The sequence below is a fragment of the Fringilla coelebs genome, assembly GCF_963513975.1.
Source record: "Fringilla coelebs genome assembly, chromosome: 14".
In the NCBI taxonomy this organism is placed as follows: Eukaryota; Metazoa; Chordata; class Aves; order Passeriformes; family Fringillidae; genus Fringilla; species Fringilla coelebs.
The window spans coordinates 9638766-9710854 of NC_140040.1; the positions used below are offsets into that span (position 1 = coordinate 9638766).

Sequence of the window (72089 nt, forward strand, 5' to 3'; positions counted from 1 at the left end):
AGAACAAAGACTTTAACAAGTCTGGAAAAATATGTTGGAATACCCATAGTGCATGGTGGAGATAGTGCTAAGATGTGGTCAGAGGTCTACTGGCAGCACACTGTGCTGCTATAAAGACAATATTTGCTCTTAAGACTGGCAGGAGTTGCTGTGGGGGACTTACCTCCTACAGTGAGGAAATTCCTTGAACCTGGCTCAGTCATTTCCCAGCCTGTCCTGGCTGAAGGCTGCGCGGCTTTGGATGAGTTTCCTCATTTGGCTTGAAGGGATGGTGGCTAAAATGAAGAGCCTGAGGGACATGAGGATGGAGAGACAGACTCAGGGAAAAAGCTTCCCCTAAATGAGCATGGAGTGTACATATGGCAGAGTGTATATGGGAGTTGTGGAACATGATTCAACAGTTCTCCCTCTCTTTACAGAGTTGATTCTGTAAAAGAATATTCACACTCATTCCTAACAAAATGTGCTTTCCTTTTGATGTTTAAGCACTCTTTATCTTTTTAAATAGCTTTGTACTACCCCAAAATAACTGGCCTAAAGAGACCAAAATCCTTCAAGCCTCCTGCTCGGCAGCGTCTTACAGCGCTGCTGTTTTGTGCGCTGCCTTTGGTGCAGGGGCTGTTGTTGAGCCGTGCTGGAGGAGGAGTGGTGTCAGGGCTCCAGGAGTCCTGTCCCGGTGTTGTGCTGGAGGAATGGGTGTCAGGGCTCCAGCAGCCCTGTCCCGGTGTTGTGCTGGAGGAATGGGTGTCAGGGCTCCAGGAGCCCTGTCCCGGTGTTGTGCTGGAGGAATGGGTGTCAGGGCTCCAGCAGCCCTGTCCCGGTGACGGCGCTCCCGCAGGGGCTGCGCTGAGCCTGGAGCGCGGAACGTGCCCACAGTGAGAACTTCCATGACAACTCCCCTTCCCACATGTTGGTCTGTGACAGCCCATCTGCTGACTCTGGAAGGAAAATCAAACTGGAAGCAATGCTGTGTCAACTGCAATAACTGTCCCTCTGTTTGCTTTAAAGCTCTCAATTATTGTAAAGCCACTTGGCTCTGCAGAGGCTTTTATCCCCTTGAACTCCGGGAATTGTTCTAGTTTACATCCACATTTCATAAATATCCTCTTGAATTAGCCTTTGGGACCGTGTGTAGGGCTAATGAGGATGCAGCTTACTCTAAACTTAGGAGAAAGTAAAGCTAATGAACTTTGGTTGTATTTTTTCTACCATAATTTTTGCAGAGCCTCCTTTTGCCTTTTCACAGTGTGCGTGTGGTATCTACAGCAGCCTAGTTCATGTCACAGTTATTCAGATCATACTCCATTACTTAAATTCCTAAGAACTTTAGCACTGGCAAACAATCTTACATGGAAATACAATGCTGTGCAGTGCTACATAGAAAGGCATCTAAATTTGAGAATGGATGAAAGTCCTACAAATGAGGGGTTTGGAAGCCCCTTTGACAGCATTAGAAATAACAGAAAAAGGATTTTCAGTGTAGGTCCTCCTACTTCATTCTTTTGAGCTGCTGATGAATAAAATTGTGAGTGGCCTTGAAAAGTACATTTACTTAATGGAAAAGCATGAAAATGCTACAATTTAATGAGTCTTGCCACAACTAGCGGCAAGTGAGAAATGACTCTCTCCCTTTTGAGGCCTGGGTTCAGCAGTCAGCGCATTGACCACAGAGAGGAAGCAGAGCCCTTGTCTTCCTTCTGCATGCAGGACTTGCCTCTCTGGTAAAGTCCTGTGACTTGGTTTGCCTTGTTCACCCTCTGCTGCTGTCCTGAGGCAGTGAGCTCTGCTGTGGGGGTTCAGGGAGCTGGAAAGGAGAGCAGTGGAGAGTGGCCGTGGCCAGAATTGTTTAGGTGCAGCCACAGCAGAAATAAAGTCTCCGTGGCTGAATGACTGTATGATGTGGCACTGGGTGGGAGACCTGGGGTTGAATTTCCCACTTCCTCGGCCAGTGGTGATTAGGAGCTTTATGAAGTGGATGTGCTGGGTCTGCATCATTGCCTGGCACCCAACTGCAGAGTGTGAAGCTGCTTTCAGGCTTCAGCCCTTTTGGCAGCAGTATTGTGCTGTAAGAGGCATAGGTATGGCAGAATATAACTGTGAAGCAGTCCAAGGTTGAAGCAGTGGTAAGAGACATGGAAAATAAGCCCACTTGGATAGCTTAATATTGTGAATTCCTGTCTTTTTAGAGAGTGGAGACCACCCCCACCTAATTCCAGAGACAGACTGCCAAACTCCAGGCTAGTCTAAATTAAAACAATTATCCTCTTACAATTTTAGTTTATTTTGGCAATGCTAACAAATTCTTAACAGCAAAGCAAGTCAGTCATTTGTGAGTAATTCTGAGAAGTCCCAGAGGAGAGGACTGGGCAGTAAAAGACAGCTGAAAGTTCAAGAGATTCTGTTTTTCACCCTCTGGCTCATTGTGCAGAGCATCTGTGGCAGGGTTTGCAAGGCAAATGCAGACCTTTAGTGTCATGAGGCCTTTTATTCTTGTATCCCTCTTCCAGGCTGGCTTTTTGGTTGTCTGAAAGATTCTGAACATGAGTATGGTGAATCTGGCTGAAGCTGAACTTTAGAAGCCTCCTGGGAGTTTGGGGATTTGCAAAATTAGGTGAAAGAATGATCCAGTGATGACATAAGCAGGCAGTGTGGATACAGCCTTCCCAGTGCTACTTAGGCTGACCAACCTGCAAGTGCTGGTGTGGCCTCTCATGCAGCTATTGCAGCTCTTACAGAAAGTGTTTGAGCAATAAAACAAATTATTATCTTGGATTTCTTGGCTGTTATCTCCAGTAGTGCTACTGTGCAGGCTGAACACTTTTACTTTATCTCCCTGGGTTGTTCTTTGCTGAGACTCTGATTTGTTTTCTGGAGAAGGGAAAAGCTGGTGTTATGTGCTGGGCAGGTTTAGGTCAGTTAGCCTTCACACAGTTGGATTAGATGATTGTCATAGGCCTCTTCAAACCAAATATTCTATTCTGAAATCTATAGGAAATAAAATATTCTAATATAGCCATGAGCTATTTCTTTGTGTATGCATATGTATGAATATATGCAGGCATATATTTAATATGTAATTTAGAAAAAACTATTATATATACTTCTTAAATTATAGAAATTCATTTAATGGCCTAAGGCAGTTGAAGACTAGAAGAGACTATTGGTTCACTTAATCTATTCCCTTGGTCCAGGCCAGGAATTTGTTTTCCCAAAACACACGAGAAATAATATGTCTGATAAAGAATATTCTCTGAAAAGGCAAGGAGTCTTGATCTGAAGACATAGTTGTTGGCTTGGTTGTTGTTTTGAGTTTTCTTTTTCTGATTTTGTTTTTGTTCTTATTACAGTTTCCGACCTGGAAACACCTAATACTTCTGATCGTTTTACGTAACCAGTCTGGAACAAGTGTTTCTCTTTGCATGTCCAATCTCTGTGATTCCACAGACCTCAATGCCTGCTTGTTTGCTGATTTCAGTTCCAAAAGCAGAAGTATGTTCATTCACTTAATCTTTGCTGCTAAAAACATACATGTCTGAGTTTATAAATAGAAATAATCTGTCCAAAATGGACCTAAAGGGCCTACTTCCTCCTGATTTTAAGAACAGTACAGTTACAGTTGATTCCTAAAATTTATGGGTAACTGCTGCTTTGTAAAATTAAGACAGAGTAGCAGGAAGAAATTGTATTTTTAGCAAATACAAAGTACTAGTGAGACACAAACTGTTAAGCATGATTCACAGTGCAGGCTGCTCTGTCTGTTGAGTGTTTAAGCTGTGGCATTTCATTATAGCCTTGGCTGCTTTTTATGTATTGTGCTGGAGCAGTTGCTAAACCACTGCCCTTTGCCCCACTGGACTGGAGCTGTCCTGCTGGGGGCCTGCAGCCCATCCTGCTCATAACTGGGAGAGATTTCCTTCAGCTCAAGGAGCAAGAGTGTCTGAACTCTTACCAAGTTGCAACAAGCTTCGGTGCAGCATGTGTGCAACTCTACCCTGACACCAAAGTCCCATGTGAACCCAACTTCAATTTAATAAAACTCCAGAAGTAGAACAAGTTCAATAAATGTTTGTGCTGGGTTTTGTATGGCTTTGAGGTAAACACTTATGATTTTTCCCTTTACTTCTTTTTGAAGAAGGTAGGTAAAAACTCTTGGTTCTGTTCTGAAAATGTCTTGGGAGAAGTGTGTTGAAGGCAGGAAGGGCAAGGGCAGTGCCCTCCTTGACAAGGGCACAATCTCAAAGTGCACAAGAGAGGTGAAAAAAGAGGCTTGGGAAGGATAATCTGGTTCAGCCAAGGGTCCAGGGATCATCAAGAAAGTCCATAGTGTTGGGACAGACCTGTAGTTAAACAGGGAGGCAAATGAGTGGGATGGGTTTGCCTGGGACATGTCGGGTACGGGCTGAGCTGCAGCGCTTCTCAGGTAAGGACTTTCCATCTCATGGTTAACTCATTACCAACAGGAAAGGAGAGGGAGGTTTTAGAAGTGGCTCTCAATAAGTGGAATTAGACCCAAAGACTTTTTCAGGATGCATTTTGTGACTTAGTGTTTCCCAGGTCAGATGTGAAAGGCTAATGAGAAGGTCGGTGTACTCCCCCAGCTTGTCTGACATACGTAAGTGATAACCTGGCAAATGTTACAGCTGATGAACAGAAACAGATGTGTTTATAAATGACCTGTGTTAATCTTAAAGTCACCAGTCTGAAACTGAACCCAAAGAAGTGTGCATTGGGTTAAGGATAGAAAATTTATTTCTGGTTTTCTGCCAGTGATTTAGTCATTGGAGAATGGGTTTACACAGGCAAGAACAAAAGGAGACACTGAGCAGAACTCCTGACACCCACCAGATGTGCAGAGTTTTGTAGGATTATGGTGCTGTTACTGCAGAACATAAGATGGTAGATTTGCCAATATTGCAAAGCATGCATGGGTTGTAGACAAAAAGGAAAGTATTTCAGTAATCAGTAGAAATATGATTTAGCAAGTTCAGAGCTGGAAGGCCCTTTGCAAATGTTCTACTATATCTATGTTTGAAACCCCTTCCATATTAAATACAGATGCTAGAGTAGGCATGTTGGAGCAGTATTGACATAAGAACACAAAAATCTTCAGGGGATGGTTATTGAGGATTCTTAAAACAGAGTGTAAATTATTGCAGTGCTCAAAAGGAATGCCTGGCAGTCATTAAAGCTAGAGAATATTTTCAGCGCTAGTGCAGGAAGATTTTTATGATCAGGACAGATCATACATCCCTGAAATAGATTCTGCTATCATGAGAGGTTTGCCAGGTGTTTGTGGAAACCGAAACACTAACATTTTGCAATTAGTGCCACTTTGTTTTGTGTTTTCTTTTGTTGGCTCTGGTGCAAGACTAATTGAGAAGGCAATTAATGATTTCTAATGAGAATGAGTATTCTGAGGAGGAGATAAGGCATCTTTCCTTTTGGCATAAGTAAAAATAGTGCTGGCTCATCCAGGTGAGGGTTGTCTATAGCAATTGACAGCTTCCTAAAGTGGAGTTATATCTGGATGAGTGCAATTAAAAGGTGATTTGGCAAATGCCATTTTAGAAAAAGTCTCTTTTCAAAATATCATAGTAAAAAAACTCTGCTTGGAGCAGGAAACCTCTGAGTGTAAACAAACATGAAGTTGTAAAGGACATGTGAAGAAACCAGATCATGGGCTCAGGTATTAGTTACTAGTCAGTTCTGTGAATCATGGACTTAAAGCTGTTTTTAGAAGGACCTAGGTTGACCCCTTGCCTGATCCATAGAGGATTATGAAGTGTTTCCTGTGCATGGAGCAGAATAAGTTCCTTGGCCAGATGGTGTCTGATCTCATGGGCAGGATAAGGGTTTACATCCCTGTTTCTCAAGCCTCCATCCCTATAGGATACATACATCCCTACAGGATACATACATATGAGTGTGGAGGACAGACAGGAGCAGAAACTGTTCAGAGAGAGTAGCAGGCTTTGCACAGACATGGGGCCATACCATCTCTTTAATTAAATTGCTGCAATTGCACCTTGGAACCAACAGAGAAAATAACCTGTGTTTCTAAATAACCCCCCTGTGTGCTTATATACAGGGGTAATGTTTTTGCCTTTGACAGGTAATACACTGAAACATGTTACTGGATTTATAATTTCAAGTGATACAAGGGAGCCTGGCCATGAGTGGTGTTGACAGTGTAATTTGATTTTATTGGTATTGTTGGCACTTCATGTGTGGGACATTCTTTTCTGGTTTATTTTTTAATGAGAAACATTCTATCAGATTGTGAAAAGAACAAAGCCTAATTGAACAACCCCCCCAATATTATAAAGAACAGAAAAATAAAACACGTTAAACAATACTTGACTTTTATGTATAACTCATTGTCTTCAAAAATCTGAGTCGTTTCCATCCATATAAACAAGTTATATAGTAGTAACAAAGTGCATGAAGCAAATTGCTAAATTTAACTAAGATATTAAAATAAAAAGTACTTTAAAACAATACTTTAACACAGTTTTTTGCCATGATTCTATCATGCATCAACACAAAGCAGATCCTGAGGCAACCTGTGCCTTTGACAGTCTTTCTGTATTATTATGTAAATAAATGGAAGTAATGATCAAACTTGTAAGATGGTGAAGAACATCAAGACAAACCATCCATTTATAACAGAGTTGTATTTAAAAAAAAATAAAAATCAAAGTGCACTACTGGTACATCTCATTTGAGCCTATCTGGTATGTGAGTAACAGGGGCATGATCCAGTCTCCAAAGGTTCCAAGGCTTTGTTTAAGCACCAAGGCAATAAAAAATGATGGCTGTTCTGTTCATAGCACTACTATGACTAGCATGACAACGGAAAAATTGTACCAGAATATATAGTAAACATCTTTTGTATACTGAGGAGGCAAACACTCTTAAATTATCTGATGTGTACAGTACTGGTACTTAGTGTCTTGGTGCCAGTACCAGACTGGTCCAGCAATTATCATTCAGATCTATTTCTAATTACAGATAAGGCATATAACAAAAAAGTAAATATTTGGTTATTGATATCTCATATGGTTCAGCAACCCAACCAGTCAGAGCTTATCTTGCCAATTTTAACAATCTTCAAACTCTTGTCTTCCATTTGTAGATAGTACTGATCTTTGAAAAAGTAGGTATATCCTGTTAAAATAAATAAATAAGCATGCTCAGATTATGGAGCACATAATTTTTGGCCAGAGATTTTTTGTCTTAGTGATTTCATGAAGCTTTATGAACTGAATGAATTATTTCCCAAAATATTCATATGTAATTGTATTATTAAAAAGATATATTTAAAAATACATTGAAATTACCATCCTGTAGAAGAGAACTCTTGTTAAATGGAGCCTTATTAAGGTCACTACTTTGTGAGCCAGAGTTTTCTGGGATGAAACGTTTGCTGGCAAAATAGATGTTGAAAATGTGGCTGAGTCAGGACTCATGTGACACCAGTGTTGCTCTCAGACTTCAGTGCATGTCTGTGCAAAATTTAAGGCCCCTTAAAACCACAGGCCAGGATCTCAGTTGGAGTGCATAGGAAATTAAGAATAATTGCGACATAAAACCCATTCATGCCTGTGATCAGGGAGATTATCATCCTTGAGTTCTGGTTGTGCTAGGGCAGGATGGTGCTGAAATGGTGCTGGGACTGTGTGCTGGTGTGGAGGAACCTGGGGAGTGTCAAGGAGCTGGGAAATGTCCAAGCCACAAGGACTGGCTCGGTCATGCATCCTTGTGTTTGGACATCCTGTGCATCAGGCATTGGGTGGCTCCATTTGGCTCCTACTCATGGACCAGAAGAAATTAGTTTCCAATAGGTTTTTCAGCAAACAAATAAGAGAATTTGTTAGTGATTTAAATCAGAATTACAGCTTACCACTGTCCCCAAGGCCCAGGACAGCATCGAGGTTATCTGGAACGCCATTCCAAGAGTCAGCAATGAATTTAGGGGATGCAAGCTCCATTTTCTTCTTTTCTTCATTGTACCTGAAGGAAATTATATCTCTACATTACAAACCTGCATTTAATGTTAAATTTTAATATAATTTTTCAGAGTGTTCTCAGCAAATGTGACTATTTAAAACAAACAGAAATATAATAACTGAGATTGTAGCATGGTTTCTATTTCATTGTAATTATTGCTGATTCCTTTAAAACCCTGTGAAATTTTACACCTTTCCTTCAAAAATACAATGCTGAATTGAAAACACACTTTCTAAGGAAAGTTCCTTCCAGAAAATAATTTGGATGGGAATCAGTGCTGAGCAGGAGGCGTGGAGTTGTCCTGAGCACAGTGATGTGCAATATAGTTTGAACCAGGCTTTAAGTACATCATGTGAGGCCTAAATGACCCTTCAGGTGCTCAAGCACCTCTTCAGGAGCAGGAGACTTCAGAGAGGTTGTCTTTGACAGTACTGGAGGGATAAAACCATTTATTTTCCCAGTCTCTATTTATCCATGTCCATAGATATCTCAGGTTACTTTTCCCTCATTGCTCTATGGAACTACTTGGAATATTTCCAAAGTTACACCAGTACTAACGAGCACTAGGTTGGTCAAAATAAATTTAAATGATTCATTAAAATTCCTTACTATTTTTTTTTTCTGGGCTATTTAAAGAAAATCTAATATCTTGCTGGGTAGCTTTAAAACTTCAGCTGTGGAATCTGAGCCAGCTCCTTTTCCCCTCCCTCACAAAACTTTGCTCTGCTCAACAGTCTTGTTATAATAACACTAAAATAGCTTGTGGCTGGAATGAAGGAGAGAGAAGGCTTCCAAAAAATCCATTTAAAGTAAGTGTGATAATGACACAGGAAGGACTATGGTATGTAAGTATTTTGATTCCACTGACAGAGTCCTTGTATAAAATGTAACAGCCACATACTTAAGCATTATAGTGTCTGTTCAACAGAGATGCATTTTTTTCTGAAATATTTTTCAACTGCTTGCTTTCTTCTTTACACAGATAGAAATCACTTAATCCTATTTTGTTTCCTTAACAATAAATTACTCGTTCTGCACTGACTGCACTTGATAAGCTCATATTTAATAGAAATACTGTCTGTGATTGGAGTGATGAATTACTTGGAGGCCCTGCAGTACAGTTAATCAAAACAATAGTTGGTACAGAGGAAACCAGCAGCTTTTTAACTCATAGTCTGTAGGTTTCAGTAGGAGTCTGAAGTGTTGCAAATGGCTGTATTAGAACTACTTGTAAGTGTTTAAATGGTCTCTACAATATGACATTAAAGAATTTATAACATTCTTTAAGTTTTTAGTTTTTTTTTTTTCTTTAGATAATGGAGAAAAGTGCTGTCCTTAAAGTCATTGAAAATTATGATCAAGTGGCAATTGTAGGGAAAGAGTATTTTATTTACTTACAGTAATCCACAGCCATTCACTTTAATCATAACATGAAATTATTGTTCACATAAAATGGACTCAATTATACTGAGACCTCCTTTGATATCTTGTATAGAATATGTCTCAGAATGAACCCTTAAAGGTTGGAGAATCTATTAGATTTCTGGTGGTTATTTCTGATATTTAACTTTCCTCTAAATTGCCAGTTAATGAATGGGTCCACTTTCAGCCTGTTGCATATGTCTGCATTCCTGAAGTGAAGTCCTGATCCTGGAACAGGCCTCTGACGGTGACTGCAGGAGTCAGGGCCTCTCTTTTGGTCTGATGCCATTTTGACAGCACAGATGCAACTCACAAAGATTCTCCTCTGCTTTTTAAGATGGTCTTTTGTGCCAGATCTTCCTGGCAATTACGGTAGTGAAATTCTATTAAATACAATCATTCAATTAGTAGACTCTTCAGGTGTAATGTAGGAATACATTACACCTGATTTTAAAAAAATCATTAAAATAAGTAATTTTTAAGGACATTCTTTCTTAATCCAAGATGATAAGAGCATGTTAGCAGGTCACCTGAGTTTCACTGGAAACATAAAAAGGATTGAGAGACTGTCCAAATGAATTGAAGCTAAGATTTTTCTCAAAGTACTTACAGATACACTTGTGGCTTGTTCAGATTTCTTCAGTGCTAACTATATTAGTAGAACAAAGGTGTAAGTGATGGTAGATCAGCTACTGAAAGGATTTACAGTCATCCCCAGCATGTTTTGGGTAGTCACACAGTTGTTTCCTTTAAATCCAGCGCCTCTAAACCTGATGGCTTAGTGAAAGAATTTCTTAGGCAATCCGGTCAGTCTTTGAATTCAAGTGATTGGAACTCAGTGTATTTTTAAGGAATTCTTTGTAGAGTTTTCTCCCAGCACTTTGAGGTGACAGTAAGGACAACTTGTCCCTCTTAAGAGCCAGGGACTGATGTGGGGCAGTTGCTGGTACATGGGGGCACAGGGATGAGTTGTTAGTGGTGGCAGCCTGACAGACACTCCCAGATACCCTCTTCCATTGCTGTTTTTGAGGCTGTTATTTTCTCAAATATGTGCCAGTTTCCTGTTGCTGTACTGAAGCATTTCCTGCTGTCAGCACTGTCCTGGCAGCCCTTGTTCTGCATTCCCAGAGAATGTGCCCTGTGTTTGGTCCCTGCCTCCTGAAGCTCAGGGTGCATTCAGCCCTGGAGACAGCTCAGCTAACAGCATCCCACCACCATCCAATGCATCTTACTTCCAGTATCTGTCTCCAGCAAAAATGTACGTCCTCTTGTTCCTGCCCCAGTTGAAAGCTGCATCCACACGCTGCACATCAGGGGGCAGTCCCAGGCTGCTGAGCTTCTTTGGATAGCCCCTGTCCAAGTTGCTGGCTGAATAAACCCAGTACTCATTTCCTAAGTAGGGGAGGAAAAAAGCAAACAAAACTTATTTATTAATAAGCAACAAAAGAGTATTTCTTCTTTTTTGCTTTGCCCTGTGACTTTTTATTGGGCTAGCTGTACCATTAGGCTTTCTAGTATTTTACCATCTGTGATTACGTTCCAAGTGTACTGTGATTACCACTGCTTTTGCTACTGAAGTGCTCCTTGCCTCAGAAAAAGACATCCCCTCATTTCTCTTCCTCCCTTCTTAGCTGATGCACCTTTGAGACAGACACTGCCTTGGTACATTGGTATTATATGCTAAAACAAGTAGTTCATACAGGAAATTTTTTGTAGGATGAAAATTGTCTGAAACCAGGCAGGGGCACCTAATGTTCAAATGCAGCAGCTCATTTTCACCCTTTATTTCTTTTGTTGGCCAGTTTTATTGAGTGATTAATAGGAAGTTTTTGCTCAGAGTTCCTGTTGTCCTTTGTCCCACAACATTATCTAATGTCTCTCCAGATATGTACTAATGGACTATGTTGTAGTATTCCATGGTCTTTACTGAAAGCCATGGAAAGATTTATTCATGGAATGACATTTCTTTGATCCTCTTCTAGTGGGAAAGTAAGTAAGTGAAGTATTAATATGAGAAAAATGTAAGGTGTAGCATTTGAGATTCTTGGAAGTTATTGATTCACTATTCAGGAGCAAAGGGTGGGACTAACTAGTATTATAAGTAAGGACCATAAGTACTGTACTATAAGTATGTCAAGACAGTTGTGTTACTGTCAAACAAATCTTTGTTTTTTGATAGTTCTTATTAATTTCTTTAAAAAAAGCAGGTTAGCTACATTTTCCTGGAATTTATAAAGAAAAAGAGAGGTATAGATGTGATAGGATTGTTTATAGTATATGTAATATTTGAAGTGTTTTGGTTTGCCTGACTAATTTTAGGGTTTTTTTCCCCCATCTGTGTAAACTGAAGCAAATGGCCTCTGAGCCATGTGGAATATATTATCATTAGTTTTTCTCTCCTGTACAGAAAATGTACAGCAGCTTTTGCCATATGGTTTTTACATGACTGGAGATGTTTAGTCATGTTTTTAGTAGATACTGGAGCCTAGGTTTTGCTGGCTCAGTTCATCATGTTGAAAACAGTCTCTCAGCTCTGCTCATTTGGCCACTACAGCTGAACCATATGTGGCAGACAGAGCAGAGCTTCCTGTCCTCCTCCTCTCCCATGGAGGCAGCTTGCCTGTATCCTCTGCCTGATGAGCCACCAAGGAAGATGCTTGGAAGCCAGAGTGGAAGTCAGTCTTTGGCAAAAAACAAGGAGAGGCATGAGGAGAAAAAAAAAGGAGTCTTCTCAAGCAACATGTGCTGAGATAATAGCTCAAAATGGAAGAAAACAAGAAAAACAGAGCAGGGACTGAGAAAAGAGAGCTCCCACTCTTGTTGTTGCTTTGCATTTTAAATAATGATTCTTTTTTGGTTTTGCTTATTGTTGAACATCTCTTTTTAGGTGCTTATAGTTATCCTTTTGTTGTACTGGAGGCTGAATGCTGTTCTGAGTGTTTCAGATCCAGCTTTTGTCCTAAAATCCTCAATTTGTGAATAGGGAGATCTGTCACCCTACCTGTTGGCTCTGCTGGATCTTAGACAGGCCGTTCCCTGTCCCAGGTATATTATGCAAATGGATACTTAGATTTTGAAACTTAAAACCCATACCTGTAAAAAAAGTATAGCTTCAAAAACCAATACCTGAGAAAAACACAGCCTTCTCGTCCTGAGGGGCCTCGTAGACAGCGTCAATTTTCTCTGGCAGATCAGGCCAGAACGTAGCAACAAGAAGAGGACCTGTGGGTTTTCCTCGGGGGTTTATAGTCCTCCACATGAATCTGAGCAGAACAGAAAATTGTACAAGGTTTACGATGAACTAATTCAGCAGCACATCTGTTTCTCATCACTTCTGGCACAGCCACGTGAGCACGCACACACACACACACACACACATGCGCACACTTGTAACTCTTCTCTCCACTGACTGAAAAGCAAACTCATTTATTTGGAGTTTGTGCTGCTAGAGGAGCTGCACTAAAAGCTGCATGCTGGACTGCAGGTGAAATTGATGTGCTGATTGTTCCTGTTGCTTGTTTGCATCAGAGCAAAATTTATCCTATGCTTTGAGTACACAAATAAAGTGCTTTGAGCATACAAATAAACTCATTTATGCAGTATTTAAACTGTTAGAGCCCTCCTGGGGCTGTGGATGGAGCCAATGGATGAACATTTAACAAAAGCAGAGTTTTGCATTCCATGAACTGCTCTTGCAATTACTACTGTAGTGACTAAAAGTTCAAGTTTAATAACAGTATATCATGGTGCTTGGAAGTGAGTTTGGCTGTAAAAGAAATCGCTAGCACTAAAAATGTTCATTAGAGAAATTCAAAGGGTAATTTATTGGCTATTTTATGTACAAGTAGGATGATCATTTGACTTGAGCTTTAAAAAGCTCTAATTATCTTTAAATGGCAAAGCTTTGTGCTGAGGGCTTTTGGTGTTTAAATGGCACTGCTATTTCATCCTCCATAGAATGAGGAACTTTTTTCCCAACAGAACAAAAGTTTTGACTTGGTCACAAAAAGAATAATCAGCAGGCTGGTGGAATTGCTCTTGCAGCAAGCTGTAGTTGTTAAATTCTGAAGTCAAACTGCTTTTACCATTAATATGTTTCTGAAGCTCAAGGTGCTACTGGCATTTTAATTTTTTGCACGATATAAATTGTTATTACCCATTCCTGCCTAGAATAATTATACCTTTGAGAGGCCCAGGATATTAAACTGCATTTTTTTGGTCTAAAATGTGGAGGAGCAGTCCTAAATTAATTTAACAAATTGTTGTATTTTTATCAATGATGAAGATTGTAATATGTTATCCTATCCATGTTTTGCATACACAGATGTATTTTTAACATGTACAAAAACATCTCTGAGTATGACTCATAATTTTCATTTACAAAAAAGAGGCAAAGAATAAGTCATCTCGCTAATTACTCCTCTTGAAAGTGTTAAAACACATGTGGCATGCTGTAATAGGTAATAGCTTTCATTTCATGCATCTCTTTTTAGACAGAAAAGAAGATCCAATATGATATGGAACGGAAATTCATATAGAAAGTCTTTATAGCGCAGCATTCATAAAAGCAGTTCCTTTAAAAATCCAAGTTACAGAATTCTCAGTCAGTTTGGACCTGATTTATGGCTGAACCAGCTCCAGTAATTGCTATCTGCATGAATTTCAAACTTTCCAGGGCCAACGGAGACTTAACACCAGGTTTTTAATAAACCACACGTTTCAAGGGACTTGTTAAATTGGTGAGGTTTTCTTTTGGAAAGGGAAACTTTGTCAAATATGAATTTTATTTTGTTTTTGAATTGGGTGGAAGGTATTTCTATTTCTACACATCTTACTGAGGAAATGGTGAAATTAATTATTTGGCTTTCTCATTTCAGTTTGAACAATAAAATGTTTTATCCATAATAAAAATTCATCCGTAATAAATCTTAATATTACATTTATAGACAGATTTAATAATTTAGTTACAGTAGATATTTTACATCATAGTTTAACATAATCTATATTTGCAATGATGATGATGATGATGATGAAGATTTTTATATGCAGTTATTGGAAGTGGGTGTTTTTTAGTGTCCTGATAAATTTCAAAGTGTGAACTTTTGTTCACTATCAGAATAAAACCATCTGTGGAAATACTGGTTTTGGGCATTCTGTGCCCTATTTTTTTTTTTTTCTGAAAGAATTAATCATATTTGACCTCCTTTTTGTTATTTACTCTCTTTGCCATGTGACAATTGGATTCTATGGCAATTTTCATGAATCATAAAAGTCACACGACACTTGAGAGACAGTTGTTTCTTGAATTCCAAAAGTGAGTCACAATGCTGTTTGCCTGATACTTGGAAAGCTGCAAGACTAACAGGCAAAGCCATTCCAGAGCAAAACAATTTGACAGTTGTCTGCTTTTGCTGCATGCTGGATAAAGGCTGAACAGATTGTTTTGGTATTTGCATAGTTCTTAGACCAACTGTACCTAAATGTAAAATACTTCTATTTTGTTGGGATTATATGGAATATTGGATCACTCTGGTTTAGGAGCAGATTTTACATTGTTCCTGTGTGTGACTGTGGGTTTGCAAGGGCAGAAGGAAGGTGGAGGTCTGGCTGGAAACCCCGGGCCATGAGTGAACAGAAGAGGAGCAGGAGCTGGGTATGGTGTGGAACTTGGTGGGGTTTTACTGCTGTGAGAAGGTTTTCCCTTGGAAGGCTCTGAGCTCAGGTGAATACTTTAGCACTAAATTAGCAAAAGTGGGCACTGTTTTTGACAAACTTGGTATGGGGTTGTGGGGCCAGCCCTGTGAGGCTGGTCTGTCAGTACAATGGGGCCTTTTGGTGGCCAAGGAAAGAATGTTCCTTGCCAGTAGGGATCACTGTAGGCTTAGTCTGCTGCTGACAGGGCCAAGAGAAAGAACACAAAAGGTATCAGGGTGATGCCTGCAGACCCCATCAAGCAGAAGGTTTAAATTCCATTTCTGCATTGCTAAAACACATAGCCTGTGATAAAGATTAGGTCCAACTTCAAACCTAAAGCAGCGTTATGCTGGGTGTCATATAGATTTGATCTAGAAGGAAACACATGGAATCATGGTATTTACCCTTAAAAATCAACTAACTAACCCTAGTTTTTTGTTACTAAAAGCTGGTGAGTTGAGTTAAACCGTGCAGCATAGTAATAAATGCTTCATATATCAGCTGAAAATTTGAATCTGGAGTAGATGGTTGGACTCAGGTATGTCACCAGGAGATACAAATAATTTTTAAATTGCTATTTTGTGAGGGAAACTTGTTTGTTAGTTCCTGTTTCCTTTTAAATTTCAACTGGCAACTGGCAAGGAGCAATGAACAGGTGAGTTGCAACACTTCCTTTAGCCTGAAGTGCTTGTATATGTTTTTATATGTTAGGAGACAGTGTTTGATTTTGGCACTCATTGAATGTGTGTGGACCCAGATCTTCAGTGGTGTTGGGAGAATGTTCAGGGCAGTCGATGATAAATGATTCCAAACTTGGCATTGATTTATGACAGGGAAGATGGGAGCTTTACTGTCTCTCACAATGGTGCTGCCAAGTCCCATACTCCTTAGGAGATGCTCTTCATTGCTGAGCAGCTGGGTAATAGAGACCCTGGCAAAGGCAGGGGCAGCTGCAGCTGAGCTGCCACCTCATTTTAAGAGGAGTGTCTCTGCTCTTGCATCCAAAATGCCTTTGGTGCCTTCTGTCTTAGAGGCTTTGCACACATGTAGCCTATCCCAATCACCAGTGTCCTTGATGTGTTGTTACAGAAGCCATGAGTCACATAATGACTTTGGACTCAGCCTGAATTAAACCATTTCCCTTAGGAGTTGATCAGGACACTTTCCCATCCCTGAACACACAAAACAAAGGGTGGATATTGTGCCTGATAACAAATGTCTAGATTTTGGTGAATAGGTCTCACAGATTCCTTCACTTGAAGTTCTCTTGGTAGGCAGTTTATCTCACTTACCTGTCTTTGAAGAAAAACGTTTCTCCTCTAATTTGTGCAACTCCATCAAACACAATTTCATGTTTGCAGAGCTCTGGAGTGACAGGTCCAAGGGTTGGCTGTGGGCCTGGTCCTGGTCCTGGTCCTGGCCCCACATCAGGTGACACCTCTGTGATGGTGAACAGAGACATTCTGTTACGTGGGAATGAAGGGCTGCACAGGTTCCGTGGAGAGCAAGAGCTTCTAAAAGGGTAATCATTTGGAGAGAGTTCTTGAAGGAGGAAAAACTGATAATGAACCCTCTTCAGAAGAAGGGTGGTTGGGCAGAGTTGAGGAAGCCTTGACTTCCACTCCTGCCTTAATCCTCTGTGTGGCCTCATTTGAGACATGGTGCCTGTCTGTGTCTGTCTGTGCTGCCTGTTTAACCTGAGAGATAATAAGAAGTGACTACACTGGGTTCAGAAGTGAACACTACAATTTTTATTTTGCTGGCTTCTAAAAAGAAGATAAAGATTTCAAAGCCCTTGTACTCAGAATTATGTGCAGCTCTGCTGAGAAAGATGTCAAAGTGGATTGCTCTTTTTTAAAGAAGTGCCAGTATTTGGCAAGTTACAAAGCTGCATGTTGAGCCATTTATATGATCTTTCTGCCCTTACCAAGAATCAAAATATGCTTTTCAGAGCATGCATTTTCCCATCTGTTTTATTTTATTTGGTATTATTATTAGGCTTGGGATATTTGCCTCCTTTTCTCAGACATTGGGTTAATTTACTGTATGAGAAAAAAATTGAGTGTAGTTGATTTGTGAAAACAACAAAGCGAGAAGTTTTTTTTGAATACTTATTTTACATGGAAAGCTGTTTGTAATGGGTTATATGAGTTAAAAAGACGAAGAAAGGTAGTTTCATCTTGGATCTTGAAGCATGCTTTAAGACACCTGGGTTAAGTTCTGAACTCTTATCAAAGATACACGGTTTGGGCTCAGAAAACTCACTTAATCTTGACCATGTCTCAATTCCCATTCTTAATTAAAGCAGCTAAGAACAAGGAATACTGAAGATTCAAATCAGATTTCTGCCTCATGTGATAATATTTTTGGCATATTCTTATTAAAATTTCTGAGGTGGGGAATACTGTAGAATATAGTCACAGTTAAAAAGATCTCTCAGTAGAAAAGTGAAAAGCACAGAAAGAGAAATTGAACATGGGAATGACTGCTTAATTGACTTTAGTGTACTGGTGCCTCTGCAAGGTAGAAAATGTATACATGGAAGGAATCATAATCATGATACCACTTATGCATTTTACTAAGACTATCTGTGGAGAAACAGCGAGTGCTAAAGATGTAGCTATATAAAAATACTTAAATTCACTTTTTGTTTGGGGGTCTGCCTAATGCATTTGCACTGAAGTTTCAGCTCCCACACATTTTCTGCAAATGTTATTGTGATGGTACAGCTTGAACTGTGGGAAGGCAATGTAAGCTGTTTCCAAGCTGGGACAGAGGAAACAATGTCCTTCCCCTCTTGCAGAGGGTCACAGTCTGGGAAGCTCAGAGTGTTTCCGAAAGTGACATCCAAGCCCACCCACATCAGGTATTTCAAGCTAGAGACAAACATGGCATTTCATTGTCCCAGTAAAGGCACTAGAAATTCTCATCTAAAATTTTGTTGATGGGGTATTTTGATGCTCCTTTTCATTCAGTAAATTTAGTGATCTGTCATCCTTAAGTTGTGATATTTGATTGAATTAGGAGGCCTTGTAATATGAAGAAAGCAGGGGGAAAGGAGCAGAGGATGTTTCTGGCACTGGTGGGATTGTGCCGTTTGTAATTCACTGCAAATTCTGAGTGCCAGATTTCAGCCTGTGCTGCCTGATTTTCTGATGAGTTCTGCTGATGGGGGAGGACTTTACCATATAGCTCCTGGATCCCTTTAATGTCATCCTGAGAGAGACGGAAGTTCTTGGTGTAGGTGTAGATGGGGGCCATGAGAGCTCCCGGGTCCTCAGAGTGCTCTAATCCCATAGCATGGCCAAATTCATGGGCAGCAACCAAGAAGAGACTGTACCCTGAATAACACAGGAAGACAGTGTTAGCTGCTTGCATTTAAATAGAATTGTACCACACAGGTCATTCACAACAAATAATAATGATTAATATTTACAGCCTCCCATGGGGAACATCACACCTCTTGCCAATAATGCCATTTCACTGGAGAGGTTCTAAAACCTTCCTTTGTGGGTGATCTTTGCTGCTGTCTCCCATGCAAGTGACTCTGAGCACAGCCTTAATACTTGTGTGAGAAAAGGAAGTGTAGGAAATAACATTGGACATGCCTTTTAGATACAGAAGAATTGAACTTGCAATCTAGATGTCAAATCTTCCTTTTCACCATGAAATGGCTTGTAAGTGATAAAAAGGTCTGTAAATATGCATCTCTGAGAACAGACTCTGAATCAGTACTGCTGTACCAAATATTGTTAGGTTAGAAATAACCTTTTATCATAGAATGAGATTTTATCAACTATGCCCGAACAGTCTCTGAAATTTGTCAGGTTTCTTTCTTTCTAGAATAACTCCCCCAAATCTAGCATTTATTTGTAAATATGTAAAAGGCTTTTTGCCCTTGTTAAAATATGGCAAATATTAACAAAAGTAATTTCAAATAACGATATTAGCTACATAAACTTTATACTGTCACACTTCTTAAACATGTTTTTCATCCTTCCCAATGTCATTAATGAATGTATTAAGTTTTTACATTTAGTGTTTGTTCCTAATTTGTATTAGTGTATAATTTATTGCATACTAGCAAAATGCTATAAGTACTTGTGGCTTTTAGCCTTGGAAGGAAAAACTGGTGGGGAGAAAAACATCTATTAACTCATTGATTTATTTAATGGTTTTGTATTTTGGAGGGATCCTGCATCACTATGGCTTTAGAAAATCTGAGTATTTCAGACGAGCTCTGGGTGTGACTCTCTAGCTGTCGTCTCACGCTTCAGTACAGGGACTTTGCTGAGATTTCAGGGAGAAGCGCTGGAGTGATGAGCGTGACCTCATTGCACAGCTGCTGCCATGGGTGTGGGCACTGCCCAGTGAGCCCTGTGTTGTGACAAGAGGTGTCACCTTGGTCGGGACAGAAGCCCCACTTGCGGTCGTCGTCGTAGCTGCTGGTGGAGGCGCACCAGAGCTTGCCGTCGCTGCGCCCCGCGCTGGTGCACGACTCGTACTTGTTCCCAAGGAAGATGAAGGGGAACACACAGGGAGCTCCCTCGGAATTCCCACCAACTGTCGACATGGCTGTGCAAAATGACAGGAGAACACGGTGAGAAGGGGGTCCCCTTTGCGTCTTCTGAACTGCACTAAAGCAGGAAGGAAGCAGAAACGGTGCGGTCCTTCCAGGAATTTGAAGAGTAAGGGTAGAAGTAACATTTGAAAGTTGTTGGACAGAATTAAAAAGGAAAAATCTACACATTGCCATTGCAATGGACTTGCCAATAGTTTTGGTGGGGGTGAGAAGGAGCCCTGGACTCATGTTCACAGCTCTGGGAAAGCAGCACTTTAACTTATGCATTTTACCAAGATGAAGAAAAGCAACAAATGCTAAAGTAACAAATGCTAAAGATCTAGGTACATAAAAATACTTAAATTCACTTTTTTTTTTAGGAGACTGCCTAATACATTTGCACTGAAGTTTCAGCTCCCACACACTTTCTGCAAATGTTATCGTGATGGTACAGCTTGAATTGTGGGATAACTTTCTGCTTAATCTTTTTTGGAAGGTGATTCCCAGCAAGTATCTTTTAATGCTCATTCCTGGTGTTATTTTAAAGTGGTTTAAAGTGTTTAGGTGGAAGGTATAGTAAGTGTCAGAAAGGTTAAAGAGCTGTTGAATATCCACCTGGCTGGTGGGCGTCCCACTGAAGAATAAGCTTTATATATCCTAATAAATAGACTATTTAATTATAATATAATATAATATAATATAATATAATATAATATAATATAATATAACTTATGTAATATATAATATAACTTATGTAATATATAATATAACTTATGTAATATATAATATAACTTATGTAATATATAATATAAATATAATATTTAATAAAATATAATAAGAAGCAGGATGCCATTGAAAAGTATGTGATTTTAAACATTTTTTTAAAGAAAAGGATGCATTAAATGGGGATAACTGTTTTTAAACCATTATTTTTGCAAAAACTTGAGAAATTTTCCTGTGTTCTCATCTATATAGTATATGGCAGTAATATATAAGAAATAATACTTGTATGTGCAGGTACAAGTATTTCTAGAGGGAAGAGGATGTAACTGCATTTAAAATAACAGTTTAAAGTAGGTGTCATGAACAGAATATGAAAAGAATATAAAACTCCTTTAAATTCATTTACAAAGCTACCTGGAAATTACAGTTCCTTTCCAATTATGGTCTGTCTTATGGGAAGGTACATGACAGCAATACAGAGGCAAAGCTGGTTGTGTGCCTAATTATTTATTAGTATTTATTTCTCATTCATTATTATTTATTAATAGCCTTTTATGCTGGAATTAAAAAGCTTAAACTAAGTGTATTTCTTACTTCCAATGATAGTGACTGTATTACCTAGGACTTTGAATATATTGATTCTAGATATACTGCTTCTTTTGTCTGTTGAATGATCCTTTAGAATTTTCTCTTCCTAACCTTGTAGCAAGTTATAATGAATTTGATCCTTTCTTTTCTTTTTTTTTAACATCTGTAATGTAAAATGGAAGGGTTACACCTGGTTATCAAAAGTAACAGAAAGCTGAATACCAGTAAGGCCATTTTCAAGAGATTCCAAAAAATCAAAAAGCAAGATGCATGTAGGTTTGAATGTAGCTTCCCATTGGCTCTGTTAAAAGACAGAGATTTTAGAATTGCCATGGTTCATTTCATCTCTATGCTTATGGCTCTAGTGTCACAAAACGAACACCTGCCAAGCTATTCAACACTATAAATTAATTTTTGTTCCTTTTTGTAGTAAAACTCACATTAGAAAGTATAAAAAAAGTGTGAAGAAAGCTGAAATTTCATGGTTAAACCATTTCACTTAGTTTTTTCCAATTGCTGAAAAGATCTATTAACACAAGCTTAACATACTAAACAGGATTCCTTTTTTACAAGTGTACACGGTAAGTATTAAGTCAAAATATTAATCAGACTTTCTTCTGTCTCATGAGACTTCCCTTCCAGCGCCATTAACAAATTGTAATCTGCTTGTTATTTTCCTGCAGTGGTAGCTATGCATTTGTAGGTTCATTGCCATTTTTATTCCTGACAAACCTGTGCTGTGACCCACCAACAGATTGCTCCTGTTCCAGTTACATCCTTGGCCACCCCTGCTGAAATTGGGTTTAACTCATCAACTTTTGTGTGCTCTGGGGAAAGTGTGCCAAAGGAGACTTGTTAGAACAATGACCAAACAGTCTGTGTTATGCAAGCAACCTTCCTCGTACCCGTCTCTGGGCAGAATCCGTATTTCTTGTCCCGGTCGTAGTCCTCAGTGGTGCCGCACCATCGGTACCCGTCTGTCCTGCCTTCGGTCGTGCACTGCTCGTAGGACTGGCCTTGGAATTTGAAGGGAAACTTGCATGGCTGCCCATCACCATTGCCACCCATGGTAAAAAGTGCTGCAGGGAGAAGGGGCGAGGAAAATGTCAATGCACAAAGCTCAGTATCGACAAGGAATCCCAGTGTCCCTGTGGGAATGTGCCCAGGTCTGGACAGACGATGGACACCGTCAGATGTGATGGACCTCACACTCAGAACCTCTGCTTTACACCAGCACTGAAATGCCTTGGCAAGAGAGACCAGGGCTGTTACAGTCTCACAAGTGTACAGAAGGGAATGTCTGGTTGATCTCAGCACAAACTCATAACACAAACTTGATATTCCTTCTTAAAACAGCATTTAAAAACAGGATTCTGAGCAAGTCACTCATGCCCCTTAGCTCTGTGCTGATTCACTCGCCTTCTGTCGGAGATGTTAGCTAGAATGGCAGGCTTTGGGCAGAGTTTCTCAAAATGCTGGTGTACAGTAAAATTGAATAATAACCTGTAGGTTCTTCCTCTATGTTTGCTTCTCATTTCTGAGAATCTCTGCTCAGCCACTCAATAGAGAATTTGGAGAGGACAAATATGACTGGACCAAGAAAGCTGGACACTGGAGGCTTCTCCTGTCCTTTGCTTGGTCAGTGCTCCTGAAGGTTTTGCATTGGTCTTCTGGGAGAGGAGAGGGGATGAAGAGTGTTTATTGTCAGTCCATATGCACAAACAAGGCCCCATGGCTCAACCCTGAGAAGCAGAAATCTTTCTCATGAAACTGAGTTGTTTACATGGCTCACTTACCCTGAGCTTCTTCCAGCTCTAGGTCTGGCAAACTCTGCATTTTAATAGCCTTTTATATATTGGTTTACATGTGGCTGAGTTGCAAAAACCATATGGAAAGCCAGTCTCTCAGTTTGCATGCAGCCTTTCTGAGTCACAGTCAGAATGCAGTTTTTCATTTTGCTTGAGGCTGCATCATGTGATGGTAACAACAATGGTTTATTAAGTTTTCAACCCCCCCCCCCCTCCTTACTATAAAATTGCTTTAATGTTAATGAAAGTTGGAGACTGGGGCAGTTTCCCCAAAACAAAGGGGCAATTTACTTGTAAGGGGATCTTAGAGGGCCTTGTTTTGTTTCATGGTAAGCTCAGCAATTTAGAAACTGGTGAAGATACCCTGACATGAGAGCAGATTCAGAGTGGGCATTACGAATAGGTGAACTTCCCTTTTAGCTCTCCCTAGAAAAATCAACCAGTTGTGATGTCAGGAAACCTCGGGCTGGAAGGCTGCTAAAACCCCTGTGGCACAGATCCAAGGTGGAGGTGGCTGCAGCTCCAGCAGGGCTCTGCCTGGGAGAGCTGTCAGGCAGCAGCCTGTTGGAACTGTGGGGAGTGTGAGGCAGGTACAGGCATAGAGACAATTATTAGATCTTGGAGGACCAAAGTTAGGAGCCTAAACTGCCTGTAGTGTCAGTGGAGTTTGGAAATGAGAGATATCAAGGTCCCTTGATCCCAAAGGAGAAGTTCAGCACACCTGTGTAAGATTTGGGTAGTTGGTAGATAACTTTCTGCTTTACCTTTTGCTTTGACAAACTATAGTTAAATCAGTTTACAGATTGGGGTACAGATCTGGGATTAACTTTAGAGAAGCCTGGTGCAGCACCATAGCAGTAAAGATGTTTCCATATATGCACTGTGGCTCTACAATGACAAGAATTGGGACTAACTTCAGTGAGTTAAGCATGAGAGAAACAAAGGCCAACAACCAGGAATGTTGTCCCCAACACAGTGTCTGATGTAAATCCTCCCCTATCTGAATGTATTAGCTGGGGTTTAGCAAATGGTGCCTTGGAATAATGAGTGAACAATGCCACTCTGCACTTAATAAGAAACATCTGTGCATAACTGCTCATGGATCTTGCAAAACAATTACATCAGAAACAAAAGGCTGAAACCCTTCTGTTCCATTTCAGAAACCCTGACACTGGCATTTCCAGGAACTTCACTTTCAGAACCAGCTCCCTCTGACAGTGCTTCACTGCTTACATTTTCAGCCTTGCATGACTTTAGGATGTTACAAAGGTGTATCAGTCAGGCTCTGTGGATTTGCATTTCTCCAGCTGCCTGTAATCTGGGTTTCCTTCTGACTGTATCTGAGTGCTTGCAGTATTTTTAATAAATGAGCCAAATTTTTATCTTTTCTGGCTGAAAGAAGTAACCCGAGGAAGAGGAGATTTGGGGAAAGGTGGGAAATGAAGGAGATGGCAGCTTCACAAAAAAAAAAAAAAAAAAAAGATTGTACATGTGCAGTTATGTGCATGTGCACACTTATAGCCTGCTGAAGTGAATATCCTGAAATTCATACCACTAACAATAACTTTTTAAAAAAATTAATTGTAGTCTGTGTAAAGTTCATACTCCTGCTTGTTCAGCCTCTATAATTGTAAAAATAGCTATCACCAGGGTAGATCCCAGCTCTAAATGTGATCTATAACAGGCAATGAGGGGTTTGGAAATTAAAGAATAACATTTTACCACATTAGGGCTAGAAGACTGATATGTTCTACAACAGATTGTCTTTAGAAGCCATTGCCATCCTGATGCAGAAAATACATAATCTTGTATTTGAAACTGTATGGTCTTGCTTGAAAAAGCCCAAAAATTTTTCAAGCAGGAATCCATTTAGTGTTTGGCTACAACAGGATTCCAGGGAATGCTGTTTTGAATTTTTTCTATGTACTTATACCTGCAAACTTTTGAAAAATGTGTTTCTTTTCAGACATACACATATCAATACATGTACATAGGTGACAGTACTTGTGTGCTGGGACATGTTGGGCTCTACTTGTGCACTCTTGGCTGGCAAACCCCTGAACATGTGTTGTGAGCTTAAGGCATCACTAACTTTCTTTCAGCAGTCTTTCCTTGTGCTGACTGCATGCAGCCATAATATTGTAAGTTTAGTGCTATTGTTTCAAGCAGGATTAGCATGAATCTGAAAAAAAACACCATTGCTTTCTGGTTTGTTCTCTTTAAAACTCTCTTCTTATGTGTTATGGCCCAGGGGTAGTAGGCAGGAGTTTTAGTGACCCAGGGCTTGATATGAAAGGTAAATATTGATGAAACCCTCCCCAAAGCTGTTGGTTATGTACAAAGGGAAAAACATTAATGTGGGAAACTGCAGTACTGGGAATGGCTGCTAATATCTGTGCCAGGAACCAGCAAACAGGAGGTGCAATGAGTGGCTGAAAGCACCTTACCTTCTCTGCTCTTCTCACTACTGATAAATTACCTCAGTAGGCTACAGCCAATTACACTAAATTGCTTCTCTAAAGGTTTCCTGCTGTACAGGAGATGAAATTAACACTCATACCAAGAAATTGTCTGAAATGCTATATCCTCAAGCTGTAAAGACTCATCAAGATTTTCAAACACAGAAATATATGTTCCTGTTGTTTTAACAGGAAACATTGTCATAAATACATTTGAAAGATAATAATGATGATCTTGTGTGTAGTTAAAAAAAGTTATGGCTACATGAAGTATCTAATGCATATATGGCTATATACATTATATACTTTGTCTAATCTGCAAATTATTATGAAATAAAATTCTTGTGAAAGAGAGTTCTGTTCATATTCCAAGCAGGTAGAAATGAAGTACAGTCTTAGTTTTCATGGAGTTCTAATAATTTTGTACAGATACTGGTATGTTATTATGATTTCTGAAACATTCATTCCTTTATCTGAAAGGGAAGGAAGTGGGAAAAGCACAAGAAGAAGTGGACAAGCAAAGGAGAAAAGAACAGTCTGATAGGAAAAAACCAGTAGAAACATTGGTCTACTCACACTCATGGGGACAAAATCCATATTTCCCATCTGTATCGAAGTCTTTGGTTGTGGAGCACCAGAGGAATCCATCGCTGCGTCCTGCATCGGTGCAGCTGTTGTACTCCTTGCCATTGAACCAGAAGGGAAATTTGCAATATTCACCATCTGCATTTCCATACTTCACTCTGACCACTGTAAGGAGAACAAATGTAGTGGTGAAATTAGCCACCCACTGATACAAAAAATACAGTTTGTGGGCATCCTCTTTTCTTGGAAGATACCGATATAGAAATGCAGTCTGAATTTCCACTTTGAAATTCAATATGCTGCTGGTCTTTCTATTGGCAAGATGATCATAGCTGAAATATAAACTGGTAATTTTAAAATAATTCCATGGATATTACTCATGGTGAAGTGTTAGAATCAGCTCAGAAAAATATATATGTTGTTACTATGGCAAGGCAAAGTTAAAAGAGTGCTGTTAATACATTTAGTAATTTAGTTTCTTAAGTAATATGGTCTAAAATGTTCAGTATAGTTTCAAAGGTTCCAGGCAGCAGCTGAACATGAGCTGAACATGCCTTGTGCCTCATAAACCACTTTGATATTTCCAATGGGCCTTGCATGACATTTGCTGTAGCAGGGGGGACAGGGTAGAAACACAAATCCACCCAGATCCTGGGGTTTGTTTCAGTTTGTCACATGGAGTCTTATGAATACTGTATTGGTGCTGGAATATATACAAATGCATAGATAAGTTACTGATGCATAGCATTTTTTTAGTGGCAGAAATTTTAAATAGTATAAATGAATTTTCACCTCCTAATATTTACTGACAGTCAATAAAAGCATTTAATGCAGCATTAAAATAGAGCAGCCAGCAGACCATATGTTCTGAAACATAAAAAAGTCTGGTACCTTGTCCCTCCCCAAGAGTCCACAGTTCATCATCATCAAAATGGGAGTCTCCTCCAATTCCTGGTCCTGGTGCAAAGGCATGAGCCAGGAGACCATCTTTGCCATCAAAGGGATAGCCATCACCATGTTCTGCAGGAGTGAGCAGACAAAAAAGAGCAGTTTCTAATGACCTCAGGCAGAGTCTATACATGAATGATGATTATCATGTCTACTTTCCCATCCAAGACAACAGCAGAATACTTTAGTGAGTGAATTTATTGGTTTGGGTTGTACTAGCAAGACTGATCCAGAAGAGAAGCAGCCAGTTCTTAAAAAGAACATGAAGTGTCAGCACTGCAGTTGTCACAGCATGGTATTTTATATCTCCTAAGTGTGGTGGAAAGAAATGAAAAATTATGAAGAACAGAGAAGTATTGTACCTGAGATGTATGACTGGTGGGGGCTGATGGGGAGCTGTAACTTAAATATTGTGTATGAGGGATATTTCCAGGTAGTTCCTACCACTCTCCAACACAGAGATTGGAAAGTAAAGTCAGATTTCACCTTGCAGGCTGCTCTTTTCTGCTGCAGCTGAGATTGCTGTGCTCTTTTTGCAGGGTACTCACTGCCCCAGCAGGAAGGCACAGCTGGGTGTCTCGGCAGTGAGCTCTGGAAAACCAGCTTGCTCCTGCTGCTCTGAGCCCTGAAGGAGCCTGTTCATCCTTCACTTCAAGCCCTCCAGGACTCAGGCAGCTCACAGGGCAGCAGCAGGTTAAGCAGCTCTGCTGTTATTACACTGTAGGCTTTTCTTGGAAGTTCACCACTTGTGGGTAAGGAGGCTGGCACGGGCATAGCCCTGGTATTCATAGCTCTCCCACCACACTGACCTGTGCATCAAAGCTGGCTGCCAGCATCTCCAGTTGCATCATTTCTGGTCTTTTGGTCTGATGTCTTGGCATTTAACAGAAGCCCTAAATACACAGGCCTGATTCTCTCCTCTGTTACACTGATTTCAGGCTGGTGTCACTCCTAATACAAGTTCAGTTCATTCCCTTCAGGAGACCAGTGTGTCAGTTGTGAAGTACAAGATTTTGACCTATATTAGGGGCTGCAATCCCATTTACTTCAAAGTAGACCTGTTATTTACGAGAAGGGTTAAAAATGAAGAAACCTTGTGGATGTCTCAGCCCCTGTGAATCTGACCTGCAGTACAGTGATAGCAATGACTGAATGTGGAAGGAGCCACTCTTTGCCCACAGTTTCTTAGCTGGCTGCAGCCAAGTACTAAAACCAGCAGAAACACTTCGGCTTTTGTAGACCTTTTTTTTTTTTTTGGCAAACTGAGCCAGTCTGGATGAGGATCTGAAGTCCTGAGTGTACAGAATCTCTGCAGCTTTTGAGGTCACCTCATCAGTAGCTAAAGCAAAGAAAACCAGCTTGAAATGAAAACTTTTACAAAGAGTTCAGTTATTCTTTGAACTGTTCACTCAACTTCCAAAGTCTACCTCCCAAGAAATTGGCTGCAGAAGTATCTTCATTAGTATTAAAAATTCTGTGACTATCCAGAAGAAGTTAGATGTCCCATGTTTACACTGAAAAGCCATAAAAATTCCTTCAGGGGAAACCAAAATTAATTGAGAAGACATGCACAATGAAAATGAATCAAGTTGCCCATCATCGGCTGTACTCAAACCATAGTTCAGCTTATGATATTTTAAATTTTTCAAGATCACAGAGTGCATTGAAAGCTTGCATTCTGCCATGATAAGAGAATGGAAAGCGGCTATGGAGTCAAAATAGGAAGTCAAAAATCCATTTTTAAGCTCTAATATGTTAGAACCCTCACCAGTATCACTGGAAAACAGCATACAGAGCTATAAATAAATGGTATGATGGCATTCCATTCTCTTCTGTGGCAGGAAGCCAGCTCACACCATCTGAAGATCTGTACCAATATGTCTCAGTTCTATTTCTGATTTGTAAATTTAAAAATAAAATGTTGCCCCTAGCAATTCTCTTTTGGAAAGATAAATATAGTGTAAGGATATTGTATAAATACTTCTCTCTCTCTCTAATGTATAAGTCTTAGTCTTAGTGAAATGAGATCTTAGCTTGTATGAGCCAAGTGTGAACTAGGACAAGGTTTGCCAGAAAGGCTCATGGGTGCTACTTATTGAGGGTGGATCACTCTAAACTGAGGATTAATGACATGAACAAACCCAAAAACTTAAGTAAAAATAGAAAAATATACCCCATCGACCAAAATTAATCATAATGTCTGCTTCTCCATCGTGTATCCGGTTAAATCTCAGCGGTGTGACATCACTCCAGACTTGAAAGGCTCGAGCAAAGGCATCATCCACTGTCTCAGGATCCAAATCCGGGGTATAGCCTATAATCCTTAGAGGTAAAAGCAACAGTTAAGTAACACACAAACATCCTCCCTGTATTAGCTGTTTACTGCTCAGCACGCTCAGGAAGCTCAGCAGTGAAACCAGCTAAGAGGTAACCCTGAGACCTAAACACCTCCCTTTGATTCAGAGATGAGTTTAGAGGTGGCACTTGCTGTTTATTTTCTTTTGGAATTGACTCAGCAGCAAGAAGAAAATTACAAACCCAGATGCTGTAAAGCCTTGATGGCTGGTGGGCCTTGCACAAAACATTCTGGGTTTTGCACCAGCACTGAGACCAGAAAAGGAGCTCAGTAACATTCTGAAAGATTCAAGTGTGAATTGTTTTGCTCTTTAATAAGAAAGTAAAGCAGCCCTTCTCCCTCACTTTATTGCTGACCATATATTGTTTAATCCCTGTGGAATGCTAATCCTTTATCTGTGTGTGGGATACATTGGCAATAAAATACATGGGGAAATAGGAGGAAAAAGCATGTAAGACAAAGCTGTAGGCCTGACCTGAGAAAGGGACAAACTCTTAAGTTTATTGCTTTCTTCTTCATATGTTTCAATGCACTTCTCATGCCTTGTACTATAGTCTGCTATATTCCATGTAAAGACAAAAGACAAGTTTCCAATTCTTTGCTGCAGGGGCTGTGCATAGTGAGGGAAACTACTTTGTGCCTAAGGAGGATGAGGAAGATTCAGAGGAAACACATCAGCAAGTAGGGGCTGTGAGAGCTGCCACAGTTTTTTCAGTTGTTATTAGGTTAGTTGCAGCCCAAGGGATGCTTTGAGTCCAAACTTGTGAGGGAACAGCAGACTAAGTCAAGTAGCTACAATAAATCTCCTTTTTTTCTCATTCGTGGTGTTTGTTCATGGGGCACATAAGGGAATGAGTTTTTTACCACAATGAGAGCTGTATTGGTCCCTAACTCTTCAGAAGATGAAATTGCCAAACTTATTGCAATAGTTGTAACTTGTTACTTGTTGTAACTCATGTTTGTATGTGTCTGAAATACAATTGTTTGATTTTAAAATTTATTTAATCATCTCCTTTTTAGGACTGCAAAATGAAGAGGAGTTTGGCCTCTGTAATCAATAAGTATTTTGGTCCTCCTGGAGCAGATGGGCAGGTGAGATGCTCCTGCTCCAGCTCCCTTGGGATGCTCTCTGCAGAGCAAAGAGTAAACCCAAAATCTCTTCAGTTTCAACCAGAACCAGACAGTTGATGTTGATATGATTCTTCCAGATATATTACAATTTGAAATGACAGAGGTATTTGTTAGAGCATATGGTAATTATCCAAACAACAGGAGCTTCTAACTAGAGGAATCTTGTCTAGCCCTCTAAACAGCTACTGCATTTCTAAGTGCCCTCCTTATTTCTTGGAAGTGCTATGGGTATATGTGACAAAACCCACCATCACCAGTCTGTACCTGTATGTTATATGATTCTTTTCCCATTTTGGCTTTCTTGCAAAGAAGTTGTAATTGGCTACATCAGGGTTACCACAGCGGGGTTTCTTCATTGTCTCAATAGTATTTTGATCCAGATCTCCTGTTTCAGGCAGCCCGAAAAATTTCTGCATTTTCTTCAGAGTATCTTTCAGGACAAATAAATTGCAACTGTCTTTTGGGCAGCCATAGTATTTATTCAGGTATTGCTTGGGAAAAAAAAAAAAGCACAGAACAAAGACTTTAAAATTCATGAAATAAATAGTTAATCATTATAAAGAAATAAATACTATAATTCCATGTTATCTTTCCTTCTGTAATTTGAGAGTTTTCTTTTAATAATTACAATTACTAGTAAGTGAGGGACCAGCAGAATCTTCTAAATTGACACAAAGCATCCTTGGTCACATGATACTGCTAATTAAACAATCATTTCCATTATTAGCTATCACCTTTACTTAATGAATCGCTTTTAGTTATTAGAGCATAGAGCTGTAATGGAGAACTACAAAGTAAAAACGGGATTGCTTTTTTTTTGTTTCTTTATGTTGCATAAATCTGCTTACAGTTTTAGATTTTGTGCAATGTTTTGTTGGAAGAATCTGCATTATTGAGAAACTTCTCAAGAAATCAAAGCAACCCCACAAATGAGACCACATTGATTGCAAAGAAAAACCCCATTCTTTACTCAAACTGACAGAGTTGTTTGAATGTTGGATGGGTTTGTTTTTGAGTCAGACATTGCAAAGACCTGAGGAAGAAAGTATTTGGTAACATCTCAGTTGCTTGGACACTGCAGCCAATCAATATTTGCATACTTAAAACTCCATTGAATGCTCCAGCACATTATGGCCAGACTGATGTTTCTGATACAGCCGTGGTGGCAGTTCACAATGTTCTTTCTAATTAAAAAAGAGTGGTCATAAGGGACCCAAAAGATGGCATCTCCTAAAATCACACCCATGGAAGTCTCCTCCCCTTCTCTCAAGGATGGGTTTGCAGTGTTTCATGCCCCTCTGTGAAAGAGAAGCCATGTGGAACGCCAGGTATTCCCAAACTGCACCCACATGGGTGGCACTGCACAGAGCTGAGGGATGCCCTTGCCAATGGGGCTGTGAGACTGGAAGGTTGCAAGTCACTGATCTTCCCAGTAAAAACAGTCTGCAGCAGAGGAAAAAACACCCTTCAGGTATTCTATCCCACATATTAACTACAAGTCCAGGGGAGGAAAACACCTGAATAAGGTAAAGGTACATTTGCCAAAAATATATGGGGAATATCAGGGAGAACTATTTCAAACTGAGGATTACAAGAAGCCTGACGAAATGACTGCCCATGTAAGTTCTCATACCACCAAATATTCCAAGAGAAACCTTGTTTCATGTGTCTAATTAATTGCTTAAGTCCACCCAGGAGACTGGGGATAAAACCACAACACCAGCAAAATAAAGCAGAGGATATTTTATAACTGCAGTTGGTCAAGCCTAGCTTTCACCACCTTCGTCACAAAATCCAGGCTAACCTCATCTGCTCAGCATAGGAAATGGTTCAGGGATTACTCAGAAAAGGATTTAACCGAGATGTTACACCATTTCCTTCAGAAGGTCCTCCATCCATCATGACTGAGCACAGACTATGGCTGGCTTTTGTGATTTTTGTAACCTCTTATGTGCTATTTCTCCAGTGGCAAATGAAGGACACACAGTGGCTTCATCTTTGCTTCCACTGAGCTGCTCTCCACACATAGTTAATGGGGCCTGGTGGAAATTCTGTGAAATGCATTGAGAACATAATCAAACCAAGCCAGTTTGTTTCTTATCCTAATTTTCATTTCATGTAATTTGATGGGTTTTCTTACGCTTCTGCTTGCATCCCCCAGTGATGTACCTGGTGTGATACAGACTGCACGTCAGGACTGACTGAAGAACCAGGCTGCTGCTCTTGCCATTTTAGGTTTGGGAGCAAGCTATACAATCAAAACTATAAACTGAGGCATGGTAAAGAATTTTACTTGCTAGGATTCTAAATAAAAAGCTAACCCCTTTCAGCTTTTCCTAAAATGGAGATTTTATTGAAGATGAGAAATGACCAAGATCAGCTGTTCTATGAGGAGAGAATCTTGAAGAAAATGTAATGTCTATGCAAACCACATCTTGGCCTAGGCTGTGAAATGCAGTTTCCTCAGAGTCAGCAGGGAGCTGTGGTGATCTGGAATTTTGATCCAGCCCATTAATGAAACAGGGTCCAGCTGCAACATAGCAATTTGTGTTCTGATGCTGAGTGTTGGGGCTGTTCTGATGGAGGGCGTGAGGAAAGGCAGCCAGTTAGCATTGCCCAAGAATACCCCAAGAAAGACAAAGAAGGACTGCAGTGTTAAACCAGCTTGTAATTTTCCTCTGAGTACACATAATAAATAGGTTGTTTGAAAGAAACAGAGATGAGGGGAGATGTGGATTGCAATTATTGAATAAAAGCCTGGCTGTGTCTAAGCAAGTAGATTCTCTTAGAGTGGTTAAATTGCTCGTAGACATGTGGGACCCCACTCTCCTCTCCCAAATGCACTGCCCCTGCCCCCAGCTCTTGGCTACTGTGCTGCTAAGGCAAAACCTTGGGTGAATTTGTTTTGTTAACGGCTGAGGAATGCCCTATTTGGGTCAGTTTGTCTGTTTTTCCTAAACTTTCTGACACAGCTCCCAACTGGAAATTCTCTCTGTACCCTCCCCCAGACCTTCTTTAACCTGGCAAGCTTTCCGAGATGCACACAAACTCCTAAAGAAAAGTGACCAACTTTCAAGTCTCTACGTTCTAAAATAAGAATAATTTATCTCAATCCTCCTTAAAATGGATTTACTGCTGAAGAAGAGAAATAATTAGTCTGTAATTTAGTCTATAATTTACATGCTAAAATAAGGATAATCCATCTCAATCTCCCTTTAAATGGACTTGCCCATAATGTCACTTTTATGAACGTCCACAGGGCTAAAAAAAAGAAAATAATCCTGTAGAGTTAGAGCTATAATTTGCTAATATACAGAAATACAAACTCCTTTTTTTTTGTTCTAGATTGGATTTGGGACAAAAAATTGTTTAAACCTTGGTGAGATTGTTTTCCAAAGGCAAAACTAGTCACAATGGCTTCTGAAATTCGAGCCAGCTTTCAGTTGTAGTGTCCCATAAAGTAGTGTTTATGCAACCCACAGTAAACATTCTGGAAAACACACTTCTGAAAGCTATGATGCATACATTAAGGAGTCTCAACTGCCCTCACTTCTACTTGGTTTAAGTAAAAAAAATTAGATGTCTCTTATTTGCCCTTCTCCCCTTTTACCATTGCAATTTTTTGATTATAAATCATGATGATTTTGTGAAAATATTTTGTATCTGGAGACTTAAGGGAAAAAAACCCAAAAAAACCGACTTTCTTTGCTGGCTTAAAAAATTTTAAGAGAGGAAACATTACTTGGCTCCAGTTTAAACTTTTGAAAGCTGATACCTTTGCTAGCTAGCTAGCACTTCCAGAGACTCCAGGGAAAGAATGCTACAGTCATTCCTTAGCCTCAGCTGAATCAAGAAAGAAACATCTGCTTATGAAACAACAATACAAATCCGAAGCAAAGATGAAAAGATGAAACCAACACTTACCACTGCTAGCTCTTTGTCTGTTTTGGGAGTGCTGTCTCCAGGAAACTTAATGATTGGTGACGGTGCGGCTAAAGTTTTGTTAAAGAGATAAACTTGGACGAATAGTACTTTAAAAACGAAGCCACGGCCAATGTGAGTCTTCATTCTGCCTAAACTTGTGCTCTCCTCTTTGGAAAAAGCTTTTCCCCACTGTCTCTCCTTTACTTTAGCTGCAAAGTGCACCAGTTGCTTATCTGCACATCTTAGCTCTCAGCACCGTGCTCCCTTTTGCTTGCTCCAGCAGTTCCTTTGTATGTTTAAAACATCCAGATGCGCAGTCTCAAGCTACCACAAGAGGAAGTCTGAAAACTAGTGGAAACATGAGAAAAGGGCAGTTACCAGATGTGATTGCTGTGATTTTAAGGTAGCAACAGGCAGATAGCTGCTATTGCTGAAAGAGGCCACATTTTCTCCTCATTTGCATACATGAAAGTATTTATTTATGCCAGAGAAGAGGAAAAAACAAAACCTGACCTAATCTTGAAGGCAAGGTATCTCACATATATTTTAAATGAAAAAAAAAAAAGAAAAAGAGAAAGAAATTACTAAACATTATTTTCCTGGCTAAGCATTTTTTAGTATTTTTTGGACTAATTTTATGTCACAGATATAATGATATGCCTTAGTCATGTGTGATAATGCTCCCACACAGTGCTTTACAGCACACATTTTGATTATGGATTTTGAGACAGGCCCTGCACAGGGCAGTGCAGCTGAGCAAGGCTTCTTGTCCCCCTGCTGCTGAGGCTGCACAGAGTGTGGGTCTGTACTCAGGGCTCACCGTGCTCTGTGTGAGCCTCCTCCCTCCCTGCTCTCTGCACAACGTGCACAGCTCTCAGTAAGATCATTGTGGCTTGCTGGGTTCAGAACCAGCTTTAGGCTTTGCCACCAGCAGGTATCACCTTACCCCTTCAGGGTAAAAGATAATTAGGCAGATTCAGCAACAGAAATGAACAGAAATAAAGGATGTCAGGGAAATTGTACAAAATTCAGTGTTTGCTAGTAATGGGGTTTTGAGTGCCTGGTGCAAGTGCCTTAATCTGAATTTTGGTGTAAATATGGCCATTGCCATGGGCAGTAATTTATTGTGTCATTCATAATATTGCTGGCTTTGAGGTGTTATTACAAGTGGAATATTATGTTAGCTGAATTTCCCTAATCTAGGGATTTGGCTCATGATTTTTCAAGATGGGAGGCTGGCAATTCTGCATGATTGCAGCTGTGTTCTGGCCAGCCAAGGGTCTACTGTTTCTACTGAACACAGGTCCAGCTATGGACGTTCCTCTGACCTGTATGTCACCATAAAGATTGCCAAGGCTTTCCAATCATGCTAAATGAAAGTTTTCCAGATATGACCCATTAGGAAATAGGGCTGCTAATGAGAACAAGGTGCTTTGCAGGTCTTTGGTGTTTACTGATATTTGATAATTGGTTGTAAATAGTTAATATTGGCAGTTGTTAGATTTATGCTAGTATCAAGCTATTTTGCTAACTGCACCCCATCATCCATGATGTGAATAATCTTTCATAAAGGCAAGGATTTCAAGGACAGGGCTGAGGGGCTCAAGGAGAAAGCATTTGCAGAGGTTTTGCTGCCCATACCCTTCCACTGGGACCCCAACACAGCAGCTGTGTGAAGGGCTGCTGGGTGAATCAGCCACAGGAAAGGGCACTTGAGGCTCAGGAGAAAATGAGGAGTTACAGGAACTTGTGTGTGAATGGAGCTGTCTTTGTCAGCAAGTGGCTCTGTATTTATCCTCACTCATCCTTTCAGGAATGAATCTGACCTGACTTGAGTTACAGTGAACAACTTTCCCCTAATGGTTCAGCTTTGAAATGACACATGCTAAAAAAGCATCCCCATCAGCAAAAATCCATGGTCATTTAAAGTGATGCCTTAAAAAGCAGCAGTTCTGAAAATATGATGCTGTTTTTCCAGAGCCTGGTACTTGGTTGTGGGGAATGACTCTTCTGCTTTGTTTGTGATGACAGCTCATATTTGTATCTGGCCATGTGACACTGTAAGAGAACAAAGGCCAAGGCAGCCTTCACTGTATGAGCCAAGTTACTCTTAGGTCTCCTTAATTGAGCAAGTACAAATATTATATATTGTGTTGCAAATTCTGCAGTTATCTCTGTGCTCCATGTTAGGTCAAAGACTGATGTAAATCTTAAGGCATGAGAACCATGTCGTTTTCATAAGAATTTTAATGTAATTTATGACAGCTTAGCAGCTTTCATTTAGAAGGGTACTGTGGTGAAGCTGTTTAAAGCCAAATGTGTCCTGGAACATTCCAGTTGCACTCATAAGCCTCATTGAAAACTAATGAATGCTCTGTTCTCTGTCTGTCCTAATGAATATCGGATCAGAAATGGATGAGGAAACTTTGAATAGACTGTGAGGTCTGTGCAGTTTGAAAATCTCACTGTATTCTGTTTCTTATCCTTGCTGGCAGGGAGGGTAGGTTGAGGTCACCTTTTAAATACACTTTGTAAAAGAAATTGGCAAAGCAACAGAAACCACATAGATCTGCAGTGAAGCATTGTTTCTCACCTTTGTTTGGATTTTTGCTGGTAAATTGCTTTGCTGGTACCACTTCAGTGTGTGAGCAGTTAAGCAAGTTATGTTCAATTAGGAAACATAATACATAATAGAATATTTGATTTATGAGTGTTGGGTGAACCAACAGATTGAGTTTCTGAGCAGTGAGTGAAAACATTCTCTTTCATTAGCACATGACATCAGAGATACTGTCTGAGCTGCCCTCTTTCAGACTGGCAAAGCAAAATAAATTCTGGTGACACTTTGTTAGAGTAGAAGTCCTATTGTATTGAGACTATATTTGGGGTAAAATGCTTCTTACATCCTTGTATTTGTCTTCAAGCTCTATGCCATCATCCTGTTCTTAGTGTGCCACAGAGATGCTGCTTTTACAGGCTGGGAAAGCAGTGGTGCTCAGTGCTGGCAGTGGGGACATTCTGCTGCTGTCTGGCCTCTGCTTTGAGTCAGAGGTTGGGATAAAGGTTCCTGAGGTCTGTTACAGCTCAAATTACCCCATCATCCTACCACTCTTGCTGAGTTTGAAGACATGGTATGATGGGTTTTCTTATCTCAGACCAGATAAGCCCAAAATCAGGGAGACAGACTCTGAAGGGTCTGTAGGGATGTGTTCTGACATTGATGGATTGACAGGATAACTGCTGTTAGTGTTTGCTGCACAGACATTCCTCAGCCCTCCATTCTCCAAAGAGATTACCTCTGACAGTAATTAGTGACTTCTGGGTAGACTTCCTAGGAGTTAAACATTAAAGAAAGAATACAAAGAATACATTAAATACAAAACACAGGGGAAGAAGAAAAAGGCCTGCTGAGAAGAGAACCTAAGGCCATCCACCAACTTTTTGGAAGAGCCGAAGCAATAGTCTAGATCTCCTTTCTCTTACCTTAATGCTCAGTAAGATATTTTGGCTATGTAGGGAGATGGTAGCTGTGGATTAGCTACAGAAAAATTAGCTGCCTTTATGTATCTGTGGAAAAAATTAATCTGTTGGATATAATTTCTATTTTAGGTATTTATCTCATAAACATACTGAGGTATCTCTCCTGAGTCATAAAATGCTCCTCTACAGTTGCTGAGTTTGTTTCAGGTTAGAACCACTCCATATTAAAATTTGAAACCATTTGCTTTGTGAGTAAGATGCCAAGTCTAAATGTCTACTTTTGTACATGAATAGTTACTGTATGGCAGACACAGTCTGAGAAGGCAAATACCTCTTTTGAGGACATACTTCAATAATAACAGTAGAAAGGGAATCATGATGTCTTTTGAGTTGTAAGCTGCATATCTAGGTAGATCTGACTGTGAAAAGAGAAACATGAACATACATAAACATGCTGTTTTTATCACAGGATTTTTCTGTGTCAGAAAATGATTTTTGAAATGATTCAGAAACACTCAGCAGTTTCAAGATTAGACTTCAGATGGTGTCCTAGATAATTTGCTTACAGAATAGTCATCCCTCCAGAAACACACTGCAGCAATTCCTACTATCACCAATTCCAAAATTTTTTCAGAAGCTGATTATTTCCTCATGGTTTCAGAAGAGTATGCTAGGCAGAGTGTCATGAGCACAGGCCATGGGAGGATGGTGATTTATTCCTGGTGGGGTTTCAGGTTTTAAATTGAAAACTGTTGCTAGGCTGAAGAAATAAATAATCATCAGGACAATTAAGGTCTTAAGAAAACAGCTGATCCTCTGATTACCAACTTACTGGTTCTAAACTAGTGCAGTATTTGTATATAACCTCTTCTCGTGTGTTCCCTATGTCATGTGCTGTCAGTTTATACCTTCTAGTTTAGGAAGCAAAACAAGTTATTAATGTAGATGGACTTGCATTGATTTTAGCAGGATTTGTGGAAAAGAAATAACTCATTAAAGTTGTCAGAGCTGTAGTGTTCTCTGAGTTTTGCAATCAGAACTTCTTAGGAACTGGAAAACCCAAAGCTCAGGTGATGGAAAAGTTTGCCTGAACTTCAGGAAAGGTGCCAAAGAAAATATCCCAAGGTCCAGTGTAGCCAGACCTTTGGCTACTTTTTGGTTTTCCAGGGTTGCCTTGTGACTCATTCTCTTTTCAGAAATCCCATTTTGCAATTTCTCCTGGATCAGCATTCCAGAGCCTTTCTTGTCTGGGGAAGAAAAGCTTATAAGTAGCAAGAAAGCAAAGAGCTTACAGAAGAAGACATGGCACTGGACTATGCTGAAAAAGGATTTTGATGGCTTTGATCATATGTCTGACTTGTAGGGCACTGTGGTAGAAGTACCAAGGCCATGAGTGTGGTCCAGAGCCTGAGGTGTGTAGGAATCACGCTCATACTCACTGCTCTTTCTTAGTGGTGCCTGTCCTGGAGGTGAACCATCACACAAATAACAGTAGGGACACACCAAGGGTCTGCATTCTGTCTGGGGTTTGACACTGGCAAGTCACTGAGCTGCTGGCAGCTGCCTTTCAGTGCCTGCAACAGGAACGGTGGGTGCTGGCTGCAGGGGCTGAAGGAGATGTGTGCCCCTCTAGGAACACAGGAAGGTGTGATATTAGCAGTTTATCTGTTTTGGTAAGGTGGTCTCTAGGAAGCAATGGTTAGTCACAGCAGTCCCCACTAAGTTTAAAAGGATTGATAACTTCAGCAAGAACTCATTTGTATTGCAGGCAAGAGAGCTCATCCAAGCCCTGCATGTTGAAGGGTTGATCCTAACAGAATGTAAGCTTTAAACATCCACATCTTTTATTATCTGGATGTGCTCTCTGTCTGCTCAGCAGCTGGCTCAGGCCTCAGTGATGTGATTCACCATATCTGACCACCACATGAGGGAGTCTTTAACCTGTTGGAAATCAGTGTGTGTGTTTGTGTGCATGGAGGGGTGAGAGGGGAACAATGTACAAAGGGTCAACCACTGGTACCAGATGTGATTTTCAGCATTTAAGGTAGCAATTGTATTTGCCTTTTTTTTCTCTCATCCTTTCTGTTTTAATAAGTTAGGTCCTAAGGATCTGAAGTTCTGCTGACACACGGATATAATTTGTTAGCTTGCTACTAAATTAGAAATGAAATTTTTAAAATTTGATAATGAACTGGACTTTGTGGATACAATGTGCAGATCTAATTTGTCTTCAAACATACAGGTGGCTCCCTAATGGGGATTCCACATACTGGTGGTTCAGAAGAAGTCCTGATGATGCTGTATTTTGTTAAACCTTGCAAACTCAGCATGATCCTCAGGAGCACTGGGAGCAGATCCTGCCGTCCACACCGTTGTTGCCTTGTGCCACGTGTGGTGAATGGGCCTGTGGAGCTCCATGAGGCACCTTGCAGTGTAAAATGTGGGTAAAGATGATGGGGCCAAGCCCTCTGGTAGCCAGGTAGCCACCCCTACTCCCATGGTAAGAGCCAGACCTAAATGGATGTGACTGCATGGTCAGCTCCTCAGAACGTGCCGTGGCATTTCTGCTCTCCAGATTTCAGAGACAGACCCTAAGGGATGCTGCACCGAGGGACACATTTCTCAAATCCTGTGAAGAGGCACTTTACTCCCAAACAGTGCCACACCAAAGCTTGGCTATTCCCCACTGCTGTTCTGTTTGTATTCATGGGAGATCTCTTTGCTGTAACAATGGGCAAGAGCAATCCTGAACATGTCAGAATAATGGTTCTGCTTGCTTTGCTGCTGCTGCTGGGCCCCTGCTTGTTGCTAGTCACTGTACACCTCACTTGTCATTATAGGGTTGGTATTCAGACACCAAGGGACCTTAATTAATGACTTTGAAGATGTGGTCTTTTATAATTTATGACAGAACTTTAATTAAAATCAAATATATAGTAGTTGAACTAGCAGAGGATTTAAAGTGCACAATCTTGGAAGGAGACAGTGATTCCCTCTGACCACTGGTGGTGGATACTGAATGCAAATTCCATTTCATCACAGCAGATTCAGAACAGAATGGGCTTGCTTTTTCCTTTTTTTTTTTTTTTTGTGGAAACAGATCTATGATCTCACCATGAGAAACCAGCAAACACACAAACAAAACCAACCAACGAGAATAATATCTGCTACATATACAAAAGCTAATAAATTAAACAAAATGTACAGTTTAATAGAGCTAAGGGAAACTGGTCAATACTCACGTCAAGCCGTTTAAAAAAAATTGACATGAGAGGGAGATGAATAATGGAAAAAAATGCATTTGAATGAATTAGTCACTGCAAGCTGGTAAAAAATCAGAAATATCTTATTTAGTAGCTATAGAAATGGTTTAACAGTAGCAAAATATGATTCAAAAATGTCTTTGCTAAATATTGACCATCATTCAGCCACCTATAGTTACCATCTTTACCTTTACAGTAGCAATAATTTCTTAGTTATAAACATAAAAATAGGAATATATCTTATAAATAGAAACTAACTTTCCTGAAAAGAAGAAAAGGATTTCCTCAGTGCTTGCTCTTGGTAATGTTGCAAAAAGTTAATTTGTTTTATATTACTAACTTTACAAGTATTACTTCAACCAACTACTAAAACTACAATTTGTGAATTGCTAAAATGGAATTCCTCGGCGCAATCATGGGGGATATTTATTTGAAGTTATTTTTTTCTTTTGTTTTTATTGTCAATTTGCTACAGCAAATTACTACTCATATTGGATTATTTAAGGCTGTTTGTCTGGCAGATATCTTTATATGTGAGTCTTAGTAGCACTGTGCTAACCACCATCAGGGCAGCAGAGGCTCAGCTTCCAGAGTGCTGGACCAAAGGGAATGTCACAGAACTGCAGGCTCCTCTCTGGTTGAGCAGTGTTTTGTGGCATCACACTGGAAAAACTGATTTTCCATCTGCAGTGTGCAGAGGGATGCTCAGGGTCCATACCAAGCCTGACCAGCCTGTTCCTGGCAGTGCTCGTGGGGCAGGAGCTGCTGGAGCAGGGCTGTTCAGGGAATCAGACTTTGAGTTTTAATTAACCTGTGTATATAGATACCACATCGATTTTGGTGGTATAACAACCAAACTATTGATAGTTTCTCCAAGACTTGGAAGAGAATTTTTTTCAAATCACAGAGTTTAACTGCCAATTGCTGCTTATTCTTGCAAAAACTCTTATGGCCTCAATTTGACAGAACACTTGAGCAGTTGTTTTTGCTCAATAGTCATGTGAAAAAAAAGAGATTAGTCTTATGCTTAAATGCTGGGTTGGAATGTATTTGGTTGAAGAAAATTAAATGCATTTATCATTGCAAAGAATGTAAATTCCATACTGTCTAATTCTAATGGGCTGAAGTTCATTCAAAAGAATAGTGCTACTCCTAAACAATATGAAGAGGAAAGCAGGCATATTAGCAAAGAGAATATTTAATACTTCCAAAGCCCCTTTTACCCAATGACTCCACATTGCTATGTGCATAAAAATGATCAACACTTTAACACTTCTGTGAACTAAGCTGAATATCTTCTTTCTCAGATGGGAAAGTCAAAGCACAAAGACTTTGAATGATTTATCTGCATGAATTGGTAGCAGAGCTAAGAATCAAATCTTGGCTTGCCTCAATCTGCCATGGTATTATTGCTCATATGAACTATTCAGTCATTTATACTACATAGAAGTGACAAGCTCTGTCATTCAACTGGATAAAAATAATTTAAAAATATGATTTCAGTACAGCTCTTTCTCGCCATTCTCCAAGATCCTTTTATTAGAAGTTTGCCTTTTTGTCTCCCATGACACCAAGCCTTGGATTTAAAGTACTGCATTCATTCTGCTTTTCACTTCCACCAAACAAAAAGTTTGGGCTGGCCAAGTCACCTTGTCCAGTGTTAGGGCACTGCTATAATTAAAGTGAGAACAGGCAGGGCTGTGTGGAAAAGTAGTTTCCCACCTACAGGCATATCATAAATGTGAAGTCTGTTATTTGCTTCTCATTGTGAGAGCTGTGCAGCAGTGTAAATTTAGAAGATGTGTAATGTATTCTCCTGAAGCCTGGGCAAACCTCTTTGTCACACTACTCAGCCTTTTTCTCTCTCTGCCATCCCCTGGGGGTCTCCCCTGCCAGTTGTGAATCATGAGAAAGAATCATTTACAGTCATTTTGTGTTACAGAATGTAACACTGAAAGTAATGTTCTCATTATGCTGCAAACTGGAATTTCTAGATCCTAGGGAAAATTATGTCAGTATCTTAAAATTATGAGTTCTTTACAACTTTTGTGTCTTGACCAAGAACTTTTCAAGTGCAGTAAACCCCAAATATCTGGTCTTTTACTCCTGAAAGTGTGAGGGCAGATTCTGCCTCTTGTAGACCTTGGAATGCTGGTCATTCACTTTGCTGGGGAACAAGATAGGGTTCTTACTTTAAAGACCTTTGATTGCTTTAAGGTTTAATATTTCTATTGTATAGGAGCCAGATGCTTTTCTTAGTCCATCTGTCTCGCCCACAATGCCCACATGCATGCCTTCTAGTTTGCATGCTGCAAATAACTTCTTAAATGCCATTATAGTGAGGGAAATGACTGTAAAACAATGGTCCTTGCCCCCTAGGCCTGCTCCCATATGTCTGACATATCTGCTTATGTAACAGAACTCAGCTTTTAATATTGCTAGCAATTAAGTGTAGTTGTGGGAAAGTGAGCTGGTTTTCTGCTCTGTCCGGGACATTAACAGCATCAGATAAATCTCTGTTACTGATTTTAATTATTGGTGATGATATTTGAGCCCTGAGCATCAGAATTCTGATTCTAGGTTGCATTTGCCTGGGAAAAGAAAGGGTAAAAAAAGGGAGAAAAGAAAATCCCTTGCCTCATAAATTAAGTAGACTTAGCCTAGAAGATATTGAAAGACACTAATGGTTCATTAAAGCACATTTTCCTTATTTTTAACTTCAAACAAAGTTGGTGGGGACCAAAGAGAGTTGTTAATGGTGTTTGTAGAAAAAAATGCATCAAAGTAGGGAGATATCATGATGGGTCTTTCTTTTGAAAAGCTGTTACATGACCTTCCTCTGTTGCTTGTTTTATGATGGGCCCCTTCTCCAAGACTTCAGCTCCACCCCATCATGTGGCTGCACACACCCCCTCTTTGTGCCCCTCCAGCCACATCCCAGGCTTCTAAAGGACGTGTCACTGTTTCATTCAGATGTGACACTTCCAAAGATATCTCTCATCTTTCTCAAGTACACATGTTCCTTGGAGGCTCCAACCTGTGGGAAGCAGTCACTGCTGCAGGCTTGGCAAAATACCTAAGTCTAAAAATACATCATGAAACGAACTTTGAGAGAGCTGAGCCATTCCCATATTCTGACTATGGCAGGAAATATCTACTGTCACTTTGCTGTTCAGTACAGCTTCAACATACAGAGTTAGAGCTGGAAGATGTGGGGATTTTGTGGATTTTTGGGTTTGTTTGTTTGCTTGCCTTTTTGTGCTTGGTAATGCAAAACAGTTGTCCCATTTAGCCATCAAGTTCAGCTCTATGTTTGGCTGAGGGTGCCTTTGGGAACATAATGGATCACAGAAGCATGGGATCATTTGTGTTGGAAAAGACCTTTAAGATTGTTGAGTTCAACAGTTATTAATCCTGTTATGGTAATAATCCTGGAAAAAGTTTGATATACAGCTTTGACTCCAGGTAAAGGAATGTTGGATTGGATAGAATTAGGTTATATTCCAGTATAATAGAGAGCACAGCATAAAGACGCTTCCAAAAGATGGAAAAAAAAAAAATTGTCATGTAGAGCTTTCATTTCTGAGAGGTCTGGAGAATGTAGGCTTGCTCTAATTAAACAGTGTGTTTGGGTCCTTTGCAATGGACAGTATTACAAACAAAACATGAAGCCTTAGTGCCTTCTCACCAGTGCCAGTGTTATTAGGGAACTCATTCACGTTATTCAGGGAAAAACACAGAACCCCACGAGTCAGCCCGGGGTCTGTAGCTTTGGGTATAAAGCAGCTGAAGAAATTCACTTGATGCAATAACAGATGGTTTCCTGTGGAGTTCCTGTGGACTTTGCTAAGTATCAAAATTCTTCCTTTGATGAGACATGAGATTACTGACTGTATGACTTGGTTTGTTATCAGAATTGGAATAGCGGCATGCTTCATTTATGAGTATTTGCATAAATCAACACATCTTCTTTAATAGGATGTACAATGCTAAGATCTTAACTTAGGCTAGAGTTGCTTCTTGCCTCATATTTTATGGAGCACATGGACTTGATTTTTAAATTTTTAATTCTAACACATCTTATTAAACGTGCAGGCATAGAGAAGCGCCACCAGTCAAAGACATCATTATTATATGCATGGAGGGTTATCTTCTGCCTTTCTATCCTCATCATTCATTAATGATGCACAGAGGCTTGTCATTTGTCTTTTCAATTCTTTGACTTTATTTTATTGCTCATATTTTATGACACATGGAGAACTCTGCAGCAAGCATTCATCACCAGCTTTACATGTCTATGGGAACATCATGTCTGCTGGGCCAGGAAAAAGTACCTTTTGCTCTCTTTGTATTTTGCCCATTAACTTGGTCTAACATCACTCTCTTATTGTTGGTGTTTCTTGCAGTCTTCTGATTTCTAAGAAAATGACTAACACAGCTCTGCTGAATGCTGAAAAAGCAGCTAACCTCTACAGTGGAGTGTGTGTGTGTTTTACTCACTTTTATCTCATTTCGTAGCTGCTCCTATGAACCCCACTGGCATCAGGGATAGTCATTGAGACCTCAGGTGTAACTCCAGTTTGCCATTCAGACAATGATCCTAGATAAGATTAAGATACTGCTTAGTCTTTGTGAAACTGCCAGACAGAAATCTCTCCTGCCAACTATGTTGGGTGTGTGTCCCTGCAAGGCAAGCTCTGGTCCACTGGGACCAGAGGAGACTATTAAAGCAGTTCTGACTTCTACATGTCACTTTGGAAAGCCCCCCAAGATACTCTGATCAGAATCTTTGGAGTGTTTTAAGTTTTTCAAATTCAGTTTAAAGAGCTTAATCAAACTTTTCTGACACAACTGGCACACATTAACATTTTTCAGCTGTAAACACACAAACCCAGGCATTTCTAATTGCCAGTAATTAAAGTGTGTGGTTGGTTTTGAAATGCTTTCCTATTAAAGGAGTCTGAAGTGGTACAGCTCCCTAGTGATGTTCCCAAAGAGACAGAGGCCTGCCTGAGGCCACCTTGCTGCCTCTCAAAAGGTAATGGGGAAAAAATTGGGCTGTGTACTCATCTTGCATAAACATTTGAGCTGGGGCTACTGTTGAGCATCCATAGAAAAAGTTGGATAACTCCTTTTTATTAAAAAATTAATTAGTTCACTGTGCCAAATAGCACTTACTGCCTGATATGACATTTAAAAGGGCTCTGGTGTGTATCATTTTTTTCTGAAATGGTTCAAGAGCTCAGAAGCACAAACCCTTACTGTCCCAGCAGGATGTGGGTGGCTTCCACTGCTTTATTGAAAACATTTACGAATGAAATGTTCTTTGGACTAGAGCTTACCCTGAATTACTCTGAAAACATCCAGAGACCTGCCAGTTAGGGGCCAAGTTACATGCATTTCCTCTTTGGAGGAGCTCTTTGGAGCACACAGAGAGGCAGTCCTTCTCGGATGCTTCAGCGCTTTATCCACACACTATGAGAAACAGGGCTGCCAGCTCTCCTGGGGAATATGATATACCAGACCTGTCTCAGTTTCCTCTGGAGCATCTGGGGCTAATGACTGCTGAGGGGAATTTGATAGGAGGCATAGGCTAATCTAATATGGTAATTCCTAGATTTTCATGATAAAATCCACGGCTGGTTTTCCCTTCCTTGTGCTCACAGAAGATTCTTGCATAATCTGTCTTAAAAAATCCAGCAGAGCTGCTGAGCCAGGGCTTGGCAGCCCATCCTCTAGGGACATGCTTGCAAGTATTTTTGTTTCTCAGAGTGGTATTTCTGGTGGCCACATCACAATTCAGTTTTCAAGTGCTTGTCTTTTATTATCTCTCACAGGATTTCTTGATCTTCCTGTCTCTTCTAGTCACTTCAAAAATACAGTAAGAGCAGCCTTTATTGTGGTATTCTGGCCCTTCTGTTTTCAGTTTCAACTATAGTGAGGAAGCCCAGAAGGAAAAAATGCCTTTTTTTTTTTTCTTTCCCTGTAGGAGTTTAACCATTTGGAGCCTGAATTGGTTCAGCAAGTGCAGAATAGGTGATGTTTCTTACTCTGAAGACTCAACAACAACAAAAAAATAGAGGTAATCTAAACTTTATGCATTCACACCAACATGAAATTAACAAAAAATATTTAATGTATAGGCCATTAAAATGTGTTCCACTGCAGTGTTAGCAATCCAATAACTCTTTCAAAGGTTGAGCAGTAGTAAGTGCACCCTCCTTTGGATTACTGTCATGCATGTATGGAGAATGGGTGAGAACATGAGGAAATGTGAGGCAAGGGGTATTGTAGAGCCATGTGAATTGGATTCCTTATCTGCCATCTTTTATCTCTGCTTCTGCTCCAGGCCAAAGCCAAAGAGCTGTGGTAGAGCAGAAGCACTACAGTGAATGTGTACCAGGACTGTGATTGCTTCCACTGTGTGTGCCTAGTTCCCTCTGGATACAAGTATGTGCCAAGGAAATGAGTAAAAGCGTTTAACACTGGTCTGACATCCTGAAAATAGAACAGAGAGTAGTTTTCCAAGATGATTAGGTTTATAACTAAGTACTTAGAGGGGGAAGTGTATTGGAGAATTAAAGCTGTTGAATTGCAGTCACTTAATTATCCTGAGTCATTCCTTAAGTATCTGTACTCCAGAGTGTCCATCCACTGCAGTCACCTTATCAAGAGGAAAGACAAACTGAGTGCATTTCCATACAAGAAGGACAAGAATCAGAAACTTAACAAAGCATTTTTTGCCTAGTAAGAAGAATTGATGCACAACTTCTATTTATTTTTTAAAATTTGTATTTTATTTTACATTCTTCAAAGAAGAGAGCATGAGTTTGGAGTTTTTTTACAATGCAGGATCAGCTCTGCTCTGGTAGTGGAGGACATGGATCCTGCAGTACTTTGGGTATGGTGATAAAATGACTCAGGTGTTAGCAATTCTGCTGCTCCCTCTAGAAGACTTGCACAGCTGCACAAACATTACCAGAGGAGTTCTTCCTGCTGGGCTTTCATTCAGAGCAGAAGTGAAAAGGATTGTGGTGCCTCTCATTCAGTAGGGCAGAAACATCCAGGGTTCACTGGGAAACACTGGGAAGGTATTTGGAGGAGAAAAGAGAAAATGTGTGCTGAGGATTGGGGCTTTAAAACTGAACTGGATGGTAGGAGAATGAGAGTAAAATGTCCATTCTCCTGAAGGCAGCTACAAATATCAGACAGATTGCAATTATGGGATAGTGTTGTTTTCCATTTATACTTCTGCTTCCAGATCTCACTTGTAGGCAGGATCCACTGAGTGGAAACATCAAATACTCAGCTTGTAGTCAAGCAAACTGCTTTTAATACAATGAAGTAGTGGCACACCAGAGCTTTGAATGTCCTCCTTAGAGCTTTAACATAGGATTTTTCAAATTCTAACTCTGACACTTGGAAGTTCAGACCAGAGTTTCACCACCAGCCCCATAGAAATTTATGGAGTAATTTTCCAGGGATTTACTCAGAAAGCTGCCATGCATCTGCCTCAGGTCTGCATGGACAGGTTGTAGCCTCAGAGCTGGAAGCAAGTGCCTGAAAGTCTGAACAAATTACTAGAAATACAGGATTGCATGGCCTTCATAAGTGTCTTGCAACCAGGATCCAGGGGATGTCTGCCCTGCTTCTTCTTATATCCCAGGGTAAGGAAAATTTTCCATTCAAAGTGTTTTAATGAGGATAGTTACACACACTTGCTGTATTTAGTTTGGGATGCTCTGACTTCCCATCTTATATTTGTAAAGGCACAAATCAGAATGCTATTTTTAGATGGAGCCATTCTCTTGGATTCATACTGAGTATAAATATTTATAAGAATGAGGAGCCCAAATAATTCAAGAATGTTAAATTCATCTAAATACTTTCAACACATGGGTGAAGTTGGTAAGTAAAAAAGGTTACCTCTGTCATCTTACAACAGAATTTGCTGAAGTTATAGTTAATATATATTTTCCAGGCTTGTATTTACTCAGAGATCATCTAAACTAATGGCAGAAGTAGAGATATTCTAAAGATTTGGCATTATCATCTGTTTTGGTCTTCTGTATCAACAAGTGCCATGTAGGCACACAGTTTGTGGCAATTGGAGTGCCCAAGGGCACTGACCAGCCACCAAAGGGAGCAGAGGGCACACAGGTGCAGTGCATTAAGAGTGATGGGCACAGCAATGAGGGCACACAGGTGCAGTGCATTAACAGTGAGGGCACAACAGTGATGGGCACACAGGTGCAGTGCATTAACAGTGATGAGCACACAGGTGCAGTGCATTAACAATGAGGGCACACAGGTGCAGTGCATTAACATGAAGGCATAAAAGGTTGGGCTAAAGAACAAGAAGGGCAGATGCTTGTGGCCTGCTGAAGTGACCTGGTGTTGCTCTGCATCTCATGGCTGGCTCAGCTGTGGCAGTGCCAGGAAGTTTTCTCTCTGCAAGTGCTAATGAAGGCATCCCAAATGTCTGAAGGGACACCAGGATCTATCAAAGTTTGCTGCAGCCAGTGTGAGTGACTGTCAGGCATTGGTGCAGAGGATATCAGCTGGACAATGTGTAAGTGAACAGCATTAATGCTTCCACTCTGGAGGTACCTGTGTCAAGCTTTCTTCTGGAAAGTTCCCTTGCTGAAGTGTCAGGAGAAAGGAGCCATGCTGCGTGTTATCAGACTCGGTAAGTGTGCATGGCATTGTGATATGGGGAAATAGTGTGAAAGTAGGAAACTGTGTTTTATTCTCTTTGTTCCAAACTTAAAATGAATCCAAGGCAAACATGGCCTGGACTCCTCTTAAACTGACAGCAGAAGTACTTATGGGAATCCATACAGATGCTGTAAGGAAGCCCATCTGGAGGGCAGCTAGTGCTACCCCTCAGTTTCACAAGCTCTCTTGCGACCCAAGTGCTGCATTGGCACTCTGTGCTTCCTTTGAGTGTGCTCAGTACTGTGCCACTGAGCCATGAGAAGATCTGAGAGTCGTGGCTTTTTAGAAGTGCCAAGTAGGCTCTGTTTTTTCATGTGTTTGAGCTGCTGGTTAGAGAGCATATGGTGATGAAAACTCTTCTGCTACAGGTCTGGGAACTCAAGAAAGAAAGATTATGGGCAACCTCAAAATATCAATGTCAAGGTGGGCTGTGTAACTAACTGTCTTTCACTTGCAATGAGCAGTGAAATACAATCTCTGCAGTTGGTGTTTGCAGCCCACAGATTAGGTAGAAAATGTTAATGTCAATTAATATGCATACAGTCATGGTGAATAATGCCAGATCTGATCCTAACTCTAGTACTAAGCCTGTTGAGTTCATACTAAACTAAATGTGTTCTGAGATAATTGCTTTGCTGTCAAAGTGGTCTAAAAGCACCTTTCCTCTCTGGTGGTTCCTGAATCACTGATTCTTTAGAGCTTGTAAAATTTATATATGGGAAGGCCATGATATGGGCTTATTGCCTCATGTTCTTCTCTATACATGCATTTCTGACCTGCTGGGACTGCCCCAACAGAGGCATTTCTTTGAACTATTATGAATTTTCTTATGTTCTTAAGCTAATTGCACCTTCTGCACTTGTGTTCCAAAAAGAAATGAGAATTCTAGAGCTGAGAAACAGGAAATGCCTGTTGGCATAAATTTAGGAGCTTTCCAATGTGTGTCCCAGAGACCACAGTTGGGAGTGACACTGCTCTGGAGAGAGATTCAGTTTCTCAGACTTAGCAGAAGCCCACCACACTAATTTTTTTTAGATCAAGATCATTTGCTGTTGCAGGAATCAGTGAATTAGAAGCAGACCAGCAAGAACAGGTGTCCCCCACTGTACTGGTGCAAGAGAAGCATTCTGCACTTAGCAGCCCCTTCAGGCTGGCTTGCAGGGTCAGCCTTCCCAAGGGACTCTGAGAGCTCCAGTCTGTGTGGCTTCCTCAGGCACACTGAGGGAGAGCACTGTACATCTGTATCCAGCTCTGCTGCACTCACCACCTCGGGTCAGAGGGGCAGCACAAGAGATCAACTCCTAATTTTTGTACATCCTTGTTAAGAAGGATCTTTTCATTCTAGGGAAATGCGAAGGACAGTCCCACATAGTTCTGAGCAGTTGTCCAAAATTGAATGTGTGGATTTTGAGCTCCTCAAGGCATGTGTTTTATGTCTGTATTTATATTCAAAATGCCTTTAAGCACCCTGTTAAAAAATCCAAACATTTATAACCTCTAACCATTCCATTTGTGCTTGTTTAACCGTGAACAAAACATTCCTCCCCCATCCCTCATTTTCATCCTTGGGCTTTTTCAATTTCTCATTCAGACATTAGGGAGTGATGGCTTTTCAGGTCTTCTGTAGTAATAAGCTGTAAAAAGACAGTGAAATTAATGGATAACATGGGTAAGAAATGATGAAACAAAGGCTTGGCTTGCTGTTTGAGGGAGCAAAGCAGATGAGCTCTAGGTGTGCAGCAGAATGACGACCCCACTAGGTATTGTGTTGTGGGTACTGTCTGGGATGCAGCATCAAAGAGAAAGGGAGCAGTCACCAAGACCAGATGATTATAAAGTTGTTTCATAACTGCCTGGCTTAGCTTTTAGCAAATTAGTGAGAGGTACTTCTCTTTAATGGTTGGTGACACATGCACAGAACCCCCAGTACAGCTGATTTCTAAGGTTTCAAATGAGGGCGTGTGTTTGTCTGCCATCCAGAATATAAATATATATGAAAACATCTCTTCATCTAATACTGATGACGGTCTCATTCTGAGCAATGTGTAGGAGATTAAAGCCTGATGCTTCTGTGTACAGCCTAAGGCACTCTCACAGTGGGAGGAACAGCGGTCCCCTTGTTCCGTGTATTGTTCCAAATTCCATAAATCTCTCTGTCGCTGCTGTCACCTGCTACCATGTGAAGATCAGTCTAGTTCTGCATGTCAACTTTGTTAAGTGCTCGTTCTTATTAGCCTGAACAGTGACAATTTGCTATTGTGGGCTGCTCTGGGACGTTTCCCTCTCCAGCAGTACATTGTTTGCCAAATCTACACGTTAGCGCATTTGTGCAGTGCAGACTGCCTGGGAGGATCAAGCCAGGGTTTTAAATGTGAACACTTTGTAGCTGTAGGCCAAATTCTGTCTTCAGTTACTTCTGATCAGATCAAGGCTAACGTTTAGTCATGTCATACAAATACCCCAACTCCTCCACTTACATCAGGATAATTGCAGGCAGAATGGATCACTCAGCCTCAGATGTCTTGTTTATTGAAATGTAACAAAGCATCTTTTGTGTTAGCTTGATTTGTACAGTTTCATATAAGCATTAAAACCATCTCGGTGTTTTGAGCATTGCTGAAGTCACTTAAGAAAACAAGGAAATTATTTTCAGAGTAAGTGATAGCAGGGCCTTCTGATGGAGCAAACCAAAGACTTTTGGAGTCACTTCTATCATAGAGAGCCTAGGGCAGCTGCATTCCTAGCAATGCATTTTGGCAAGGTGCGTGAAACCAGACCAGGCAACCTCCCAGAGGCAATACAATATCTCCTAGAACATTCTGTTGTGGTGTCTGCAAGGCATCCTTAGCCTTCAGTGTGGGGAGTGAGATGTACTTAAAATTTCCATGCCTTCTTTTGTTATGTAGTTCTCTGGAGAAATGGAACAATTCTTTTACAATGGAACAAAGCCTTGATTTTAAGCAAGCGAGACATGTGCAAAGCAAACGTGGGCAGGAGCTGGACAGCACAAATGGCTCCTGCTCCTGGCCTTCCCTGTGGTGGCTGAGAGCTGTGCAGTCCTTTCAGGCAGGCCCATGTTCCCTAAATGAATTGCTGCATGAGGTCTCCATGCATAAACAGCCACAGGAATGTCTTCAGCTGGTGTAATTCCAGCGAACCCCCTAAAGTCAATGGGAATTGAAATCGCTTCTGCCATCTAGATTGGCAGCAGCTGAAAAATCTAAATGATAATCTGAACTTCAAAGGGATCAAAGTTTCTTTTCCCTCAAAGGTTGCTTTCACTTAGGAGAAGTTAGTCTTTCTGAGTGCTTGAGTGTGTCTGCATCTTTGTTTAAGGCATAATTTGCTACAAAGTTCCTCTCAATAATGGGTATCTTCTGTATGTTTCAACGAGTATGTAAGTGATGTAGGATTTTTCAGAGGGGTTTTACTCTCTTTACTTTCTTCCAGTAGAAAACAAAACACTCTTACAAATCTCTTAGCATAAAATTTAATTTTGAATAAAAATATTCTCATTTTCTGCCTTAAATATGTTGTTAGGCCTGTTCAGTTGCTCATTGAATAAATGTTTTTTTATGTTTGGGAATAATTATTGTCAATATCACTTAATGAATACTGTTATGAAAATGAAGCTCCCTGATATACTGTCATTGAAATCAAAAGCCCTGTATTAGTTTATATTAGTTAAAAGTTTTAAGCACGTGTAGGAAGCAGAGAAATTAAGTAACTAGAGATATTTTATTAAATGGGATGTGATGAGTTTTATGGGTCAAGAATACAGCTAATACTTTCAGGCTGTTGAACAACAAACTGTGTTTGAGACTCAAAGGGACTTGATGGCAATTTTCTGTCTCTCTCAAAAAGCAACAAGTATTTAATGGCTCAGGTTTGTGTGAGTTTTTGTACCATTTCCTTACCTTATATGCCATAGATAAAGCTGAAATACGTGAGGAGAGAGGATTAGTTATGCAATTCTGGGCCTATGGACTTTTGGGATGTCTTGGTGATAAACTGATCTGACCACTTGGTGACCTTAAACAAACTTCAGAAAATAAAGCCAAACTTCTGACATGGCAACTTGAAAATGTGCAGAGCATTTTCATTAGGTTAATTGAGTCTTTTTAGGGGTGTGTGTGTGTCTGGGTAAGGATAAATCATGATTGTGGCTTTTTTTTTTTTTTTAACTGCACTTATAATTGAGCCTGGGTTGATTATTATTCTTGGGTGTTGTAGTTCTGCCAGGAGACCCTGGAGGTACTGCAGACAGTGTATCTGGCCTTCCCAACATTTGAAAAGAAAACAAAACAAATGTGTGGGATGGAATGTTTCCTCATAAAATATAATGTCTTGAGTATTTTGTTCCTGTTTAAGAATGGTATCTTGTAATGGGGATTGATGTAATCTCAATATAAAGAAGTTGAGACTTTACTCAAAGCAGCCCATGTGTTTTGATTTTAATTTCCTCTAAGTGGTTTATTTGGGTTGCTTCTAATTATGAAGAGTATCTGTGCTCGGCTGCTTATGTGGAAAATATAAAAAATACTATGATAAAAGGCTTTTAACGTTTATTTTTCTATCTGCTTCAAGCCCTAACATAGATTCCTCTGTCTTCAGCCTGTTGTCCCTTTATGAGCCAGTCTGACTTTCCAAGCTCAGATTTCTGTTGAGAGAAGGTAATAAATTACTTCAGGGTTTTGGGAAGCATAAATGTAATGTGTATTTGTCCATAACTTTAAGGGACTAACTGGACATTGCTGGGTAAGCAAAACAAAGAGAATTTCTGCTGCTATTTTCAGTGTTTCTGTGTACACATAAGGGAAGACATGCTCACTTGTGAAGCCAACTTTGCCTAAACAGCTGTCAGTGACAGAATATCTATAGCTGTGGAGCTGAAATTAGTATTTTGTGCCAGCTAAGTTGGAAAACCAGAAGGTCTTGAGAGTATTTCTGGCATTATCTTAAAAATAGTATTGAAAATCATTGTGTTACTATTAAATTTGCAATTTGCAGTGAATGAGTATTTATCTCTGCTAAGCTTGCTTAGTCTGGCTGTCAGTGACTTCAGGGGTGCTCTCTGTGTGGTTTGGTAGTAGATGCAATTCACAATAAGAGGATTAGAATGTGATGTGCTGCTTGTTCATTTCAAATTATTTTGCCTGAATCCAGAAGCTATGAAACTCAGTTGGTGGAGAGGGAGAGAGTTCAGGAGTGGGAGTTTTTCAGGGTCTGAAAGCTGACAAACAGTTGCAAACAGTTTTCTGAGTCTAAATAAAGTTCTTTCATCTTGAGGCAATAAAAGGTCCAGTCTTGTAGCTGTGGAGTCAGTCAGTAGATTTGATGGTGTGGTGACTTTTTCCAGTTGTGTGTTATTGTTACCATGTCATCCCCCACCCCACACTACAAGGTCATTCAGGGCTGGAAGTGTACCTGGAACTACAAGCAGCTTCTGTGATTCACCTCTATCTTATACCTGAGCACACCTGGCATGCCCCAGCACAGAGGGGTTACAGATCTCTGCATCCGAAACTCAGTAACTGCTGGGGATTTTTTTTCTCCTGTATTTAATTTACAGGTTTGTTATGTGGACATTTATTTTCAGTTAACATATAGTGCAGGTTCTCTGGCATATATTGGTACTTTTGCCTATCAAAAATAGAGTACAACTCCTCAAACAAAATTGCCAGACTTGGAAACATAAATGTACTATATTCCTGCTTTATTTTTCTGATGGCATTAATCAGAAGTCCACTGAAATCACATGAGAAATAATGCTTAAAAAAAGGCAAGAAAATCCCCAACCAACTCTCCTATGGCACTTTTCTATATTTAGACTTCTAAAAATGTGTTTTAGAAGGTTAATTGTGGCCTTTTCCCAGTTTGGGAAAGTTAACCCACTTTTAGTGCATCAGAGCACATGACACAACCTCTGGGACTTTTTTGCATCTTCTTTTATTGCTGTTGCTGAGCCACTAATGGTTGTTTACTCATATTTTACCTAATAGTCTGTGCAATTTCTATTATCTGTATGGTACCTTAGCAATTTTTGCTTTTTCCATGTGAATCCCTTTAGATTTGCACATAAATCACACTGTTGTTGTGCATTATACTGCAGTTTTATTACTGACTGCATGTCAGAGGAATTAAAGTTACCATGACATGCCTTGACATGTCTTGGAGATTTTCTTTGTAACTTTTTTTTTTAAGAAAAAAAGGAAAAATGGGGTGTGGGGAAAAATGATTGATTCCCCAAATGGCCAAATCTATTAAGGAAGTCTGAATATTTCTCAGCAAGTGCAACTAAGCTCTAGATACAGCTGCCCACATACACAATTGTCAAGTTTCTATTACAGACAGCAGCAAAAAAGAGAAAAGGAGGGGGAAATTAAGTGACACATTGCCATGGCTGTTCATGTGTGAAGGGGATAGAAGAATTGAGATATTTTATAAAACCTTTGAATTTTCAGTAATTGGCCACTACAACCACAATTTTTTTTCTTTCTGAAATTCAGGTCAGTGTATGATGGTTTGGTGTCCCATAATGGACACACTAAACTCTGGCTCTGTTTAATGTCCAGTCCAAATCTTGTGATTTAGACCTGTTCTCGGGCTTCTGGAGTTTATTTCAGCCCAGTTTATTTCTGGTGTGAAATTAGTGTGGGATAGAGGGATTTAGTTTATCTGCAGAATTATTTTATATGTATCTATGATTTTGAAGGCAGGCCATCTTTAAATATTTTACTAGAATACAGAGGAAAATATTTGTCATAGTGATTGTAATGGAAGTCAAAATTCAGAGGGCTCTGTGCTGGAATGTTATTACTTCCAGCAGTAGATGCAGCTTGTGTGCCTCTGTTTCAAAAAACTACTAAAGTAGATATGAAGACATTTCAAATTTATGGTATTTCGTGGCATAAACTGGGCAGCTCAAATGGGGATGCTCTTGAAGAAACACTGCAGGGTGCAATGCTCACCATGGGGACCAGAACTTTGAAATCCCAGGCTGAAAGGCTTTATATAGCTACAGCCTTGTTTGAGTAAATATGTACAGTCCACAGTTGTTTTCTGTGGGGAATTTTTCTGTGACCTTCAAACAGCCTTTCTGTGTATTTATTTCCTCTTTGAAAGCAAACAGCTTTTGTGTGAACTTGTTTTAAAATGAAATATTAAAATCGCAGTAAAATGTGCTTGAAATGCTGCAAGGCAGCAGTTTCTGCTTTGCTCTTGTCGTGGTGGTTGATTTCTGTTCCAAAAGCCTCTTGATACCAAATGCAGGGAGGTAAGTTCTGGATGAGAGGAAGAAATAGTGTCAGGGCTTTGCTGTTTGCTGCGGAGTTTGCTGCTAGTGCAGCACAGTCTATGGCTTGGCAGGTCTGCACAGTGTTATTTAACACATCATAAATGCTCTGAAGTGCCCTTGCTAAGGTCAGATATCTGCAGTCAACTCCAGAGTGATTCACAAACATGAAAGAACGGGTGTGAAAAACCAAAGTGCCTTTTGAAAGTGCCTTAGTAACTGCAGTTAGTTGTAACTCCTGGTAATGGCGATGCAGCATCGCCTTGGAGCTGGATTAACTCTGCCAGGAGCAGCTCTCCCAGTTTTCAGATGGCCATCTGGGTACAGACAGTGGAAGTGTTCATGGATCTTGAACCAGGTGCTGGACATTGCATTTGCAGTGGTTGTTGATCATTTCTGTAATTAGTAAGTGCTGTAAGACTTGGACTTGCTGAAAGAGTGGCACTGCTGCATCTACAGCTGGGAGAGCAGCAGGAGGGAACAGGTCCTGCTGGTGGGCACAACCCCAGCCCAGACATGGCAGGGAAACACTTCTGTGAGTCTGTGAGTAGCCTGCCCTCACTCTCCTACTCTTATCACCAATTACTGTAAACAGCCTGAGCAGAAAAACAGCAGAGTTTTGGGAAGGCTTTTGATCTCAAGTATGAGGGTGGTCAGGCATCATGGTATGGTGTAAAAGAGTACTCAGACTTGCATGTCCTGAGGAAGTTTGTGGGATTTCACTTCTTACCAGGATCTGCAGTGTGGACATCTCCTTCTTCAAGGGAGCCAAAACCCCCCTGAATTCATTTAGGGTTTCACAGTGACCCTGTGAGGTTCTGTGTGGATGTGTGGCTCTGGAGGATCCCTCTGTGAGCAAGGAGAAGAGAGGGAGTGGCATTTAAAGCTCAGTGACAGCCCAGGAGCATCGTCACACTCCTGCATTTGGGCAGAAGTGCACAAGGGGATGCTCCTTCACACTGAGTTGGCTCCACATGGCCAAGCTCATTCCCATCAGATCTGGGGGGGCTCTTGGTGTGTTTCTCCTGCTGTGGCAAACATCTCTGGGTGCTGCTCCCATGCTCAGGGAGGATGTCAGTGCTGAGCTCCCCTTCCTCTCTTTGTCAGGCTCTTGCTTTATCCTTAATTACCTGAACTGTGCTGAAGGCTTCATTAGGGTTTGACAAGTCAGCTTTATCCTGAAGGGAAAAGGCAGGAGATTGCTTCCTGCCAGTTCTCAAAATTGTGGGTCCACATGGGAGAGACAATTTGAAGAGGGAAGAAAACTCTGCTGTAAAATATTTCTTAAGTTGGTCTTCCTGTGGAGCATTGCTTAATTGAGTCCTACTATAAAAAAATGACTGGTCAGGGCACCCTTGAATTAATAAATGGGATTTTTTTTTTTGGTATTCTGAGAATTCTCAACTGAAATGACATCATGTTAAACTGTGATGTGCCAGGGCTAAAAGACAAGGGAAGGCTGCAAATTTGCCCCTTTTTTATGATGAAAGAAATCAAGGTCATCTAAATGAATTCAGGGAATTTATTATAACAAAGAGAGACATCAAAGCATAGCATAACTTTGTCTTCACAACATTTGTAAAATTCAATATTATTCATTCAACTTTGGGAGTAAAATTTGATGTGTGCACATGTCAGTGCTGTAATCCCTCAATTGACATCATGAAGCTGAGCTTTTTCAGTGTTTGATTGAAGGTTAACTGTACAGGTTTCATTTTTTTCCTCTATTGACTCATTTTCTTCTTTGCACATCCTCTAGGAAACATACACTAATTATGTGTTTCAAAGTATTTAACAAGCCCTCAAACAAATGAAGTATCAAACTGGCAGATCTGGTCAAGTTCTAGAATAAGTTTCAAGAGGCTGAAGACCCTATTGCCCCTAGCTTTATTTTATTGACCTACAGAAGAGAATAAAAGAGAAAAAAAAAGGAGACTTTTCTCCTTAAAGTTTGACTTTGGACAGCAGTGAGTGAAATATTTTACCCATGGAAACATTATGGAAGCAATCTCTTAGTTACCAAACCACTATCACTGCTCTGAAACTAGAAATCATTTAGCAGCACAGTTTATCAGAAGGTCAAACATCTCATGAAGCCTTTATTACTTCCAGTATTTATATGACTAAATCAATTTTTATTGTTCCTTGATTTCCTTCCGAAATTTAAGGACTTGGTAATTTACAGGTTCAGCTTAAACAGCCATGATGAGATCACAAATGTGTCTGCAAAGCCACTCATGGAGTGGTTTAGGGTTTTGGCTCTGCTTAAAGGAGTCATCTTTTGTAAGGTGTTAATCTACTGGGATATTTTTGCTCTAATGGCAGGTGAATATCTGATATAAAGTTATGGGAATAAACATTTGGGATTCCTCTTTGAAAGACATTAATATCTTTGATCTTCTGGTATAATTTGAGAATTTTCTGTAGTCTGTCCTCATATTGTTTCTTCATTAAATGCCTGTTTACAAAGACAAGTAAAGGTCCAAATCCTGTTATTTGCAGCAGATTTTTGTAGAGTTAAATTGGGTATTTTCTTAAACTACAGTTTCCTCCATTCTTAACAATTGGCTCGTGGCCTTTGGCCAAGCAGCCAATGTGTTCTGGAGTTTTCAATGTGTACAGTGATGTTTTTGTTGGCCTGAAGGGTCTTTACTGCTGTAGGGGTTTCTGCAAGGCTGGCCCAGGACTGTGCAGAGCTGTTTGAATCTCTTCAGTGTGAGTTGTGTGTGATGAAGCTGAAGCCACACCCTTGGTGCACATTTTAGTCCTGGCAGTCCCTGCAGCTCCTCTGAGCTCACTTCCAGTGCTGAGCCTCATCACTGGTGTGAGAGCTCCCACCTCCAGCTGCAGCTCTCCTTGTCCCTTCTCAGCAGCCTTCAACTGGCAAACTGGCAAACTCCCACACAAAATTACATTTTATTTCTCTGATATTATACTGAAAATATTTCACATCTTCCCCTGAGAGGAATGGTTCGGTTTTCTTTTGTTAAAATTACTTAATTTGGAACTGGAGTTAGCTGCATTTTGCAGTAGAAAACCTATCTATTCTAATGGAGCCTTATCAGAGCAGCAGACTGCTGTCTCCTTTCCTGGGAATCCTTGTGGCTCCTACTTTTGATCAGGCAGCTCTTAAAGGGGCACTGTCAGCACAGAACCAAACTGGTTTTGAATTTGATGAAAGGTGTGTAGGCAGCAGTAGATTTTACAATGCTAATTTCAATATAAATCTACTCCTGAGTGTAACCTAGTGGTATTAGGAAGAATAGGTCCTGTAAGTTTGATACTGAACAGCCATTTAGAATATCCTGAAGGAACTTAGGGGATATTTTTTGTAACTTGTGTCCAGGTCTTCATCTATTGCAATGCATGTTTTAAAATTTTTGCAAATACTGAAGTTTTAATTGCCTTGAAAACCACAACAAAACCAGAGACTTATGTAATTGCATAGCTGCAGGATATAGGTGGTTTTAGGAAACAAATATTCCCATAGTGCCAACCAAATTTACTAATTAAATGCCTGTTTATGTAGTGATGAGCTCAAATGTTACTCTGACTTTGAAAGTTATCACTGCTATCCTTGAGTCTTAGTTTTTGGCTGGGACACGCCTTGGGTGGGGCATTCATGCACTCGTACTCCAAATTTTAAAGGGTTTGGCAAATATCACATTGGATACATGGGGCCACACTGGCTGACCCAGAGTTGCCAAGAAGTAAGGCAGCTTTTGGTGATCAGCTTGTGGTAAATCAGGGTATCAGTTACCTAACATGAACAGACTAATAGCACTCGACCGGTTCTAGGCTTTCCTTTCAGAAAGATTTATTTCAAACAGTTTTCATATCTGATTCAAATGTTTTAATCTCTGAAATCCAGAAGTTAAAAGTAAAAAAAAAAAAAAAGCACTGCTTAACGTAGTAAGACAAAATCTGTTAAGCAGCAAGGACTGTAAAGGTTTGGGGGCTTTTTTTGCGCAGATTATGTTATACAAAACAATCCATTTTATCCTCCCTACAGCTTTGGTTTAGACTTGCCAGAAAGATGTGGTCTGGATTCACTTTTGCTCTCCAAAAGTAGGAAACTTTTTTTGTTAAAACTCAGGCTCGTCTAACATAAGAAAAGTTATATTAGCTTGCGTGGAGCCAAAGCAAGTTTTCTGTAGGCTGGGTCTGACCCTGCACGTTTGTACACGGCGCTAATAGGAAATGACAGCTTGGTTTGAAGTGCCCTCTAGTGACAAATGGGATTTTGGGTGAGGCAGTCGGGATAAAGCCAGCGAGAGGAAAGCAGGCTTCAAAGCCAGGTCACCTTTTGAGAATGATCATTATTGCCCTAGGTCACCAATTCCTGCTCTGGCAGCACAGTGAGCAGAAGTAAATCAGGGTGTGGTGATAATGGCCAGGTATTCTTCCAGCAAAGTTTGTGGATTTGAGGAAATATCCTGAAAAGAAGCTCCTAGAGAAATTTCTGCCACTAGAGCTAATCAGAGTGTAAACTCTGAGCAGCTACAGAGTTTAGCCATGTTCTGACTGTTCTCGAGGAAGATGTTTTTAAGTAAAAGCTACAGCTGTCAACCTCAGAAGTTTGTGTGTTCTGAACTTTCTGCTGCAGTTCAGGCAGGTATTACTTTGGTTTGCAGGTGAAATTTGATATCAGACTAGGGAGGGTGAAGTGGTGTGGGGCTGCAGTGAGCCTGGGGAGGCTCCCAAGCTCCTGCAAAGCTGCCTGGTGAGGACAGTGAGCCTAAAGCCTGAGCATGTTTCCCTCTGGTGCCACATCTGGAAAGCCAGCGCTGGACTGCCACAGGGTGGACTTCACCGCCTGTGCAGGATTTAGAAAAGTGTAATTTCAGGACTGTTTAATGAGTGTTCTTTGTCTGAGAAATGACACCAGTGGGTTAAATAGACTGGAGTGGGGAGAGACAAGCTCACTGTGCAGGATGGGGCTGTATCTGAGCTCAAGGTTCATCCCCTTCTGGTTCCTACTCCTTTTCAATTCCCTTGTTCTCTGGGAAGCTTTAAAGGGGTCACTCATGGAAGTCCTGTGCTTCCAGCCTGTGCATGCATAGGGAAAGCATATATTGCAGTGTCAGAAAACAGTAAAATGAAATGTATCCTCACCTTTCATTACAGAGACATTGAATGTCCCCTTTTCCTCTTGTAGTAACTGTCAGTGCAGTAAAATGCTTGCTGAAATAGATTGCAAAGCAAATACACATTTCATATGCATTATTTTATTATTCATATTATTATTGTGAATGACACTGAAGGAATATCAGTACTTAATGTATTTGAATGACAGGATTTTCAAAACAACTCCAACAAGTATTGGAAGTATAAAACTGCATGGTTATATAATACTTTTCATGTTTATCAGCTAGAATGAGAGCCAAGAATCCTTGGAACAGACTTTTCCACGATAGCAGACATTAAGCAGTGGAGTCTCCAGTGCTTATTTTTATTCCATTGCACCATCTAGTGGGCACAAGCGCCCAGATCCTGGAATCTGCTCTCTAAGCCTCTCCCTTCACTAGCGAGCGCATCCAGCAGAGCTCCTCTTGGGCACCAGAGTCTGGAGACACTTAGAGAGGAGAGCAGAAGTTTAAATATTGTTTTTTTTCCACGAAATCCTGGCTGTCAGGACATGGTCTGAGGCAGCTCCATCCCACAGTGTGTTCCCCAGCGCCCCTCAGAATGGGGTTCTGCAGGAGCTGGAACAGCAGAAACACATTTTCATTATTTGCCTATCCATGAGGATGGCTGGGATTCCTGATGCCACATGATAGAAGTGTTGTTCAAGTGTAGAAATATAAAAATGAAGTTAGGAATCACCTGTGGTTTTTGTAAGAAAAAGGTGTTTCTTGTGCTTGCTCACCGGACAAAAAATGTAAAATCCTGACGAAATTATGTCAGTTAATAGCTTTCACCTAAATTAGTTTAGGAAATAGAGATAATGGGAGAATAACAGGCTAGGAAAACATATTTTCTACCTCTAATGAGGGTCCATTGTTTCATGCTGTGACTTCCTATAAAAAATTAAATGCTTTCCATCTGGTGATCCTCAAATGCTTGACAAATGCAGTTACCACACGCTTTGTAATTATGCTGCATTCTCTTATCTGTAATCTTTCTATCTTTTTCTTCTTTTCTGTAGAAGAAAGCATTGAAAATTCAATCTACATTTTAATTAAGAAATAAACAGCAGAAGTCACTGATATGGGATTGTCTGAGAAAGACACTACCTTGAGTTCAGTTTGCAGGAAGCCCAAATACTCTGTGTGTTGCTCTGATAGCAAGTAATGCCAGGTATTTTTAATACCAGGGTGTAGAAAATCTCAGGGCCAGTCTGGGTTACAATTCTATGGTTACAGTGAAAACTGGATCATATAAAGAGATTTTTTCCTCTTAGAGAAAACCAGAGGCCATATTTAAGTCAGTTGCAAATTCTGTCCTTCTTTCACATGCTCTGCACTATTCTTTTCAGTACTTTGCTTTGAAGGATGATTTTTAAGGAAATGTATTTATTTCAAAGGTTTCTCCAGATATAGTGGACCATTTGGCCATTTGTGTCATCTGAGAAATCAGTCAGGATCATTTGCTGTTCCTCCCTCAGGTTAAAAGTTCTTTCAGTCATTAATAGCTATACCTAGCATAGTTGGTCTCTTGCAAAAAGAGAGAAAAAACAGATTCCAAGAAGATGCTCTTTATTTTGAGGAAATGTTTCAGTCATGGTACAGGGAATTTGGCTTAGCAAGTTTATTTTTTAGTAAAACATCCTGGGAATAGGAAGAGTCTTGGGCTGTTTTCTCCTATTATTTTCTTGGAGATAGGTGAAAGAAGAAAAATTATTCATAGTTTAGAGTTTGCTTTTGCTGTGTTTGCAAGACACACTAAGAGCTCTGTGTTGAAGTATTAATACAAGTGTGAGTACTTTTTTTTTTAATTAACAATAAAAAAATACTGAAACATTTAAAAAATGTTCACTTCATTTGACCTACATTTTGTGTTGTTGCTCACTATTTCGTGAAGACCATTATGTCTTCACTTTGAGATCATCAGTGAGGCTGTGGAAGAATGTTTGTCTTTTTGTTGTTGTTTTACTTTTATATGGGCTTATGGGGAAGAAGAGTAAGACAGTTATGGCCAAACCTGAGTTATTGCTGCTCCTGCTGTGTCCCAGGAGGAGTTTTCCCAGGCCATGGAGGTGCTGGGGTACCCAGGAGCAGCTGCACAAGGTTGCCAATAGGAATGCCCTTGGTTTGGCCTGGCTGTGTCCTGTTGAAGAATTTTTTGGTTTTTCCTCTTTTGTTTTGCCTTGCTAGCAGTGGGATTTGTCTCAATTCCATAAAGATCAGGTAACCATTTGTGAAGTTGTAGTGTTCCAAAAGGGCCACATCTTTTAGCTTCATTAGCATTTCGGTGGTAGCTCTGGTGAGGGTGTTTGAGGGCCAAAAAGGTGTGTTTGGTTCTTCACTTCTCCTGTGGCTCCAAGTCTTTGGAAGTTGCCTAAGCATCACCACATGCAGGGTGCTGTCTGGTGAGCAGTGAAGGATCAGTACCTGTGTGCTTTGCTGTATAGAACCAACACTGCATTTTACATCTGCAAGTTACATGACTGTCCCAGCTTTGTGTGACTCTGGGCTCAGCCCTTCTCTCAAAGCCCTGGATGTCTACATTCATTTCAGCATGAAATATCAGGATGTCAAGCCCATACTGAATGCATTGGAACCAAAGGAAAACATTTCTGCAAAGCCCTGTGATGCACAAGGAGAGCACCACACATGGTTCTGCTCCAGAGCTGAGCAGCCTCACATGTGGTGCCCCACAAGCAAATCCTGCTGTGTGGGTGGATGTGGCTCTGCACGAGCTCATGGAGCTGTACCAGGTAGTGCTGGTGGCACACAATCCTACTCTCATCTTCTGCCTTGTGGAAACCTTGCCTCTGGATAAAATGCTCCCTCCCCTTGCATTTGTGTTGTCTGAAGTCAGTTAAAATAAGTAACTGATTTCCCCAGACATGCTGGAGAATAGGGATAAGGGATTTTTGATCTGGCTATGGAGTTTTTCCATCTACCCCCTTAAACGTGGTGGTGGAAAAACAATCTGAGCAACTTGTAACTGTTCTGTCCCTGCTGAGAAACCTCTTGTGTGAGGACTCCTCACTCCCAGTGCCGGACTGGGACTGGTACTGGAAAGGGTGTTTGCCACTGGGTTTCTGTGGGGTCTATTGGTGTGAGTGTCTTGTTGTACTGAGAACCTTCATAATGTGTTTAAAGCTTCTCTTGCTCAGGAAACAGTCCCAGGCACAAAAGCTGCAAGTGCAGGGTGGAAATGAGTGACTGTAAAAGGCAACAGGAGTAAGACTTGCCACAGCTTCTCACAGTCAGCCTTTAAAATGTTTTTACATCTCCACTATTTTGAATTGCATCTCTGGCTTAGCAAGGACTCCCACTTTTTGTGCTCAATTTTTCTCAATCCTTTTCCAAATGATGCTTTTTCCTATTTCTGGGTGAATGTCACCACAGCTCCTCTGCAGGGCTTGCTTTTCTTGGCATTGTTTGTTAATTGTGCTTCTGCCTAATACTGCCCTGTGGGGCTCTGGCTGCAGTTTTGCCTACACCCCTGTGAGCAAGAAGAAACCTTAAGTTTTGCCATTGCCCAGGCATGTGTGTGGCAAGCAGCCTATCTGGAAAACATGAAATGGGATTAGCTCGAGCAAGTGGGTCTTGGTAGGAAGAAAGCAGTGTGAGTTGGGCTGGAGGTGGGGAACTGGCTGTGTGTGAGCCACCTTGAGAAGGCACTGGCTGGTGCTCTAGCATTAGTCCATCCATATATACACAGTGAGAGAGATTAAAAAAAAATTATAGGAATTTTGGCATTGTGGAAGTTATGACAGACTGCTGGAGGTAAATATAGAAGAAAAAGTAGCTGTGAGATTGGAAAATGGCTGGCTGTAGGAGATAAGTAGTGGCTGGAGAAGTCTTTCAGAAATCCTCTAGGAAATGCAGCCAAACACCCATAGGGCTGGGAGAAGTCTCTATCAGTCAAACCAACCCAAGAAAATTGTGCAGTGAAGCCAATGTTCAGTTTTGCCAGATTTCAGCCTCCTCTCTGGCTGTGTATTGTGCACAACTGCATACAGCAGTCTGAGCAAAGCAATTTGTGCAGGGAAAGGAGGGAGAGATGCTGGGTTGTACTAAGAACCACTTATCCACAAAACCCCCCAGGCCCTTGTAAATCTGCCTGGCTCCATGTGCAGACCTGTGCCTAGCTGGCATTTTTCATCACTGCCACTGGGAGCCAGCACCACTGGAAAAGTTAGTTCTAGAAATGGTGAAGTAAAAGACCTGGCTGGCTTTTGTGCTTGAGTTTTGGTCCAGCAAAGGTTTTCAGCACAGCTGGGGCAGTCTCCAAATGAGAGAGGTTTGGAGCTAATCCCCAAGTGGGAAGGCTGGGTTGCTGAGATTTGAAGTTAAACTTTGGGACTTAAATACTATGGAGACACTGTGGGTGTGAAATAGGGAAATTCTCAGTGATGTGTTTTAGTTATGTGATGATTTCAGTTTTGCCTCTCCATTTTGTCTGGCAAAGCTGCTTTTCTGAAAGTCAGAGGTGGTTTAAAAGGGTGTTATAGGGACCTCTGTCCAGTGCCTTCTGCACCCTTAGCCTTTAGTGAGCTGCTTGGAATTTTGGAAAATAAGCTTAGAGTGGTTGAGCTTATTCCTGCATGTTGTTATACTGCTTACATGTTTCCTCCCACATCGTTAGAATTTGGATTTTCAGAATCTGGACCCTGAAATGAGCTCTTGTCTAGATTAAAAGCCACAGAGTGTGTAGTAACTAACACAATGATTGGTGAGTTCTGCTCTGTATTTTAACTTGCATTTGAATAACCTTATGACTTTTTCTTGGCATCTACTGATAAATATATCCAAAAGGCAAAGGAGGCTGACAGAATGTAAGGAAGTTTAACATATAACACATTGCACCTCTTTGTTGACTGCTCCATCATTCCTCAATCCTTTGTTTTCTTGAGAGGAGACAGTGTATTATCACTTCAGACAGATATTTGCAGATGTTACTGAATCAAAATTAGAAGCAAAATCTTTCTGGTTTGTATCTAGTGGGAATTCTTTCCTGCAGTCAAAAACACTGCATGTTTCAAGTTCTACAAACAAAGCCTGGAAAACTATGTAACCTGTATTAATCTGTCCATTTCCTTTGCCTCATTATTCTTGTCCCTTACCCTTATTTTTGAGGTGCATCTGTCATTACAATACTCCATGCTTCCCTTCAGAGGAGCACTCTTAAAATCCCCAGTGGTTTGAACTATGGGAAATAGGCCCAGTAGAGGAACAGTCCTATCAAAATTGCTCTCAGGACACCAGATATATCATGGGTGTAACAAATCCCAACTGGCTTCATTAAAGCTATTTTAGAGAAAATAAACTGGTTTAATAGATGGCAAGTTTCTCTCTGTTCCTACTGTCACCACACATTTTTAAATGTAGAATGTGGCTCCAGTGTGGAAACCCATTAAAGAGATATAATATTTCATTCAGGTAAGTATTGCCTTTCTGCTTAAAGGGAAAACACCATTGTGAGCTTAGTGAAGAATTTAATTTGATGTATATCTGCAGGAAGTAAGCCTTACATCAAAAAGTAAGAACCAGCAGCTGGGTTCAATATGGGATTTGACACTGTTTTCTATAAGCTCTTTACCAAATGTGTGCAGGTTTTGAAATAGCCACATGCCCACCTTATTATGATCCTTTCCTGGAAAGAGAAATACCTTTAATCTTAAATATGACATTCACATGCTTATTTTTTAAAGAATTGATTTAATATGAAGGATTTTATTTCCTGTTTTTATTAAGATCCAGGTTTCTTGTCAAAGTACTGCCGTAAGTAACAAGCTATTGCACATCCTGTTCTTCATTAAAACAGGCAGGATATCAAAGTAAAAAACATAAGAAACATAAATGTAGAGGAATTTTAGGATTGAACTGTAATCTATACCATGCAAGTGACTTAATAAGGATCTCAAATGATAAAGGAATTCAAGTCTGGGCAACATAACCAGAGCAACTTCCCCCCCTCCCAAATGTATGGACTAAACTACTATTTTTTTCCTGTACTTTTAAAAAACATCATGTTCTTGAATTAATATTTAGGTTAACTTGGAAGAGATACACAATCATTAGTTCTTGCTACTGCTGTTACTCTCCTTAAGTTCTTATTTTTCATGAGAAGTCTTTTCCAGTTGCTGTAGATAAATGCAAATCTTTTCATGATTGCTTAAAAAAATTAATTTCAGACATTCAAATACTATTGATGGTAATTTTCAGCAAATGCATTTTTTGTACAATTAGCTGTTGTGAGTTTGTGTGAAACGAAGACCAGGAACTGGTACATGCTTATTTGGTCAGGACAGGCAATATTACACAAATGTTAATTTTATTTGATCAATTGCACTTAAATAATAAACTCCTGAGTGTGATTAAGGTGGAGGTGAAATATGAAATATCCTTAGGGAAACAGAGAAATGTGGGTCTGTCTGTAGATAAGGATACATTAGGTTTAATCTAGACATCATGGCTAACCAGAGCAATGCAGGAATAGCAGGACAGGCTTCCACGTAAGTGAGTGACTAGAGGATATCTCCAGCAACTCCAGTGGGCTTGAATGAGATTATTTTGACTGCCCTGTCACTAGTACTGTTACTTATTTTGGCTGGCTGAAGCTGGTGTGACTGTATCTAGCAGAGCTGCGTGCTGATCTGGAAGTGTGACACAGAATAGAAACAAGACTGAATTTCTCAGTGTAAATATTCTTTGCTTTCTATTTCTGTATTACTTAGCAAGAGAATCAAGATAAATTTTATCAAATTTAATAGAGGGGAAAAAAAAAAGCAGAGGTAAATCACTTTGTTCTTGTATTGGCATTATTAAAAAATTAGAGGTGAGGGGGGGAATGGCCCAAATCAAACAGGAGTAAGTAGAATTTTTTGATCCCCAAATCTAGGAAATATAGGGAATTTCCTTCTGGCATAGGTACATGAAGAACCCTGGGACACATTATTGTACCATGTAGCTGAAACTTATTTTTGCTTGTCAACCACCCCTGCATCGGGGCAACCAGCACTATACACAGGCAATTACTTCATGAGGTTGGGTTTTTTATGTAAAAAAACCCCCAGAATGTAAAGAGCATGAGGACAGGCCAGAGAGGAGGTAAATCTACAACTGGGAAGGTCTTGACTTTATTCTGTAGTGTATAAAATAAGACACTACTCATCTCTGTTGAGATGAATGTGAGCAGTTGTACTGGAATTGTGTGTAAAGTGTGCATGTACATCTAACACTCCCTGAGAGACACAGGCTAGCAGGGACTTAATCCTCTCTAATCCCTGATTGAAAAATTACACAGCACAAACTTTGAAGAAAGCATACATTAAAAGAAGCCTTGGAGGAGGAAAAAATATAAATCCCAAGCTTGAAAATGTACAATGGCAATGGGATATCTTCAGCAAATATTCATGACTGTTTTGCTTCATCCATTCCAAGGGTCCTGTGAGTGTTCAGGCTTTCACACAAAGCATTTTTCAGGACCTGACTTAGGCTCTGCTGCAGGTAACACCATGAGCTGCCTCCAGCCTCTGGCTCCATTATCTTAACCGCTTGCAGATGCTCATACACAGTGGAAATTCACCAAACAGGAGAGGTACTAAAGGAGAAGTTGTCTTTGTCCACTGCCCTAATCATCTGATACAGATCAAAAAGTTATATTGCTGTCTGTAGGAAGGGCCTCTTATCTGCACATGCAATTGGCTTTTGATGAGAGGGTGGTTGGGCTATTAACTGAGCTGAAAAATGTAGCAGAGCTCCTCTACACAGGTCAAATACAAATGCTACGCTCTGATACATGCTCCTGTTGCAAGGACTAAGGGATACGTGGATTAAAGTGTAATGAGTAGATACTAAAGGAAATGTCAAGAATTAGATTTCCAGGTTTTATGGATATTGCACAATTTCTTCAAAAAGTGCAAAATTTAGCCCTGAGAATATAGAATTCTGATCTATTTCTACTACCCACATGGGAAAATAAAACACCTTTGAATTGTTTTTCTTAGATAATTTTGCCCATCTGCAGTTTTTTATACACTAATAATGCTGTACAGCTTTCATAAAGCCATAAAATAGGTCAGATTTTGCAACCAGAAGATGCTCACCAGTGTTCTGCTTACAGTCTTGTAGCAGCAAATGTAGACAATGTATGAAAACATGGCACATGTGTAAATTTGCCATCTCATTGCTTTTGCTGCTCTGGCTCTATTGTCAGTAATAATACCACAGCAAGGACGGTTGGAGGGAAGCCAAACGTTTATTTGGTCTTTAGGCTTTGATAGTATGTTGGCAGCTGTGTGATCTTTGTTAAATTCAAAAATGCAAAGTGCAGCTTGTTTGCAAGAATCAGATGAGGCTGTTGAGACAGATGCTTTTTGGAGCGATAGCCGGCGAGCTGTGACACACATGGAAATGGGGCTGCTCGACCACTTGCCCCTGAATATTGAGATTTCCCCGGTCTCTGGAGCTGTTTAATTAAGTTGGGATTCAGTGTTACACAAATGAAACATTGTGAGCTTGGACAATGGAAATGTGCCTTTCCACTTGCCTGCTAGCTGGGAAGCCCCTCTTCTGTAGGCAGAGAGCACACTAGATAAACAGCTCTTCTATCTGGGACTCTCAGAATGGTAATCCTCAAAGAGAACACGGAGATTTATTATTTTCCAACTAAGTTAGCTCTTCTGTGTTTTATGTGGTGTCTGTAATTCTGGTGTTGGTGTCCACAGTGCTGCATAATAGCACATAAAAAAACAGTGAAGGTGGTGCTCCTCTAATTTTTCAGTGTGTCCAGACTAAGTGGGAATTTCTGTAAACATAAGCATACTGTAGCATGTATATTATATGAAAAACTAATATCCCTGCTTTTGTGGCTGAGGCTGCCATTAATGGGACTGGAAATATTTTTTAATGTTGCCTTCAAGGGTTTTTAAATGATGGAGAAAAGAGTTTGGGAATGAGTAAGTTACTGAACGCAGGAGTGTGGAACAGGTTCTGTTCCTGTCGGAAATCTGTTTTCCTACAGCTTCTGCAGGTGTGGGCAGGCAGAGGACAGCAGTAGGTTGTCTGTCACTCACAGCTGCACTGGACCAGCCAACAGCTGGTAGCAGCTCCAGCTCCTGCTGCAGACTTTTTGTGAAAAGTTAGAACAGTTGTCTCTAACGTCCTTACTGCTTTATTGCAGATGAGAGTGAGCTGTACCAAAGTGTATACATTCCTTTCTCATTACACATCTGCAGCCAGCTGGGTATTCTAATAGACAGAATCACTCAATCAGGCAGGGAAGCAGACTAACAGAATCAGACTGTCATGCAACTGTTTACATTTATTCGTTGTTCTTAGTCCATTTATATAGTTTTATTGCTGTAGTCATTTTGGAAGTGAAGTCAAACTGAAATATGATTAATACACTGATGGTTACTTGCTGTGGCCAGAATGCAACATGGGAGGGGGTTCAAGTGCAACCAGCTGCATTATAAAGTGCTTAAAGTAAGGAAAAGTCCATGGAGTAAATGAAACTACGTCAGCAAGATTAGCCTCACCAATCACAGCCAGAATGGAGAATATTAAGAGAACCAGAATACTTCTGGAATGAGAATGACCAAGTTAAAACAAGCAAAAAGAACTTAGCCAGGAAACCACTTATCTTTTGAGTCTTGATAGTCCCCATGAAACTCCCAGGACCACATTTCCTTCTTTGAAATAATGAAGTGGCCCAGAGCCACTATCTTGCAGAGCTGCAAGGTCAGCTATAAAAAGCTGCAGGTTGCTGAACTCAGCAGCTATTTTTGTTATTGAGGTTGGTCTCTACATGCCAACATGTTCAAGCTGAAATGTAACTTGCCCAGGAAATTAGTTAGTGTGCACACAAATACAAGATTATAATTACAGCTACAGAATGCTGCTCACTGGAGAATTGAACTTGGATGGGAAAGCTAGTCCTTTTCTTTGCCCATTTTATTTGGAAAGAAAAGAAACAATGCAAGCTGCCAATATTTTGATGTCAGC

General features: G+C 40.3%; 1 protein-coding gene across 1 annotated transcript; it reads right to left on the reverse strand.

Annotated features, from left to right (window-relative positions):
• Positions 1 to 6261: 6261 nt before the first annotated feature.
• Positions 6262 to 34443, reverse strand: MMP2 (matrix metallopeptidase 2). Its single transcript, XM_084215182.1, has 13 exons — positions 34210 to 34443; positions 30550 to 30776; positions 28972 to 29120; positions 26742 to 26870; positions 25842 to 26015; positions 21904 to 22077; positions 19528 to 19701; positions 18312 to 18467; positions 16419 to 16566; positions 12559 to 12695; positions 10665 to 10824; positions 7904 to 8013; positions 6262 to 7167 (listed from the first exon to the last, which is right to left on the reverse strand). Exons 1-13 carry the CDS (start codon positions 34351 to 34353, stop codon positions 7064 to 7066), a joined length of 1986 nt encoding a protein of 661 aa, XP_084071308.1. The 5' UTR covers positions 34354 to 34443; the 3' UTR covers positions 6262 to 7063.
• Between the last annotated feature and the right edge of the window lie 37646 nt (positions 34444 to 72089).

Coding starts and splice junctions, on each gene's coding strand:
- MMP2 (XM_084215182.1), bottom strand. CDS start 34,353: ATGAAGACTCACATTGGCCGTGGCTTCGTTTTTAAAGTACTATTCGTC. Junction 22,078..25,841: donor TGGATTTTGTCCCCATGAGT/GTGAGTAGACCA, acceptor TTCTCCCTGCAG/CACTTTTTACCATGGGTGGC. Junction 7,168..7,903: donor CCTGGGCCTTGGGGACAGTG/GTAAGCTGTAAT, acceptor TTATTTTAACAG/GATATACCTACTTTTTCAAA.